A 72,089-nucleotide genomic window follows, 5' to 3' on the forward strand; every position below is an offset into this window, starting at 1 on the left:
TTGTTACCGGGTTTTAGCGGTAGGTAGAGGTGTAAGAAGGTGCGGGCGTGAATGGGTTTCAAACTACGGAATCAAAGTTAATGTAAAATTTAACGAGGTTATATTTTCTTTTCAATATTAAGTAATAACAAAGAACAGGTACTTAGTAGCCAAAACACAATTTGAAATGTACAATTACAGGGGTTACAGAGTTTGGGCTTCGAGCCCTGAGTTCACAATTCTTGGGCAACTAGCCCAACTTTCCGATATACAAATTTTAACAAAGGGGCAGAAGACCCCAATCAAACCCTGGAGCACTTGCTCCAAATTACACAGTTAAGCCTCCTCGAGGCACACAACACTCCGTTTCCAAAAGAGCCACACGCTCTTTAATTTAAGCCTCTCCCAGGCCACACCAAACTCCACCTTCAAGTTGTCCACAACGGACGCAAACCCAGGGGTAAAATACCCAATCTACTGAGGTCTATTAAATGAAAAGCAGGTTAATTAAATGACCTCTAAAACAATTTGAGAGGAGGCGAACTTGCACTCCTAATACACTTTGATTTTAAAACCTACTTTGGCACTAGGCCGTTATTACAAGGGCTAATCCCATACTACAGAGGTGACTTAATAGCAATTTACATTACATTACGGAAGAATAGGTTGAGAAACAATAAGTTCACCTCAAAACATTATGAGTGGGAGCTCGAGAGGGTTAGCACTCTCTATCCCAGTATGTAGCTTTTCAAGAGAATAGAAGAAAAGACTAGTTACATTTTAGGAAAAGGTTACATGGTGGAACGCTTCGCACCCGCCCCGAGAGTTAAACTGCTGAGCAAGAAAAGAAAGAATTTATTAATCGGCCATTACCTTATTGTTGACCGCTGCCGAAGAAAGAGGCGCCTCCCGCCTCCTGCTGGGTACTTAACACACTGAAGGATGGAACAGAAGTGGCCCAGAGACCCAAAATCAGCAGTTTAAATACTCTCGCGGAAGTTTCTAGGCGTTAGGGGAAAGAAAACACCCGCCCACAATGTTTTTATTGGATAGGACCCCGCAACAGATACAAGTTGGGGGAAAATACACCAGATTGGTCAGAAATTACTAAAAGAAATTCGGGATTGGATAAATCTAAAACAAGGGGAAAAAGAGGGGTATACAGCCAACTTAAACCATAACAGAAAGAAATTTAACAAGAAACAAACTTTTGAAATAAAAATTTCTCCAACAAAATAGTTCTTTGACTCCGCACTAGGGTGCACTATTGTTGATCTTCAGTAGTGTCCTCTAGAAGAGAAAGTTCACACTTCTTACTTCAAGCGAAACAAAAACACATCAAAAGTGACACAGTTCAAAAACTCAAAATTTTCCACGTGGTGACATCTTCTGAGAAAGTAGAGAATTAATAGAGTAGATAAAGTTCAACCTTCCTCCAGAAGAGGAGTTTCAACTGGCGCAACTTTTAAATAAACGGTGTAGAGGTGTACCGCCCGGTACAATTATTATTATTATTATTATTATTATTATTATTATTATTATTACTGTACCGGGAGGTACACCTCAACCCCGCGCAATTAAAAGAAGTGCCTTGAAGACCGTTATCAATCATACAAAACTTGAAACAGCTAGTGCAGGAAGTTGAGACATTGATCAACAGATGTCACTACAAAAGGGATAGATTAATGTGCCATTTTAAGGTTTCCTAAACTGACTGGATTTCTTTTGTTTTTTGGGTGTTTACCACTACTATTTTAAGACGTTTTTGTCTTTACTCCACATATGTCTCTATTAAAAAACTGATGTCATGCACTCTGGTGCAAAGTGGACCAACTAGTAATTGAAAGAAATTTTGTGTTTATGCGTTGCCTACGTGATCAGTGATAAGGCCTCCGCATGGCAGCTTACACAGCGCGAAATACGTTCTAGTTCCAGACTCGCCGCTAGACTTCTCCACTGTTTAACACTGACGTATATGGAAATTGTGAAGCAAAATGTTGTTAAGTGAGTTTTTAGGTCAGGTAGACCTTAAAATTAATTATATAAGGTGTTGATTTATGTATTCAGCTTGTAGGGAATATATAGTTTCTCTTTAAACGTAAGTTTAAGATAATTTTTGTGCATAGTTATAAATATACGAACTTCTGTATTTACCGCCAAGAGAGTATTTATTGTAAACGTCAGATTCCTTGGCTGAATGGTCAGCGTTGAGGCCTTCCGTTCAGAGGGTCCCGGGTTCGATTCCCGGGCGGGTCGGGGATTTTAATCGCGCGTTTCGTATTAAATTCTTTTGGCTCGGGGACTGGGTGTTTGTGTTTGTCCCAACACTTTCCTCTTCATACAACATACTACACTACCAACCACCACAAAAAACACGTAATAGTGATTACATCCCTCCATATAAGGTTAGCGACAGGAAGGGAATCTGGCCGTAAAACAGGGCCAGATCCACATGTGCGACACAGTTTGCACCCGCGACCCCACTACTGTGTAAAAAAGCGGTAGAAAAAAAGAAAGAAGAAAGAAGAATATTTATTGTAAACATTCTATTCACAGGATGTCTATTGCGCGTCCTGAACAATTGTTTATTGCTGTGTACCATTCTGCAAAAGTAAACTTCACGAAGGTAGCGGAATTTTTTTCCACTAGTTCCCGGCAAATACAGAATGACGAGAAAAATGCGTCAAAATTATATCATGTCGGTGTGACAAGAAAAATAGCATGTGACAACCTTCCTCGAAATCTGTAGTATGTAGTGAACCTTTTGAAAGCACGTGCTTTGGCATTTCTGCTAAAACCAGACGCTTTCTTCCTAGTTCCAACACTTCTTTCAGGGTATCCATCATATTTGCATAATAAAACGCGTCGTGTTCTCCGATGAGTCACGCTTCTGTTCTGTCAGTGATAGTCACCGCAAATCCGGCAGTAACTGTGGAGCGCCCTACCGCTAGACAACGCGGCATCATGGTTTGGGGCGCTATTGCGTATGATTCCACGTCACCTCTAGTGCGTATTCAAGGCACGTTAAATGCCCACCGCTACGTGCAGCATTTGCTGCGGCCGGTGGCACTCCCGTACCTTCAGGGGCTGCCCAATGCTCTGTTTCAGCAGGATAATGCCCGCCCACACACTGCTCGCATCTCCCAACAGGCTCTACGAGGTGTACAGATGCTTCCGTGGCCAGCGTACTCTCCGGATCTCTCATCAATCGAACACGTGTGGGATCTCATTGGACGCCGTTTGCAAACTCTGCCCGAGCCTCGTACGGACGACCAACTGTGGCAAATGGTTGACAGAGAATGGAGAACGATCCCTCAGGACACCATCCGCACTCTTATTGACTCTGTACCTCGACGTGTTTCTGCCTGCATCGCCGCTCGCGGTGGTCCTACATCCTACTGAGTCGATGCCGTGCGCATTGTGTAACCTGCATATCGGTTTGAAATAAACATCAATTATTCGTCCGTGCCGTCTCTGTTTTTTCCCCAACTTTCATCCCTTTCGAACCACTCCTCCTTGGTGTTGCATTGTCACTGTCAGTCAGTGTATTTTAGAAATTATTGGAACAATTGAGACTGCACGATAATTCTGAAGAAATACTTTGTCCGCACTTTTAAATACTGGAATAACTTTAGAAATTTTAAGTAGATCAGGAAAAACTCCAAACTCTAAATACTTATTAAAAATAAAAGCTAGAGGTTCAGAAATCAAATGTATTATTCTTTTGATGATGTAATTAGATAACCAATAACAATCCATATTCTTAGAGTTTGATAATTGTAAGCTAACTTTAATTACTTCATCATATGTGATTTCAACCCAATGGAAAGTGTTTCTGTGAAGAAAGTCACTCTCAGCTGTACCTGTTGCCTTAATTTGATCTCCGATTTCTTTTACAGAGTTTAAGAAATAAGTATTCAGTTCTTCCGGATCGAGAAATGTGTCTTGAGTTCGAGTAGGGATGTTTTCTTGTACTATAACATCCCATGCCGCCTTGCATTTGTTGGGTGCATTCTCAATATATTTTTCACAAGCTAAAGTTTTGGTATGAATAAGTTTTCTTTTATATAACTTTTTGCAATTAAGATAAGCTTTATACACGCCATTCTGCTCGGTTCCTCCTTGACAAGAGTTTTTAAAAATTCTATACAGCAAAAGCATTCTTTCTCTATATTGAGTCAATTCATCAGTATACCAGTTCACCTCCTAATTTTTACCAGTGGTGAACATAAATGCCACAATTCAACCAATTTATCTAAAAAGTTTCCAAATACAATTTCAATATCATTTTCTCCCATTTCAAATTCAAATACAAAGCCCCAGTTAGTTTGTTTCATATTTTCAATAAATATGTTAATATAATCATCATCCTGACTTTTCAGCCACATCAGAACAGATTCATCATTGTATATTATGTCAGGCTGGTTAAGATATAATGATACAAGCAAGGGGTCGTGATCTGCAAAACCCCCACCAACAAATCTAAGTTCATACAAATCTCTCGAAAAATGTACAATAATATTATCAAAGCATGCATTATTACGTGTAGGTAGCTTGTTTGTACAAGTTAAATTTAGAGTTCTTAGTAAATTCAGAAAATTTCTAGAAATCTGCCCATCTGAATATGCCATCTCTATGTTAAAATCCCCACAAACAGCAACTTTGGCCTTAAACTTCAAATTTTTTTCCATTACTAATTAAAAATTCTTAAGAAATACGTAAACATCGACATTTGGAGATCTATACAAACTAACAATTATCAAATTCTGATCAACCAGCTTCACACAACTAAATTCTCCCTCTAATTCCACACAATATTGACTTAAATCAATTTTTACAAATTTTAAACACTCTCTAACTAAAAGTTCAAGTAAGTCGAGCACTTAAACTGTAATCCGGGGATAGAGAGTGCGTTACCCTCTCGATTTCCCCTTTCAATTAATATTGAGGTGACTATGATTTTGTAACCGTTTCCGCTTGTAACTTGTAAATTAACTTGTCCATCTAGTCACCTCAGTAGTGTGGGATTAGCCTCTGCATCGTAGGACCACAAGACCAAGTAGGGTTTTAACCTCTTAATTTCAAGGAGCGCAAGTGTCCGCCTCAATACATTTTGTTGTTGGGGCCAGTAATTAAACCTGTTCGTTTCCATAAGGGCCCAGTATAATGGGTACGAGATACCCTGTGTAAACTAATCGATATGGTGTTGTAAATTGTAGGTTGTGCCTAGAGAGGCCCGAAAGTGTAAGTTTATTGAGCAAAGACGCTCTAGTAAAAGCATGGTTGCCTTGAGTAGGCTGTAAGTGTTTGGAAGCGCGGTCTCCTTGGCAGAAACTGTAGAGCATTTCCTTCAAATGTAAATATATTTGCGATATTGAATGCTGCCTTTGGAAGGCCATATATTGTAACCTCGGAAACAATAGTGCTCTTGATAATTGTAATCTAAAATTTCCTGTAAAACAATTGGGAGATTCGTCTCCTTGTCTATCTGCCTAACACAATAGTTGCGATATTGGGACCTTGGTAAATTATTGGCTTGAAGCTCAAATGATAACTAGTCTTTTCTAGGTTTTTCCTGTTTTTTCTATTTTGTACTTAGCTACCTGTACCTGAAATCTTGTTGTTTGTTAAAATTTAGTATTTGAAAAGAAATATAACCTCTATTTTAAAGTTTTAAATTAATCTTTGACTCACGTAGATAGACCCATTCCAGCCCGCACCTTCTTTCACCCCTGTGATCCACGAAATCACGGTAACAATTATTATTATTATTGTACCGGGAAGTACATCTCTTCTCCTTTCATTCAAAATCAGCGCATTAAGAATCTCCTCTATTGATCAAAGGGTGAAACTAATACTACACGAACTTGGAACTTTAATCAGAAGATGTCACCACTGAAATATTAAGTAATTTTGTTACTGTGTAGTTTCCTAAATTGATTGAATTTCTCCTTGTTTTGTTCCGCTATATATCAAGAAGTTCGGACATTTTTCCACAGATGACGCTACCAAAAATCTATGATCATGCACCCTGATGCAAGGTGAAATAACTTATAATTTAAAGAAGTTTTGTATTTCTAGGTTGGCCATAACTGAATCTATATTCATTTATTTTTCGATTCGCAACACTTCCTTTTCTTTCCGCCAGTTTTGAATCGGACCAATCATAAATTTTGGTAATTATTTTTCAACCAATCCCGCATTTCTTATTCACTTTGAACCTGCAAATAAAAATTAAGAGGGTGTGTCCTGATTAGTCTTGAATGATCTCGAACCTTCCCTAAGGGTATATAAACTGCGGCTTTTCATGTTTCCTTGTCAATTGATCACCGTCTGTGTTATGGCAGGAGGCGGGGCCGCCTCTTTCTTCGGTCAGCAGAACATCTATAAGGTAATGGCCACATAAAATCATTCTTTCTTGCTACCTCCGCAGATTTATTCGAGGGGAAGATCCGAATCTTTAATTGTGTAACAATCCTTTTCTAAAATGTAACTTCCCTTTCGGCTAATGTAAAAATTTCATAAAATCTTTAACTGTAAATCGGGGATAGAGAGTGAGTTACCCTCTCGAACTCCCCTTCATCTTGCTTTGAAGTGACTACGTTTTGCAACCTTTCTGTAATATGTTAGAGATATTTCCATGTGAGCCACCTCAGTAGTTTGGGAATAGCCCCTGTTTCATCGGCCGAGAGCCCTGTACGATTTTAATTTCTTGTCATTATCTCGGAGCGCAGTTTTCGCCTCCATTCTGTTTTTGTTCGGGCCGTTTATTTAACCTGTTATTTTTCGTAGAGGCCCTGTAGGTTGGGTGCTAGATACCCCTGTATTAAACTATTGCTATTTGTAATTCAGAGAGTGTAACACTTTGGGTAATATTGTCTTGAGCGGTCTGTAAGAAACTGAGAGCCTGTTAGCTCTTTTCAAGTTTTTGTAATAGTAACGAGTGCCTCTGGAAGGCTACATATTGTATTTTGGGAGCAAGTGCTCTTGAATCAGGGGATATCTGCCCTTGACTAAAGGATTCCTTATTTTTTAATTAAAGTTTTGTAAACTGGATCCGGTATCTCTGGAATTGTAAAACTAGGGGCTTGAAGCCCAGAATCTGTAAAAATCACTAATCTTGGATTTTCCTAGTCTTGTTTCAAGATTGTCATTGTACCTGATGTTTCATTGTTATGAAAAATTGTTAAGTTTGATTTCTAAAAAAATATAACCTTCAGTTCAAGTTTTAAATTAATTTTGATATGGATAGACCCATTCACCCCGGCACCTTCTTTGACCTCTTTCTGCTCCACGGGTATCCCCGTAACTATTATTATTATTATTATTATTATTATTATTGTTATTAGATCGAGTTTATAACAATTAGACTCCGATCGTCAATCTGACTGCTTTAATCTCTAGCAGAAACATAACAAAGATCGTCACACAATTGTTATCATTAGGGTTTGTTCGGTACGTGAACTTTACTATTCACAAATACATTACATGATGACAATATCGGAAAACACGTTAATGTACAGTCTACATTAATTTACATAATACATTTGGCATTTCTTTTCTTTGTATTGCTGGCTGCAACTCTCTCCGCCGGACCTCGTTAATCCATATTTAGCACTTCATTATGATGTCATATTCGTATCACTTGATAAATAAACATTTTATCACTTGTATCACACGCATATTTCACGCTTGATTTTTTGACGTCTTATTATCTAACTTACAAACTAACACAATGAAATTTATAATTACACAATTTTTTGATGAGCGTTTGTACTATGAAATGACCTGATTTCGCTACTGAAACATTTCTTATGAGTGGCGCAGGCGATACCGCTTGGTGAGTCGGCGCCCACTTCCTTCTAATTGTCTGTAAATAAGACACAGCGCGTTCCCACTAACCTTGCTCGGACTAGTAGGGTGTCTATTCTTGCTGTCTGGATTCCAAGAATTCATCTACCTGTTAACGGGATTCTAATTCCATTCTGACAGGTTCAGGTTATTCACTGTCTCTCAAAGCCCTGTTCTCAATGACGTTTGTTTGAAAGTCTTTAACTGCAGCTAACATTTAGACTTAGTAGCATATAACTGCGGTCGAAATTTTACTTGTTACCGCTTTGAAACTGACAGAAAATGATCTAATTGTGCGTAGTTGGAAATGTTTATAATTGTGAGGTACGTCACAATTCGGTATATGATGTAACTGTCCATTGAGAATGTCTTACAGATCGCGGTAAAGTGGCATTTCCTATACTAATGATGAACTGTTCAAATTTACACGAACCGGTGAAATAATACGTCAATTTGCCAAAGTATAGGACCGAACATTGTCTCTTGCCTACTGTCGTGTAGATAGTTTATATTGTTCATGACAAAGTTCCATAATTGGCTGTGTTATATTTAACACTCACCTCAAATAATCAGTACTCGGCGGATATTTAGAAACCGCGTATCGCGACCGTGCTTCAGAATATCACAACTGAGCATCTTAACACTGGTTGACGGAACAAAGACCGATTGAAAGAACACTGCGAACGAGTACGGATGACTGTCATGGATGACTGGAATAATGGGCACTTGATCACTCGATCTGAATATTGAATACTGGATACTAGAGACACTGAGACACTGAGTACGCTGTCGGGTTCGACGTCTTCTTTTGTAAGTTCTTACACCACGCCTCCGCGTGATCCTGGGTAGGGATGGCGGATGAATCTGCAGTACACTACGACATCTTCCTCTTTGATATCCATCACTTAAATTAATATTGAATTTATCTTGATCGACTCCAGAAATTAGTGCGGTTCAAAATATACTGATAATTCTGAAAACCGATCGCAGAGTTTTATTAAATTTTAGAGGCGTCAAGTATGTTAACTGACTTGGCATAGACACACTGTTCGTCGGATCGCGCGTTTTCACTTCTGGACGAGTCCACTCCACTCACACTTAAGGCGTAAATACTCACAATTCATTAATTATGGAAATTGTCTGAAAATTCCACAATAATATGTTAGAGATGCAAGCACAGACACTTTCTTTTAACTCTGTTCAAAATCCCGAAATAGACTGATTTGCAGATTTATCTCGGTTAAGCGGTTGTCTCCTGCAATTTTCTGATTGGTTGAATTTTTCTTCAGACCCTAAAGATGTCTTCCGACCAGGTTATTCCAAGTTTGTGAGGAGTAGCGGATGTAGGTCTGTCTCTCTCCCACACTGTCTTCTCTGTTTTACTTTAAGGAGTGGCACTGCTTTGTTTGCCAAAATTTCTATTCAACGAGAAAATTGCAGGCGAAATCTTTCGAGTGGTGCATTAGTTTTATTGGAATAGTTTATGACATTTTGTTGATGGTTGTACGTGACTAAAGAGAAGTAAGGAGGATATGGGCTGGCACCAAGAGTGTCTGGCTGTAACAAAGACTGGAGACGATGTTCTATAGATTTCCAATACGTATTTCATGTACGGAATTTATATAAATTTGATTAAATCATTCCTTGGGGAATCGCATTATAGGTTCAGTATGATGCCGCTATCGAAGACCCTATTGAATAATTTAACTATACACTCCCTCAACTGACTGTAATTCCATACTTTTTCCAGCATAAATTGTTTATGACATTCCTCCCCCCCCCCCCCGCCTATTTATTCTTGAGTTTGCCTATTACCTCTTGTACTTCTTATATCGAGATCTCTTTGCCTAGTTCGTATATGCTAATTTCTCCATGTATTCATCATCCCGTCTTCACACTTCCATCTTTCGCTGACTCCTAACACGCCACTGAAGTAAGTTACCCATTGGTCATAGTCGATTACAGCTTTATCAAACCTTTCCCCTCCTTTATTAATTCTCTTTATTCTTTCCCATACTCTCTCCGCTTGGTTTTACTTACATTCCCTGTTAATCGCCTCCGTTTGTTCTGTTATCCACAATTACTTCCTCTCGGCAATTTTTCTTTTGTATTCCTTCCAATGCTCTATCTATGTTGTTCTCATCTAACGCTACTTTCAACTCACACTTTATTAGGTGCATCTCCTGCTTCATAAAGTCCTCTATTTCTCTATGTGTACTCTCCGTCCATATGTACTTAGAATAGTTCTTGCCCCTCTCTTCCACAGACCTGACCTTTCTTCCTCTATATTCCTTTCTATCCACACCCCTATCGGTGCGTGGTGTGACTCTATCCAATCTACAACTACTATATTTCTAATTTTCCCTAGAATATCAATCACACTTCCACCTTTAGCTGCTATATATGTCAATTTCCCTCCTTTGTCCCCCTCCCAGAAGCCATTTAGAATATAGAATTTTTCTGCCTCACAAAACTCCAGTAATAACCCTCCATAACTGTTTCTTTCCTTGTCTTTGCTTCTTCTTTCTACCCGTAAGTCTACTTCATCTTTGCAAAACATTGGGTACAATTCCGCTATCCTGGCGTTCCAATCACCAAGTAGTAATATTCCATCTTCTTCGAATTTCCCCTGATCATACTGACTTCCAAGAGTAGCTCCTCCAAAAGTTTATCATTAGCGTACGGAGATCCCTTGGAGGGACAATAAACACACGTTATACATATATTTCTTTCTTTTCCCTCCTCCCTTCCTATATTAAATCTTAACCATAACACTTCATCTGCATCGTTATCAATTTCCTCTACCAACTCGTTGATTTCTTTAATTAACACCAATATTCCTCCAGGTGCAGGTCCCTTCTACTTTTTTTGCCTTGCATTTAATAGTGAACCCCTCCCCAAGTTATCTCCGTACCCGGTTAGGTACATTTGTACCTCGTTTGGTAATCCGTGTGCGTTCTTAATCTTGGAAGGATAATTCCGCTGACTTGAGGGCGGGGTGTTTGTGCTGTCTTCATCATAATTATTCATCTTCGGTAGGGATTCTCACAGACGTGCACGTTGCCTACATGGCGTCAGATCGAAAGAGCTACACAAGACCTCTCCAGAGGACACGCGCATTTATTTATTTAACAGATGTCCCGTGGCTGCGATTACGATATCAAGAGTGATGCATAAGGCGTGATCAAGAAGTTCCCTTTTGAGGGTGTTGCTGCAGCGGACGTGCAACATAGCGCGACTCCGATGCGCTTATATAAGCACGGATATCCAGGGAAAGGGATTAGTGTAGCAGTGAGTGCGTTAAATGAGGCCACGTGAACTATGGCGATGTTATTACCAAATACTTCCAAAGAGGACCAACGTGTTGTTGTTCTGTTCTGGCTGCCGAAGGACAAACACCGCTGGACATCCATCGGAGAATGAAGATAATCAATCAATCAATCAATCAATCAATCAATCAATACTGATCTGCATTTAGGGTAGTCGCCCAGGTGGCAGATTCCCTATCTGTTGTTTTCCTAGCCTTTGCCTAAATGATTTCAAAGAAACTGGATATTTATTGAACACTCCCTTGGTAAGTTATTCCAATCCCTAACTCCACTTCCTATAAATGAATATTTGCACCAATTTGTCCTCTTGAATTCCAACTTTATCTTCATATTGTATTCTTTCCTACTTTTACAAACGCCATTCAAACTTATTCGTCTACTAATGTCATTCCACGCCATCTCTACGCTGTCCGCCTCCGTAGCGTAACGGTTAGTGTTATTAGCTGCCGTCCTCGGGGGCCCGGGTTCGATTCCCGGTACTGCCAGAAATTTAAGAATGGCGGGAGGGCTGGTATGTGGTTGAAATGGTACATGCAGCTCACCTCCAATGGGGGTGTGCCTGAAAAGAGCTGCACCAGCGCCTCCTAGAGAACAAGGCCTGGCAATACGATTCGTGACGTCACGCGACTGGGCTCAGCCGTGACCACCACGGCTCAGTGCGAGTGGATAGTAGATGAAGCTAATTCCTTACGAAAATTGAAAAATACGCTGGTTAAAGTGCATTCTACGAATATGAGTAATATACCGTAATAATTAGAAAGAACAATTAAAAATGCAAAGAAGAATTTTTTAAGAGTCTTAATACTGAACAACTTTAATAATATGTTTATATGACACTTTCTTACGTATATTTAAGAGTCAAAAATGATCAGTTCCTTTTACAAAACTCGCCATAAGACCTCTCTCTGTCGGTGCGACGCAAAAAAAGAAAAAGCAAGCTTTTACAGAACTGAACTTGCTGATGAAAGGTAAAAAACAACATGTAAGTACAGAAAAAGCTATTAAATAAAAATAATAACGTATAAACTACCTTACTTACAGTATATTAGTAGCAGTCCAGGAACATGCAAGCTGTAATGCTCAGTGTTGTCGGTCATGAAAACAGGTAAACATTTTTTTTACAATAGAAGCCTCACATAAATTAAGGGCGTGAAGAGCCCACACAATTTGGCTGTTATGCAAAGAGAATGATTATAGTACATGCCAACAATAGTTTGTTCATCAAGTCATCAAAATTATATTCGCATTCCCTAGTGTAAATAAATGTACTTATATGATTTTGGACCCTGATTCAAATAACCAAAACAGGAAAAAAATTTAAATTCTTAAATTTGAAAAGTAGCATGCCAATTCTTATTACATTTGAACTGACCTTCAGCCAGACATTTTCTGAAATTTTTTCAATTTAACTTCACCAGGTTGCTTAAAATTGAAATGGACATGAGGTGAACATTATATAAGAAAATATAAAAGGAAATCTCTATGAACAGTAATTGTTAAAATCCTAAGAAACCATATTAAGAACTTGCATGCCTGCCATTACATTAATAAAAAAGTAGCAGAACACACACTGAACTACTCATTTCATGCTTTATGAACCAGCTGCACTATATAGATATGACACACATGAGATCAATTAAGTAATTAATCCCCAATTTTTCACAGATGCATGTTAGATTCATTACATAACAAAAGCTGGAAGGAGTACTCTCTCCAAGAGGAAATTCATAACCAGAGTGTGAATAGGCTATAATGCTGGAAGAGGAAATTCATAATGGAATTCACAATTACTCAAACAGGAATGTTTACTACTGAAGGAACTTACAGTGATTAGCCCTGAATTCAGAGTTTACACATTCCTTTTGAATAGAATTCATAGAGGTTCATCAACTCAGTGATTAATAATAGTAATGTACTAAAAAAAAATTAGAAAGCCTCAGCTTACCACAGACAAAAGGAAAGGATGGTTAATGATTTTGTAGGATATGTGCCACCAAGGTAATGAACCGTATTTGTTAAATGACAAAATACCTGTTTAACATAAAAGGTGCCCTCTCAAATGTAATATCACTCCCTGAAAACGTAACACCTGGCAATAAATATGTAAAAATAAAAGTGATCTTGTGTTATTACTGTATTCTCTTCTAAAGAAACTACTATGGAAAATAGAGCTACTAAATTTGTTCCTTTTCAGAGCAGTTCCAGTCTTATTTTACAGATACTGAACTTAATTTTTCTTCAAATTCCTGGAAGTTCTTGAAAGAAACAGTACTGACATGAGCTTCATAGGTCTCTAAACTTTGAGCAAGAGCCTTGGCCAAACTTTCATTGTCTACTCGACAACGCCTATCGTCTGGAGCTTCTCGGTGGGCAAATGTGGTATCAGACAAGTACTCTGGGCAGTTTGGAAACTGAGAAGGAACAGCTCCTGAAACGTTTAGACCAAGTTAGAATGCATTCGCCTAGATATAAATGCGCTCGTCTATTAATTCATGGCACCACTTACTTCACAGGACCATGTCATGTCTTAGATATATCTGGTTGATTTTAATATAAAATGAATAGCACACAAGGAGACAGAGAAAAATCATTGAACTTATAATAATTATACAGAACCTAACATAGTTGCAATAAACACAATAACATTGCTGTCTAGCCTGAACTCAGTGGCGGCCGGTCAGTACGTGCTACCGGGCTCCAGCACGTAGCTTGGAACTGTAAGGAATATTATTTATGTACAGTACAATTATCCTGGTGCCTTTTCGTTGTTTTGAGTACGATATGAATTTGTGTTTTGTGAAAATCAGGACGAGATCTGTCGAACACCTAGCGCCGTTCTCCCGGGGAACAAGGCTCGTGCTCATGTGAAGTGAGCCCTTGCCTGTAGCCTGGAGGAAGCAATACGCAGGCGCAGCCAAGCTTGCAACACTCCCCCTAGCCGGCGGAGTATACCGTAAACCGGGATCAACTTTCACTGATCCCGTTTATAGTTACTTCCTCTCCCGCAAGGGGGTAGAATTACTCGATGTCTCCTGCTACCCTTATGTTCACGGCCGACTTGATGCGTCGCTCTAGCTAGCTCCTTGGAGCAAAGCGAGGGATCCAGTCGGCCGTGCTTATGTTGAACGTGGTAAGCGAATCTGCCACTAGAGAGTAGCATCGTCTGGCCTCGAAAGTAAAGCGTAAGTGGAGGCAATCTATCTCACACATGCTTATTAAAATATCCATCTACCTTTTGTGTCAAAAATAAGGAATTCGTAGGCGAGTCAAAGAATCTTTGACTGACCCTAAATGTTATCCCGCATTACAATGTCATTTACTCTGGTGAAATGAAATAGCGTATGGCTTTTAGTGCCGGAAGTATCCGAGGACATGTTCGACTCGCCAGATGCAGATCTTTTGATTTGACACCCGTAGGCGACCTGCGAGTCGTGATGAGGATGAAATGATGATGAAAACAACACGTACACCCAATGATGGTTAAAATTCCAGACCCTGCCGGGAATCGAACCCGGGATCCCTGTGACCCAAGGCCAGCGCGCTAACCATTTAGCCATGGAGCCGGACATTTACTCTGGTAATAGGGGAGGTCTCAATGAATCAGTTGGCAGCTCTTTCAGTTGCTTTGTGCGGTTTTTAATCTCGCGGTTATATTACTGGTGCGTGTTTTCTCTGTCATTGTGTTAGTGATAAAGTTTATACGAAGATTTATCAAATTATTTATCCACTGCAGTGTATATAAAGTGAAATTAAATTAGTTTTCTTAGTGGGGATCTATATCCCACGATTCTATTTGCACTGATGTAAGTTGCGCCATTAGGTTAGTAAAAACAATATTTCTCCAATGAATTATTTATCTCATAGACAGTTGTCGAAGAATTCACCTGCTTCCAAATTAATGTTGTTTTTGTTTGTTCTGAGTTATAAATTGTGAGAAAAGTTGTATTATTATTATTATTATTATTATTATTATTATTATTATTATTATTATTATTATTATTATTATTATTATTATTATTATTATTATTATTACCAGGTTTGAAGTATGCGTTGTTCATCATGGCAATATGCAGATTTAAAACAGCGTATTTAGCTTGTTTTTTGTAGCACGTAGGACGATTTTTTCACGAGCCGCTACTGCCTGAACTAAAAATATTAACCCACACTAAGTGGTATTTTCCCTCATGCGATATAATAAACAGAACTGGCTCACTTGCAGTTACGGGGTCCAGCACAGAAGGAATACTTGAAAGCCAATACCTTACATACCTTCATAATTTAGTCCCTATAAGTTTTCCCATAATATCACTATACCCACAACAGTAGTCCTTTAAAGTAATGTAAATACTCAGCACATTCCAAACTAAATGTAATAACTGGTCAATTCAATACAGCAAATGCTTAAATCAGTAAGATATAAATCACCCTAAAAAATCTACTATTTCATTCATCAATAGCAAAGATATAAGAGACCTATCCACAAACCTTTCACAAGCCTTGGATGAGATAAAGGTGCAGTCAATAATTTCCCATTTCTCTCATCATACATGCTGGTCGTCTTTTCAACCTCAGTTTTGAAATGGAGCTCGCACACCTACAACACAGGGCTCCATTTCAAGGACCATTCCACAACTTAAGTGATTGAATGATTGGAATCATATATAATACACTAATAACTAAGACTTACCTCTGCAGTTTTGGAAGGAACGAAATCATCCCGGCGAATCGCTCGTAACCACTTAGCTCTCTCCGAGTCGTCAGTTGGAAACGAGAAAACACTCACTTTAGGGCCAGTGCGATAATTGCCCTTATAGTTTTGGAACACTGCATTTTTGAGGCATCGTTATTCATAATTTGAAAAACAGTGATCGCAATTCACAACACACCATTAAAAATAAACTCAGTTCTAACCTCACGTGGTGGCCATGCCGGCACTTTAAACACAATTTATCAATATTAACAATTTATAAGTACTATCACCTTTAACTGAACTTACACTAATAGGAATATTAAGCGAGTATTAACACACAAGACTCGATTAACATTAATATAATCGATGAAAAACACACATAATAGGGAAACGCGTTCTCATACACCAAGCAGCAACAAGCTAACTGAGTTACTGGCATGGGCCAACTTCAACATACGTCATCAGCTACTCTCATTCGTATTGCCAGGCCTTGTTCTCTAGGAGGCGCTGGCTGCACCATCTCGGGATGAGGACACGAGTTCACTTTCATCTCTCCGCTGACAGCTCGGAACACACCAGTTAGTCGAGCAGCTCTCCTTCTTTCTCTCAATTCTACCCAGCCCAAACAATGCAACATTTTTGTAACGCTACTCTTTTGTCGGAAATCACCCAGAGCAAATCCAGCTGCTTTTCTTTGGATTTTTTCCAGTTCATGAATCAGGTAATCCTGGTGAGGGTCCCATACACTGGAACCATACTCTAGTTGGGGTCTTACCAGAGACTTATATGCCCTCTCCTTTACATCCTTACTACAACCCCTAAACACCCTCATAACCATGTGCAGAGATCTGTACCCTTTATTTACAATCCCATTGAGTATGGGGCAGCATGTCTGTCGAAAACCACCCTTGTGGAATGGTGCACCAAGTTCCGCGCGGGTCGCGTTTCGACACAAGACGCCGGTCGATCTGGGAGGCCAGCGTCATCCATTACGGACAACAATTAGCGGGTGGTGGTTGAAACCTTTAGTCCTGATCTCTCCCCATGCGATTATCACGCCTTCGATCCCCTCAAAAAGGCCTTGAAGGGCCGGTGTTTCCTGTCGGACGAGGATGTGCACCAGGCGGATTTCATCACGCAGCAGGACAAGGTGTTTTACCACACTGTGATCTTCAACCTGGTGCGTCGGTGGGATGGGTACCTCAATGTTTAAGGTGAATTTGCCTGATTGGCATCCCGATTCAGGACTGTACGGCCGTCGAACGGAAACTTTCTAATCGCCCCTTATATTTAACCAAGGCACAAGTGCCTTCTACCCTAACAACGTTTCTGCAGTGATATTTGGATAAATATTAACGATCTGAACTATCAGATCCCCTAAAATGCATACTACTGACTTACATAACTGTAGAGAGGCTAGGTGGTACTTGCTCTTTGTTCAAATACATTTTCATTCTAACTTATTAGTACCTAAAAATCCTTTCCCTACTGATTAGTAGAGGCTTGAAGACGACTCGATAACAACCGTAGATATTTCGCTTATGAAGATGATGGCGATCTTGCTTAAAGGATGACACTCAATATAAATGTATCAACAGAACAATCGTAGTGGCAGAAGAGCAAAATAAATTACTGGTCCTAGCACATCTCCTGATATGATAGCGGTGGTATTTATGTAACCACGAAGGGATAAAACAACCACTCATCTGCAAATCGGCAGATTAAAGAGCTTTATGCTTGCAGCATAACATTCGAACTGCGCACAGCGACACGGAACTAGCGGCTCCGTGAGGACATGGCATGAGCGGTAGCACGGCCGACTTGATGCGTCGCTCTAGCTAGCTCCTTACCGGCCTTGACAATCGGGTCCACGCACTGTAATCGGAGTAGTTACACAGCTCGACAAGTGGCGCTGGCGGCCGACCTATTTGCAGTAGAAATGCATACTTCTTTATGGAAAATAAATTGACTTTGATTGCTGATTTATCGTAATTTAGAGTTATGAAGAATGTTACATACGTTAATACTGTTAAAATGATTAATCCTAAAGGTTACTTTCGTTGATATTTGCCAAAATGATGTCATGAAATGAAACTGCGGGGAGATGACTTAGTCCAGCTGACGTTCTGATATTGTCTCTGATTGCCGATGTATCTTAATTTAGGGAATAAAATATTATGTTATATTGACTAATATTGTTAAAATGATTAATCCTAAAGGCTACTTTCATTGATATGTGCCAAAATAACGTCGTGAAATGAAACTGCGGAGGATGGAGTAGTCCAACTGACGTTCCATTCCTTAATTGTGAGGAATAATAGTAATCGTTTTTATTATCATGGCATTTAGATACATAGCAGAACTTACCACAATACTTTTGTCTTCTGATGTTAATATTGAGATTAAGAGTCAGTGTTCAATAATTTAGAGTTTTAAAATTCTTCAAGCGCTCCTCTCAGGAAGGGGGCTGGACAAAACATAAAAGTCTTACTTTTTCCATATTCGTTGTATGCATAACATAAATATTTTGACTCAAACATGTTTAAATTTTAATTTAAATATATATAGTTTCAGATTACATTTAATTCATACCTTTCACTAGAATATTAAATACCGGGCAAGTTGGCCGTGCTAAATTCAGACAATAATTTTTACTTGAAATGCAGTAGGGTGGAATATGTTGGCCGTGCGGCGTGCAGCTGTGAGCTGTGAACTTGCATCCGGGAGATAGTGGGTTCGAACCCAGTAGTGAGTCAATGTTTAAATGTTAAAGTTCAGATTATCTTGGATTAAAACGTGTTGTGTTGCTGTCATATGGCAAATGCGACACCGCCTAAAGGATTATTCTATGAAAGAAAAGGAATGGGTAAAATACCTGATTAGCGTGATTAGCTGCCACTCCCGGAGCCCTGGGTTCGATTCCTGGCCCTGCCACGAAATTTCAAAAGTGGCACGACGGCTGGAACGGGGTCCACTCAGCCTTGGGAAGTCAACTGTGTAGAGAGGGGTATCGATTCTCACCTCAGATATCCTCGAAGTGGTTTTCCATAGCTTCCCACTTCTCCTCCAAGCAAATGCCGGGATGGTAACTAACTTAAGGCCACGGCTGCTTCCTTCCCTCTTCCTTGTCTATGCCTTCCAATCTTCCCATCCCCAACACAAGGCCCCTGTTCAGCTTAGAAGTTGCGGCCGCCTGGGCGAGGTACTGGTCATCCTTCCCACTTGTATCCCCGACCCGCAGTTTCACGCTCCAGGACACTACCCTTGAGGTGGTAGAGGTGGAATCCCTCACTGAGTTCGAGAGAAAGCCAACCCTGGAGGGGTAAAGAAAGAAAGAAAGAAAGAAAGAAAGAAAGAAAGAAAGAAAGAAAGAAAGAAAGAAGGTAAATACCCCAAAATAGAAACGGAAAACTAAGATGAGAGTGCTACCTGCTTTTGGCCACTCCGTAGTTTTTTCCTGGTCTACAGAGAATTCGTGAAATGATAGTGTCCCTTTGCTCTTTTTTCCTGTTCGGAATACAAAAAAGGCACACAGCAATATATATTCGAATATTTCCTAACACAGTTAAAGACAAGCAAATCACCACACCATTAAGAAACGAATTAGCGCATAAATTAAAATCCTTGTTCAGGACGAAGTTACAGCGAGAAATCACTTTGTTCTTGCTTCCATAACATTTCTGCTCGAAGTACGAAAAGGTGCACAAGAATGTCACAAATTCCAAGATTTGTAAACACAATTTTAAAAATATAATCATCACACTACACAATAAAAAATAAACTCACTAGCGCATAACTAACAGATCTCATTATCAAGCCAACAAGCACCTCATTGCAAACACATTGCCAACATTTACGACAGCAAAACCATATAAATAAAATTGGAAATGCGGCAATTTGCGATATACAGCATCCTGTCAGTGGGTAGTAGGCCAGCGCTCCAGCGGCATTACGATGAAACTTTCCAATTACAGCTTTATGCTGGGCTTCACAAGCGATTGTCAAGGCCGGTAATAAGGAGCGCAGCGAGGGATCCAGTCGGCCGTGGCGGTAGCAACATTATACAAAATTAGACTATTGTGACCTATATTTCAGACAACTGAAGGTTTCAGATGAAAATGGTCATCTATGTTTATTTATTTTATTTATTTATTTATTTATTTATTTATTTATTTATTTATTTATTTATTTATTTATTTACTTTTGTAGAGGAAACTTATTCTAGTTTCTTCTTTCTTTCTTTCTTACAACGGAGTTGCGATCATAACTGCAATAACTTTTGGTTTGCATATAGGAGTTTTACATGTGTATTACAAATATGCGCACAATATTTGCCCCTTACAATTACCCCCCTGTGGGCGGGGGCGGTAGAATAACACCCAAGGTATCCCCTGCCTGTCGTAAGAGGCGACTAAAAGGGGCCTCAGGGGCTCTGAACTTTGGAGGGTGGGTTGGCGACCACGGGGCCTTCAGCTGAATCCTGCATTGCTTCCACTTACTTGTGCCAGGCTCCTCAATTTCATCTATCCTATCCGACCTTCCTTGGTCAACTCTTGTTCTTTTCCGACCCCGACGGTATTACGTATGGAGGCCTAGGGGGTCTTCTATTTTCACGCCCTTCGTGGCCCTTGTCTTTCTTTGGCCGATTCCTTCATTCTTCGAAGCGTCGCATCCCTTCCATATTTTCTATCTGATTAGTGTTATGTAGAGGATGGTTGCCTAGTTGTAGCAGCAGTTCATGAATACCTGCATTAAGCAGTTTTCTGAGTCACGCTGTTTTTGATATCACAAATACATTCGGCCGGTGTTTTAAACCTCTCCGGTCTGAAGTCATCATATCCAGCTACAGTCCAGGAGTAGCGAACAAAGTTTACAAAGACTGGAAAACAGAACTCATTGTGTAGAATACACATCAGCAAGGAACTGAATCCCTCGACGAAAATCACTGTTGTTATTCTGAACGTTACGAGTGAATGTGCAAACGTGTGTTCCCCAATTGACTACAAAAAAGTAGAGGACACGTGGTGCAAATACCATAAAAATGAAGGAAACTGCGACCACGCCAGTCTTCAGAGACTTATCCTATGAAAAACTCCTCCGGAAATGCCTTCACGGTAAAACCCAAAACTCTAACGAATGCTTAAAGACTCGTATACCCAAGAGAGTTTTTGTGAGTATAAAAGCACTCCACTTTGGTGTTTATGATGCCGTGGCAACATACAATGGAGGCAATATCTCGAAGAGCGAAGTTTACAAAGACAATGTATATCTCCAGGATACAACACAGAAACAAATGTCAATTACAGATAAGGAAAGAAAAAGAAAAGCAGATGCAGCAGAAAGGGAGCTGGTGAAGCTTGGAAGAGAGAAGAAAAGAATTGTAAATAGAAGATTACAAGATGAGATGGAAGAGAACACATGCTGGAATAATAATAATAATAATAATAATAATAATAATAATAATAATAATAATAATAATAATACATTACTTATATATGAATTGGATATGATACAATGTAAAATAATCTGCAAATATGTCTTACTTTATATAGTAGAAGAGAAATCCTGTATATGCATACATGCACTTGGAACAAAAATTATAACAAATAAATAATATTAGTGTAATAATAATAATAATAATAATAATAATAATAATAATAATAATAATAATAATAATAATAATAATAATAATAATAATAATAATGACAAGAAAATGTTTCAAAACATAGATGCGATTTCGTTTATGGCCTTTATTTAAATGATCTATTACACCTGGTGATGAGCCAACACAAGCAATGTTCACCATCTTGACTGGTGTTCCACCCTAACACCACGGAGGACAAAGCTCTGCTGGCTGTAAACCAGCTTGAAGTTCAAATGTAAGACATAAGATGACACCACAGCATAGAGGCGTGGTGATACACCTTGTTTCCACTGAAATCTCACTTTTCAAACATTTGCTGGTTACATCCTCATTCCGTAGAGGTCTTCAATTCCGTTTGTTAACCTCTGTATGGAGGTGGAATGCATGACGAACTTCGAGGCTCGTTTTCTGAAAACTAGTTTTTTGTGTATCTAAGGAACATTTATTCGGATGCCATTGGACGTACATTAATCAGACTTATAGGTGGTATGTAACTAATCATTCTATGTATTTTAACACGAGATTTTTAAAATCAAAGGTACGTTTCTGAATTATGGAGCAAAATGTCTCGTTTTAAAACCAAAAATTTTGAAGTTCACTTAAAAATGTACATTTTCAAAAAAAGAGAAGATATTAAAATAATATTTCGTCTAAATACGTGCGAGGGTTGAATAAATATTTATACAAAAATGACTTCCCTTGGTTCATAACTTTATGAGAAAAGTTTCCCTAAAAACGCCCATTTTAATATGGCAGGCATAACGCCTTCCAGTTGCCCTTAATGTGTCCAAACAGAGGTCAGTCGTAGCGAGTTTTTCGATAGTTTTATACAGTTCCTAGCTGTATCTCAACCGGAAAGTATGTTGATCCTTTTAGCCACATTTTCGGACCCAAGATTTTTCATTACTGATACTGCTATTTTCACTTAAGCATATCCATGTTCGCATATATCCAGATCCATTTGCATACCCTATCATAGATAAATTTGAGCTGGGAGATGTGCAGTTGAGCCTGGACAGAAGTTATGTGTTGAAAATGACTGAAAGTTAATGAGAGTATGTGGAGTTTGCGTGCCATACATTTAGCGTACGGCGAGGACTGAGTTAGGGTGACCTATTTAAAGCCGATAGCGTATATTCAGGAATAAACCGAGGAGTCTTCGTAATTATTGAAGCAAAAGCAAGCATTTATGATCCACGTAAATCAAAACTGAGCCGAGTTGGTGAAGCGGTTCTCGGTTGAATCGCAAAACCACGGATTTAGTTCCCTTAAGGCCGTCGATAGCTTTAGAGGCGCGATTACCGCATCTAGAGAGCTACTAAAACTTGAAGTTTACATTCTATGCTTCAAAATTAACCTCTCTTGTCGACATCTATTCAAATCCATGAAGGTCCTTGGAGGAGCGGAAGATAAGAGTTGTCTTTATACGTAAATTCGGCAGTAAGCCGGACAGAGTATTTAGCTCTATCCCACGACTACTTTGCGCCCAACCCCTAACCCAGGAAAGGTGCAAAGTGGCAAATTTATGAACAGAATTTATTTTAAAATCTGTCTGTACTACAGTGTTTTAATGATTTATTCCACCAACGTTTCAAACTTACAAATGAGAGTTTCTTATCATACATTATTGGCAGTTTCATGACAAAGTTGGAATATTTTGGTGCTGAAGGAAATTCAAACTTAGACATTTATGAAAGGTGCCGTGTCCCATCAAAGGAAAAAATAGGTTGATATTCATTCGATTGTTAAATATACTACCATTGTTGTTGACAATTGCTGCACATATCCCAATATTGGCATGCTTCCTGGCAACCAGAAGCAACTTCAATAATGTCAAAATTTTAACAATTTTAATATTTAAAATGAAATATTCAAAATTTCCCGCCTTTTTAACAGTATATTATTATTTCTATTATAAATTCCAAGTTTACAAGAATTTTCGTACTTTTCCTCTTTTAAAGTGTGTATCAAAACTCCAGCTACAAAATGAACCTCAATCATTAACATAGACTGTGATTTGGATTTTTGTCGCGTTTTTATTCCGAACACCAGAAAATATTAATAGCTTTTTAAATAAAAATGTTATATAAAATCGAATTTAAATCCTATTGATCTGGATGAGGTACAGACTGTAGTACAACATTATGGGAGGAAACTCTGAAAAAATCATAATTATCCGTGAATCAGTAAGAGAGTTATGAAGGAAACGGTGATGTATTGTTAAAAAAAGCGGGAAATTTTGAACATTTTATTTTAAAATGTTGTAATTAGAATTTTGACATTATTGAAGTTGTTTCTGATTGCTCTGAAGCATGCCAATACTGGGATATGTGCAGCATTTGTCAACAACGTTTGTAGCATATATAACAATAGAATGAGTATTGGCCTATTTTCCCCGTGTTGGGCTAGGTCTCCCCCCTTAACAACCTTTGCTTCTTACGACCATTTTGCTTAAGTCACTGAGTACAAATGCCTTCGTCACCGACTTCCTTCTCTCTATCAAGGCAAACTCAGAGTCACAGGGAATATTTATGCGCATACTTTATAATCTGAAGAGCAATTATTCACAAAATAGGACAGAATACAAGTCTATGCATACACTTATCACGCCAAGAAAGAGAAACGAAAACAATTGAATGGCACATTGCACCATTCTTAATAAATCTACAGACAACTTAACAATATTGCCATCTAGCTGCAGCATTTATAACCACTTGGAATTCTCAGCGGGCATAGCCCTTTTCACATGTAATCCTTCTCGGTATCCTGCACTTACTGCCTGCTGTCATTTCTTGATGGATGCAGTACTTTGGAATTCATCTTTTTTTTTTTTTTTTTCTAGTGGCTTTACGTCGCACCGACACAGAAACATATTATGACGACGGTGGGATAGAAAAGGCCTAGGAGTTGGAAGGAAGCGGCCGTGGCCTTAATTAAGGTACATCCCCAGCATTTGCCGGGTGTGAAAATGGGAAACCACGGAAAACTATCTTCAGAGCTGCCGACAGTGGGATTCGAACCCATTGTCTCCCAGATGCAAGCTCACAGCCGTGCGCCCCTAAACGCACGGCCAACTCGCCCGGTAATTCATCTCTTGGCACAGGCCAGAGTAGAGTGTAGCTTCCACCGAAGTCCCAGTCAACATCCATGGCTGTGACAGTATGGAAGCTGCTGGGATACGGATGGTGCAGAGTAATGGCATTTTTAGCACAACTAGTGTCTGAGTGTTATGAAAGGTGTTGCTCATATGGTGAGTCGTGCTGCAGTAGCGCTTTCTGGCCCAGTGGGGAAAGCAATGCCAAACTACCTCACTCCTCATCTTGCCTAGTACGCCTCATTTTGGTGCTACCATTGGTTTTTTGCAGTTTCTTTATAACCGCATAACCCTAGGTGGTGCTATTTGAGGATCCAACCAGCCTCTGGGCTGATGACCTAAAAGACAGACAGCCTCCACTTTTCAAACCATTTATCACATTGTTCATGAATTTGGTACGTTGCACCTTAATAAAATGAAGTATCCAATTAACCTGTCACTCATTCTTGGTCAAGTAGTAAGCTTACACACTAAGGGTACAACCTTACCCTTTTCCCCTGTTAATATTGAAGGTATTGATTTATAGTTAATTTCTAACTGTTGGGTTCGATTCAGTGTCGCTAACCATACAGTTTAGGGATCCTACTTGTCGATACGACGTCTTACAGTTACTGTTAATCTTGCAGGTATATAGCCATGATTGTTTTCGTGACTTAAGAGATTAGACGTATTGCCACTGCCGTATTGTTAAAATCACTAATGTTACATTTCCGGGTATAAGTAAAACATATTTTCTTTTTGTGAAGGATTGTGAATCTGTTTGGGTAACACCAGGTAAGTAGAATTGCGGCATGTTCGAATAATAACTTTAATACGGTTTTATTTCGTCCAATTCGTATGTATCGAAGTCAATTAGGATGTAATTATCCGGAAATTGTCGGGTTCAATCTGGGGGACGCATCCTCTCCTTTTAAGAACATCAGCAATAGCCCTCTGTTATTCAGCAGCAGAATACGCCTGCCCTGTCTGGTATAGATCTAGTCATGCTAATCAAGTGGATGTCGCCTTAAATGAAACCTGCAGACTCATTACAGGATGTTTGAGATCTTCACCACTTGATAAAGTTATTGTCTAGCAGGTATCCCACCTCCAGATATCCGCCGTGAGTGTGCCTCCAGACTGGAGAAATCTAAAGCACTGAACCTGACGACTCATACTTTATATGGGTACCATCCAGCAACCCAATGGCTCAAATCAAGGAAAAGCTTTCTCCATACAACTGAAAGCCTCACTGAATCACCATCGAACTTCAGAGTGAATTCATGGCGTTCCAGATCCAGCCACCTTGCAGGATGGATGACGCCTTCCGAAAGATTTCCTCCAGGCCACGAGGAAAGCTGGTCAACATGGAAGACGCTCAACAGGTTGCGTTCAGGAGTTGGAAGAACAAAGACCAACATGAGAAAGTGGGGTTTTATCTGTGACTCCACTCTAGTGAATGTGGTGAAGAACAGACAATGAGCCATCTCCTAGTTTGTAACTTGTGTCCAACTACTTGCTCTCTCCAGAATGTGATGGACGCTACGAAGGAAGCATGTAAATTAGCCCCTTACTGGTCACACCACATTTAATTAATTTTGTATTTATGGAGAGCTTAAATCACATCGTCACCTGCCATCATCAGGAATGATTAATGATTATAGACCAGATTTGTTATTGTCCTGTTATTATTATTATTATTGTAAGTATAATGTATGTTTCTGACACGATTAAATAAATAAATAAATTAGGATGTCTAAGAAGCAAGAAAAATCTGCAAAAAATCTTCCGATAAAGAAAGCAACATAACCTCCTCTGTAAATATCAGTTCAGTTGAAATGGAAGGAAATTTCGTTATCACCCTAACCTAACCTAACCTAACCTAACTTAACCTAACCTTGTCTGTCACGACTTTGGTACGGTTTGCAGACTTAGGCACTGTGTATTCTTATCGATACAGAATACGTACATGCAATATATTTGCTTGTGTGCATTATTACAGAGTGGTTTCTCTTCAGTCCAGCAGGTGATAGCAAATTTTAAGAAGAGAGCTGAATTATTTACAAATACCGAAGAATGTGGTTGCAGTAATGCGCATATCAAAATAAAGGCAAAAATATATAACATTAAAATGAATGAGGGTAACAGAGTCCGCCTCTGTGGTGTAGTGGTTAGTGTGATTAGCTGCCACCACCGGAGGCGCGGGTTCGATTCCCGGCTCTGCCACGAAATTTGAAAAGTGGCACGAGGGCTGGAACGGGATCCACTGAGCCTCGGGAGATCAACTGAGTAGAGGTGGGTTCGATTCCCATCTCAGCCAACCTGGAAGTGATTTTCCGTGGTTTCCCACTTCTTCTCCAGGCAAATGCCGGGATTTATTTAATCGTATGGTGATTATAACTACAAATTTATAAGTCCAGGTCCAAGTGTTTCAGTCACTCTACAGCACTTTCTGAAAAATGAAACAGGTCGCTGGGGCTTCCGGAGTAGGCAAGAAGAGGGCAGCGCAGGATGACATGGTCCATGGTCTGCTCCGCTTCGTTGCATTCACACATTGGAGAATCCATCTAACCCCACTTATGGCGTAAGAAATTGCAGCGTCCATGCCGAGTTCTCAGTCTGTTGAGGCGACACCATAGTTTTCTTGGGAGGTCGAATCCCTTCTTTTCAGGATTGGATTTAGATGTTGAAATTGACCACTCATCCCGCCAGCTCTCGTTTAGATTAAAATTATCCCTCAAGAGTCGGCCGGCGAGTATACTTACTGGTCTCCCAGATCGAAGTCGTCGTGGCGATGGATAACAAAATTCCTGGTGAACTGGTAATGAGGAAGATGACCAGATCTTCTTTGCTTCTCTCAGCAGAGCTTCCTTTCTCCTCAGGTGGGGTGGTGGGATATGACTAAGTACGGGTAACCAGTGGCGAGGTGTTGACTTTACAGTACCAGTTATGCAGAGCATGGTATCATTCAACAATACACATGTGCACTTTTCCAGCCATACTGGGGCACAGTATTCCGCTGCAGAGTAGACAAGGCTGATACCCGTTAATAGTAAGTAACTGAAAAAATACGTTGTTATCTGCGCCGTTGTCACTTTATCAGCTGCTGAAGTTAGCCAATCAGGTCGCTTTGCGGGCGATTTCAGATGGGCTTTGCTAGGCGGTGTTGCTAACTTCGCACGTGGCTTATGACTGGCTTCAGAGCTCCAATGGAAGACATGAACTTTTCCAAGGGAGAGACTTCAAGAAGGACCTACCTGCAGATAGGCTCAGCCCACAGCGAGCACGCCACGGTGGCATTGGCTTAAACTCACCGTGTGTTAGTGTTTGATGCTCATTTCTCGCCATGACGTTCAAGCCCGACTAAGCAAATTCTTTGCGCCTTGTGAACCAAATTGACCGAATAATACCTTCTGTTATGTCACAATCGTGGTTACAAAATGAACATTCTGTCTCTTTGAATAGCTTTTGTGATACCTGGTTTCATTGCTAACTGACAGCAGAGGGGTCGCTCGCAAGTAGCTTTATTCAAATCATCCATTTCTGATCCAAGATAATTTTCAAAAAGTATGCTGCTAAAATTACAGAATTTATGATTTAACACTAAATGTGTACTCGATAACTTTAGCGGTTCAAGATTTTTCCACTTTTCTGGAAAATTACCATTTTAAGGCCTTTTAAAATCTTTTCAGAAAGAGCTTTCGAATTTTATAAAAATTTTAACATTTGGACTGGGGGCAATCGGGAATTAGCGTCATCAGTTTATCATGGACAGAAAACCGACACCGCGGTAACCAGGCCACAATTGTTCGCCATCTTCTTATTGCTTACGTTATTACCAGAACTCTGCCTTCTATATATAGCAGATACAAATGGCGCTGTGTTTTATACGAGTTTCCACCGTCCTTGACTGGCGTTTCGTCTAGGTCAGAGCAAAGCCCCTTATACGCGGTAACGTCACCAAAGGCAGCAGAATATTCTTCTCGTAATAGGCCTACGCATCTTGCAAATATTTATGGCCAGAAATAATTGTATATAAACGTTGCCTACGCTATAATAGAAGGCCTGGACAATCCGACACATTTCTGGACGAACAAAGTAGTTCAGGCAATGGCCGCTTGGATCGCGTTTATGTTCTGTTGTTCTCATGTTCTGTCTATATCCTTATATTGAAGATTCATACAATAACGCGAAATAATAAATTTTAATTATCGTTATGCCCGGTGTATATCAGATATAAATATATTAAACAACTTAGAAAACACTACACTTAATAGATTTCTTTCATTTTGCACAAGAGTAAAGAATAGGGAAATAGGCATAAATAGAAGTACTCACCCGATTTTTGCCTATTTATATAATTTCAACACTCTTCTGCTCAGAGGCTTGCTCTTGAATTTGTTTAATAAAACACAGTCATTAGTCACTCTTTGCATTAATATCAAGAACAGGCCTGAAAATTTTTGTAAGTATAACATATGTGATGTGTGCTTGATCACAGTCGCGGCACTGAAACGTCTCTTTAAACTGTGGAGCGGTAATGGATTTCAGCTTTCGGACAAGGTTACATTTTCCTAGATGTCCTAACGCCCGCGTTGTAAATATTAATACATTTTAAAGAAGACGAATTTGCGTCGGCACTTAGTCGGGGAGCAGAATTCCTCTCACAGTACGTACACCGTAATCTGATTCGACAAAGTGCAAGCTACATATTCTGGAGTTATCATTAGGAACCCAAAGAGATCCTTTTCTGATGCCCTGTCGAGAAATAGCAACCCTCCATTTCTCCCGTAAACTGGGATCTTTAGAAAAAAAAGATGAAAATTTATATTTGTGTATATTTCTTCGCTGTGTCAAATGTGCAGTTAGGCACGCAGCAATAAACCATCTTAACCTATAGAATGGACAGAGAAACTTGACGGTATTTGGCCCCAGGAGCTCTGAAATTTTGAGCGTGGGTTGGCGACCATGGGGCCCTTAGCTGAGTCCTGGCATTTCTTCCACTTACTGGTACCGGGCTCCTCACTTTCATCTATCCTATCCGACCTTCCTTGATCAACTCTAGTTCTTTGCCGACCCCGACACTATTAGGTTTGCTAGGACTAGGGAGTCTTTCATTTTCACGCGCTTCGTGGCCCTTGTCTTCCTTTGGCCGATACTTTCATTTTTCGAAGTGCCGGGTCCCTTCCAGTTTTTCTCTCTGATTAGTGTTATACAGTATAGAGGGTGGTTGTCTAGTTGTACTTCCTCTTAAAAGAATAATCACCACCACCACCACCTTGGCGGTAATTTGGAAGCACATAACTAAACAAATGTTAAATGCATTTCAGCAACCATCCATTTATTGCAAATCGTGAGTCCAAATAAATTAAAAAATGACAAAACTCTTCATATTTCATGTTAGATAAGGCCTTACCTTATAAAATGAAGTTTAATATGTTATTTCTTCTCAAAAAAATGTTACAGTTTTCACGCCAAACAACAGAACATAAACGCGAACCTAGCGGTGGAAAAGAGAAAAACTATTACCCCGCTTTTAATGCAAGAAATTGGCTTTCTGTCCAGGCCTTACTAGTATCTAGTAGGCTTTGGTATAAATCAGCGGCCATTTTTTGGACGTAGACCTTGAAGCTGCATATTCCTTTCTATTTATCGGAGCTCTGTGTGTGGAGTGAAAGGATGCATTATATATACTCCCCTGCATATCGTAAGAGGCTACTAAGAGGGGAACAACCAAAGAATCTGTACTCGCTCTCTCGTCTCCTAAGCCCAAAAACACATCCATGATTCTATGCATTTCCGTGTAGCAGAACAATGTACATGTATTTTAAAACACACCTGTAAAATTCGAGAAGTAATCGTCAAGGAATGAAGCCTTAGACTTTTACATACTTTTACATATCATGCATAAGTTCGTGCGGTTCTTATATTTTACATTTTATTTTACTGTCACTGTCACCCAGTCTAACTCACAAACACAATCACACTGTCGGCAGCCCTGAAAATGGTTTTCCGTGGTTTCCCATTTTCACACCAGGCAAAATGCTGGGGCTGTACCTTAATTAAGGCCACGGCCGCTTCCTTCCCACTCCTAATCCTTCCCTGTCCCATCGTCGCCATAAGACCTATCTGTGTCGGAGCGACGTAAAAAAAAAAAAAAAAAAAAAAAAAAAAAAAAAAAAAACACCACAATCACTCAGTGATGTATTCACCTCCTCTCTCTATGACCTTCTGCCAACGTTCAGGTAGCAGTTGAATGCCTCGCCTGTAGAACTGTTTAGGCTTTGACTGGAAGATATCTGTTAGCCATTGGTCAAGAGAAGTTTCGTCAGGAAACACTTGCCCCTGAATGTGGTTAGAAAGAGAGCGGAAAAGGTGGAAATATGAGGGGCAAGGTATGGAGAATACGGAGGATTAGGAAGAGGTTCCCAGCCAAGTTCAGCAATCACATCTTTGGTCAATTGCGCTGTATGCGGACGAGCGTTATCATGGAGCAATAAGACTGGTTGTTGTCGTCGTATTTTGTTGTCAATAGCAACGGCAAGCAGTTTAGCTGTTCACTATACACAGCAGAGGTAATCGTTACGTTTTTCGGAAGAAGTTCATAGTGAAGAATGCCATCTTTGTTCCACCAAACACACAACATGATTTTCTGTGGATGGGTACTATCCTTGGCACGGGGAGTTGGTTTCTGATGAGCTGAGCCACTCACCAGTGACAATAATCAAAAGGAATGCTTCGTGCCTGTCTCAAGCCAACCGGTGCCAGGCAAGCAATGATGAACAGATGTTTACTCGTTGATTTTTGTTACTGTCAATTAGCACATGTGGTATCCATACACCCAATTTATGTACCTTGCCCATCGAATGCAAGTGGCGTACAATAGTTGACTTATCACATTCAAAAAACTTGCGCCATTTCCCGCGTTGTTTGACGAGGATTCTCATGAAGCAACTCATTCAAGCGATTTTCGTCAAAGTCTGAAGGTCTTCCAGAACGTAGATCATCAGACAAGTCAAACCATCCTGCTCGAAAGCGGGAAAACTATCTTTGTGCTGTTCTTTCAGCAATTGCTTCATTTCCGTACACTTCACAAATTTTATCGGGGCCGATGACCTTCGATGTTAGGCCCCTTTAAACAACAAGCATCATCAAATTGTTCTCGAAGGTCCTGCTGTGTCGGAAATGCTCACTTTTCTTAAATAGACATTCCATATCTGTTTGTCCGAAATATACACAATACGTTCAGAATCAAGAAAACCTGTGTTTCACAACACACAAACTCCAAACTCAGTTTAAACAACGGAATAACGATAAGCAATCCCTTCACGCCGCATTGTTGCCAACCCAAATGGTACCGCACGAACTAAAGCATCGACTCTATATATTGATGTTTAATTTCCTATAATAACAGTTAGATATATTAGTTCTATATAATTGTCAGCCTGTATTTATAGGAAGACAAAGCTTCATAGCCGTAACTGTGCCAAGCGAAGCAAGGAAAATAAATAGATTTGAATATGCATGGAAATATAGGGAGCAATAATTTCAAATGGGAAATGTGCATACATTCAAACATTGCTAACTCCTCTCAAGTCCAGCTGTACCGATTAACGATCCAGCGGTTACGTGAATGATGTTGATCCACGAAATATCACTGCAATATTTATCACAAATGGAAGATAGCTATCGCTTTTACTCAAATAAAGTCTCAAATCCCAGGTTGATTAGGAAATAATACGAAATAATTTATTTTAGAGAATACATACTTTACTGCCTTACAAAAACTAATTCTGCTACGTCGCAGCGCTTCCGTAAGTGTTTTGTTTGTCCAACACTGTCGTCTGTGATGTCTTTGCTCACTGAAGTTCTTTGGTGTCGTTTTATTGATTTTTCTCATTCGATGTAATTTGATGGGCTGTCACTTCATGTTCATTAACTGATTCATTAAACGATTTATTGGTCCAGGGATCGTGCTATTTTCCTTTTAATATATATGTATTGGTCCAGGGCTCATGCTATTTTTCAACAAAATACCCCCACTCCCATTCGCTAGAAAGAGAGCTCGTTGGTGCCAGCCCTGGACTTCAAGAAAGAAACAAAAGACGGCGCAAGCAGCGGAATGCAACACCATGGACTCCTACTTACAGCCAGTAAATACGTATACATATTTCTTGCTAGTAACGACGGTATTTCTTAGTCAACCTGGGATTTGAGACTTTATTTGAGTAAATCAATGATTACCTTTCGTTTGTGACAAATATTGCAGTGATATTTCGTGGATCAACATCGTTCACGTAACCCGATCCAGCATTAAAGTCACAGGATCCAAGCTGTATTGTTACTGGACGTCTGAAGCCTGGCATTACAACACACGTGCTGCAGGGATAGGGACATACACACGCGTCAATCAACCAGATACGGTGTCATTGCCAGCCAAACGGGTAATGCATTATTTATTTTTGATATAATGTTATTGGAATATAGACGAGTTTCATTAAACGGTATATTGACATATCTGTGGCTAATAATCCGTCCGGATGACCCTCTTTTTTTTTTTTTCGCTCGCACATTCGCTTGCTACATTTCAATATCCCAGTGTGGGGTCTCCGCAGACTTGTCTGAGCGAGACAGGTGCAATTACTCATAAACATGCAATATAAAGTTTTTAATTTTCTGTTTCAAAACATGAAATATCTGTGATCCGCGGATAATGCGAATAAGTTGTATGTTACATGCGATTGCTATACTGGAACTGTTAGATTTGCCTTCATACCGAAACCGGTAAACTGGCTTGCGAATTTATTCTTCATTTATCCCTTACCATTCTGTATGTAGGACCACACAGCGTATATGCACTCTTATCGAAAAATAAATATTCGTTGTTGAAATATATGTAAACAATTACTTAGGAGTAACATATCCTATAAATCCAAATTTTGTTAGGAATATAGTAATAATTAATGGGTGAATTTTCTAAGGAGTTTAAAATTAAAACACGAGTAAGGCAGGGCGAGAGAATATCACAGACTCTCTTTAATTACGTGTTGGAGAAGGTTATCCGTGAATAGGAAAAATAACTTTACAAGAAAGGTTTACTGAACCAAGTATATATTGGAGGTTCAAAGAACTGTGTCAAGATCAACTGTCCAGCGTTTGCTGCTGATTTAGCGATTCTTTCTAGAAACACATACAGATACAGCTATAGAGCAGATAAATCTTTTGAAACGACAAGCTGAAAAGGCTGGACTTAGGATCTCCTTTATAAAAACTAAGCACATAACTAATATCCCTACAGCTCACCAGCAACATTTTTTATTTTACAACTTGCTTCAGGTCGCACTGACACAGATAGGTCTTATGGCGACGATGGGATGGGAAAGAGCTAGGACTGGGAAGGAAGCGGCCGGGGCCTTAATTAGGATACAGTTCCAGCATTTTCCTGGTGTGAAAATCGCAAACCATGGAAAACCATCTTCAGGGCTGCCGACAGTTGGGTTCTAACTCACTATCTCCTGGATGCAAGCTCACAGCTGCGCGCCCCTAACCGCACGGCCAACTCGGCTGGTCCTAACAACTTAAGACAATGTATGGTAAGAGTGAAAGAGTTAACAGCTTCAAATATCTTGGTGAGATTTTGCAGATGGAATCCATCAAGAAGCGACGACTGAAGTTCTATGGCCACCCATTTAGAATGGTTGACAAGTGGTTGACTAAGAATATTTTTACCATACTCGATAGTAGACCTAACACATGTGGTAGTGGTTCAGGGAGGTCAGGAAGGATCTGAAAAAAATTGTCTACATCGTGAAGACATTGTTAAGAGGACCAAGTGCGGACACCAGATCAATAACTTCAAGGGCTTTCGTGAATAACAGCAGAAAAGCAGGTGGACAGCAGAAAGGAGTCCGGCTGCCACAGAGAGAATGCAACGATAATGGGCTGCAAAGAAAGCTTCTAAAAATGTGTAAATGTTGCTTACTGTGTTCTCTAATGGCCGTAAACGTCTAGAAAAAAAGAACTGCTTAGATTTCTTTCCGCTTTCCCTTCCTAGCGAAGGTGACCTTCCTCTCAAGTTCCCTCTTGAAAATTCCCTCCTACATAAACGTACGAGTATATTTCAATTTCCTCCAAATGTGTTATATATTATCTCCAAAAATAAGGTACGATACATCTCTCCAGTACTTGAAACTCATCGTCGCATGTCTGCTGCGTGTGGTGAACACTGCATGTCCATGACGAGTGTGCACGAGTGGCATAGGAGATTCCGAGAAGGGTGCTCATTACTGCCTCCATACTTCCAATGTGGCGAGGGATACGCTTCAGCCATTTGGATGGGAAACACTTCAACATCCTCCGTACGGTCCGTATCTTTTAACTTGTGATTTTCACGTATTTGGCGACCTGAAGAAAGGCATACGCGGTCGTCGGTTTCATTCGGACGAAGAACGTAAGTACACCTCTATTCCCTCCAAAAAATATATAATATTCCATCCTCTCCTCAAGGAAGATACATTTCTGTACTCTCCATGAAAATAGTACTACCGAGCTCGATAGCTGCAGTCTCTTAAGTGCGGCCAGTATCCAGTATTCGGGAGATAGTAGGTTCGAACCCCACTGTCGGCAGCCCTGAAGATGGTTTTCCGTGGTTTCCCATTTTCACACCAGGCAAATGCTGGGGCTGTACCTTAATTAAGGCCACGGCCGCTTCCTTCCCAGTCCTAGCCCTTTCCTGTCCCATCGTCGCCATAAGACATATCTGTGTAGGTGCGACGTAAAGCCAATAGCAAAAAAACAAGTACTACTCCAAAGAGAGAGCAGATACATCTCCATTCCCTTAAAAATGATGATACATACCGAACAAGTGGGTGCGCTGCTTGCGTCACATACCTGCCAGCTGGCATTCGGGAGATAGAGGGTTCGAACCCCACTGTCGGCAGTTTTGAAGTTGGTTTTCCGTGATTTCTCAATGTCACACAAGGCAAATACAGGGTCTGTATATTAACAAAGGTCACGGACGCTTCCTTCCCACTCCTAGGCCTTTCCTCTCCCATCGTCGCCATAATAACTACCTGTGTCGGCGCGACGTAAAGCAAATTGAAAAAAAGGTACATCTTAATTCCCTCTAGAAAGCTCCCGCTGTGGTTGGGGGTGGTAGGATAACACCCAAGGAAACCCTTATCTGTCGTAAGAGCGACTAAAAGGGGCCCCAGGGGCTCTCAACTTTGAAGCGTGGGTTGGCAACCACGGGTCTTTAGCTGAGTCCTAGCATTGTTTCAGCTTACTTGTGCCAGGCTCCTAAAATTCATCATATCCCACTTCCCTTGGTCAACTCTTGTACCTTTCAGACCCCGACGGAATTAGAGCATTCGAGGCCTAGGGGGTCTTTAATTTTCACGCCCTTCGTGGCCCTTGTCTTTCTTTGGACGATCCTCCATTTTTTGAAGTGTCAGTTCCCTTACCTTTTTTTATTAATGTTCTATAGAGGATGGTTGCATAGTTGTATTTCCTTTTAAAACAATAATCACCACCATCATTTCCAGAAAGAACATACATCTCTATGGATTTCGAAAGGATAGTTCTCTATCCTCTTCAAAAGGAAGATGCATTTCTTTTCTCTCCATAAAGATGGTACTACTTCATCCTCTTCAAAGAGAGTGTAGCTACATCCCCATTTCCTTAAAAAAGAAAGTACCTGTCCATTCCCTACAGAAAGAAGATGCTTTTCTATTCGCTCCAAAAGGGAAGTATAGGGTATCTCTTCCTTCCAAAAAGAAGATACATCTCTCTTACCTCCAAGAGACACTTCTCTATTCTCTCCATTGAGAAGATACATTTTTCTCTCCAAAAGGAAGGTAAACCTCTATCCCCTCTAAAAAGTAAGTACGTCCAAAACGAAGGTACATATCCACTATTATTTCGAAAAACTTTAGAGGACTGATGATTGATATCTCAGAATCCACAGTAAATAATAACAATGGCATGTGGCCTTCGAAGAGGCCTAATGCAGGTGTTTCGAGTTGACGCCGTATAGGTGACCCGCGAGTCTGTGAGGATGGGGCCCTACCTAGAATGAATTCTAATGTTTAAGAGGGCTCACACACCCTGCCCCTGAGCCATAGGAATTAACCAATTAATGTTAAAATCCCCGACTCGGCCAGGAATCGAACCCAGGACCCTCTAGACCAAAGACCAGCACGCTAACCATTTAGTCATGGAGCCGGACTATATTAAGTATGACAGACCAAGATCAGTGACATCCCTAAACCCAGTAAGTAGAACACAGTAAGTATTCCGTGTAGTGTCTTAGTGGTGGTGATCATTGTTTTATGATGAAGTATAACGAAACAAATTTACCTTCTTAACACTAATCCGAGCCCGGCTCTGTGGTGTAGCGGTTAGCGGTTAGCGTAATTAGCTGCCACCCCCGAAGGCCCGCGTTCGATTCCCGGCTCTGTCACGAAATTTGAAAAGTGGTACGAGGGCTGGAACGGGGTCCACTCAGCATCGGGAGGTCAACTGAGTAGAGGTGAGTTCGATTCCCTCCCCAGCCGTCATGGAAGTGGTTTTCCGTGGTTTCCCACTTCTCCTCCAGGCAAATGCCGGGATGGTACCCAACTTAAGGCCACGGCCTTCCCTCTTCTCTGCCTATCCCTTCCAATCTCACTCCCCGCACAAGGCCTCCGTACAGAATAGCAGGTGAGGCCGCCTGGGCGAGGTACTGGTCCTCCTACCCAGTTGTATCCCCCGATCCAATGTCTCATGCTCCAGGACACTGCCCTTGAGGTGGTAGAGGTGGGATCCCTCGCTGAGTCCGAGGGAAAAACCAACCCTGGAGGGTAAACAGATTAAGAAAGAAGAAGAACAATAATCTGAGGAAGAAATCAAAGATTTCTTACTCTCTCAAGAATGAAGGAAGGACCGCGACCTGCGCGGAAATGAAGGACTTCCTGCACTTCGCAAATCTTATACTTTTGGCAATTGGAAGAGAACAATAGTTGATCTAGTGTGGTCGGCGAGGAAGTATGAAAGGAAGGTGACTGGTACACCCAAAAGGAAGCAATACCAGTTGCAGATTGATGTCCTGTGGTCAACAACCAACGCTTTCAAGTTGCCTGGGGGATGTCCCTTGCAATAGTCTCTTAAGATAGGCAGTGGTTATTGTGGATATCTATAGTCACACGGAACCTGGAGCGTTCCTAGAGCGAGAGTGTGAGAAGTGGTCGGCCTGAAGATGGTGGCGAAAGGTCTGATGGGTAAATTGAGAGGACTTAGCGAGCCATGACCGGAAGTTGAATGCCGCAACGAGTCTACGTGTCATGAGCTTATTTCCGGCCTTGGATTACCGAATACCATGAATGGAGTCGGCTGGCTAATTGGACCGCAATTAAAGATCTCGTGCCATAAAGGAATGTTATCAACCAATTAATATTGTATTTAAATAGTTACTGCCTGATTTCCTAAATTAATTATTCTGTATTGTGCTATTGATCAGGCAATAACGGTTGGCAGGACGCAGATCCTGGAAGTTGTTAAGTTCCTTTTGTCTCCTCTTATCACTAATTAATCTCCTCGTTCCGACTGGCTTATGGTGTTTGGGTAAGCTGACATCGTCCTTGGAAGTTAGTATGGAATAGAGATGGCGTTTCAGGCCATCAAAAACACCCTACATAGGAAGTACGGACAACAATGTTTCTACAAAATGAACTTACATTTTTCCTCTTCATTACCAAACCAAACCCCAAGGCGTAACAGTCCCCAATGGCCATGGCCTACCAGTTGGCCGCTACTCAGCCCGAAGGCCTGCAGATTACGAGGTGATGTGTGGTCAACATGACGAATCCTCTCGGCCGTTTCTCTTGGCTTTGTAGACCGAGGCCGCCATCTTACCGTCAGATACTTCCTCAATTGTAATCACGTAGGCTGAGTCGACCTAAAATCAGCCCTCAGGTCTAGGTAAAATCCCTGGCCTGGCCGGGAATTCAACCCGGGGCCTACGCGTAAGAGGCAGGCACGCTACTCCTCCATCGCGGGGCAGGCGCCTGTTCATTAACAAAAGTATCATTTTGCTTGACCAAGAATCTTTTCCTTGTCATACAAAGGGTTTACAGATCTTCTTCTTCCTCTTAATATGTTTACCCCCGACTCGTTGGCTGAATGGTCAGAGTACTGGCCTTCGGTTCAGGCGGTCCCGCGTTCAATTCCTGGTCGGGTCGCGGATTTTAACCTTCAATAGTTAATTCTAATGACTCGGGGGCTGGGTACTTGTGCTGTCCCCAATATCCCTACAACTCACACACCACACATAACACAATAACACGCAGTTATCTACACATGCCAGATGCCGCCCGCCCTCATCGGAGGGTCTGCCTTACAAGGGCTGCACTCGGCTAGAAATAGCCACACGAAATTAAATTAAATCAGTTTACCCTCTAGGGTCGGTTTTTCCCTCCGACTCAGCGAGGGATCACACCTCTACCGCCTCAAGGGCAGTGTCCTGGAGCTTCAGACTCTGGGTCGGGGGATACGACTGGGGAGGATGACCAGTACCTCTCCCAGGCGGCCTCACCTGCTATGCTGTACAAAGGCTTTGCGGGGGAATGGGAAGATTGGACGGGATAGACAAGGAAGATAGACAAGGAAGAGGGAAGGAACCGGCCGGGGCCTTAAGTTAGGTACCATTCCGGCATTTGTTTGGAGAAGAAATGGGAAACCATGAAAAACCACTTCCCGGGTGGCTAAGGTGGTAATCGAACCCACCTCTACTCAGTTGACCTACCGAGGCTGAATAGACCCCGTTCCAGCCATCGTACCATTTTTCAAATTTCGTGGCAGAGCCGGAAATCGAACCCGGGCCTCCGGGGGTGGCAGCTTATCACACTAACCACTACACCACAGAGGCAGACGGATTTAGAGATCAATGGTTAAAATTCTGTCTGTCTGTAAGAAAGACTTCTGTAATTTGTACCGGCGCCTAACATCGTGAAGTATGCCTCCTCGGAAGCTATTTGATGAGTAGAGTCAGAATTTATAGGCACTATAACAGTTAAAATAGACATGCATATAGTAATAATAATAATAATAATAATAATAATAATAATAATAATAATAATAATAATAATAATAATAATCGTACGGCCTCAGCTACCGGGTGCAGACATTTAAATTGAAGCCATCTGGCTGTCTGCTCGTCAATTTCGACGTTTCGTTTTACTCTAGGCCTACTACTTGACAGGGTTAACCAAATCTCTTTTGGGCGTCTATGGCTGAGATTTTTAATGAATTTTTATTTGTTAAACACCAAATGTGTCACCAGAGATCCTTTACATGCCGACATCGTACGACATGGAGTGCCGAAGGGACTTTTGTTTCCGCCCTTCAAAAATCCGACTCCCTCTGCCGGTTTTGAACCCGCTATCTTTGCATCCGGAAACCGACATTCTATCACTGATCCACAGAAGGAGCTATAAACCAGTCAATAGAGGCACGTAAATAGGCACCATTATGTAAAATAGTCAACCAAATAGGCATGAAAAATACTTACAATTTAATAGAACACTCAATGACTTCGGAAGGAATTTACATCTAAGAAATTTTCAGTATTTTCAGCTAAAAATAGTGTTTTATTGTCTTGAAGAATGTTTCTGTATTGTGGGAAAGATCTCTAAATATTACATGAAGTAATGGTACAAAACTTCAATGAAGCCAGTTTATCTGGTTTTAGGTGTACTGCTTCACCTATCTCACATCGCAGCACATTAGCTACTTATACAATCTCTTTCCAACTGGATGTCGATATATGAACCCAGGGGCGTGACTTCGCGCATCGCGTTCACTTGTTTCTCTCCCTGGCCGCCTTCTGCGTGACGTCATGTGATATGAAGACAAAACTCGCCCGTCCTGCTGACGAAACACGTGTTTCTACTGCCGATCTTTTCAGTTAGTTCTGCTTTGTGCTTCGGTCTGGTGTGAACCTGTGCAGTGTAGGATAATGATGAGTGGAAACATTAAAAGTCGTATTTATTGTGCTGTGGCGCAGTGTCGTAATTATGGATTTCAATGTACCAGTGTTATGTATCACAGGTTTCCAAAAAATGACGAGTTGAAGCTATTGTGGATTTCTCGCTGTAAGCGAACTGATGAGGTAAATCCGGACAATTCTTGCGTATGTTCTGTTCATTTCCTTCCAACAGATTACGAGCGAGATATGAAAAATGAGCTTTTAGGTTTGCACGCTAAGAAAATACTACACCCAGATGTTGTACCATCTCAATTTATTCCCAACTGGAATGGAGGACCTAGTACAAGTGAAACTTCGCCACAGGTATGTATTCCTTACTTCCATATCTGCCCTCTAATCTAATGGTATAAGCTGCTTTGAACATTTCGGCCTAATAGTGTCCAAAACACTGTTCTAAAGCAAGTATGTGTTGGCATTCCACAGGTCTCCACTGAACGAGATATACGGCACGGAGGTCGAAATATCAGGAAACGGGTGATGTGTACTCTGACTACATTATCCCCTAAGTAAGAAGAGGAAACTCGACCAGTCAACTATTACAGACACAATTGAAGTTAATAAGGACAAGGAAATAGAAAAGCTTCAAAGACAAATCGAAGCATTAAAAAGGAAGCATGCTGCAACGTTGGTGACGCTGAAAGCTACAAAAAAACTCGCTTAAAAATGCAGTGGTCCAAGGTAAGTCGTATCAGTTAAACGACGACCGTCACCACCCAAAGTGACACAATACGTTATCAGAAAAGAAGTAAAGAAAATACTGCCAAAATGTTTTACACCAGGACAGATACGGTATCTTGTAAGCGCGAAGAAAGAGTAAAATGGTCCTCAGAAGACATTGCGAGTGCTCTTGCATTAGGGGCACTTTCTAAGAAGGATTATGTGAACCTTAGCAAGAGAAACACGCCTTTACCTGCTAGATCAACATTGCAGAAGGTGATACGAAAACTGAAATCCAGACCTGGTATTTTGAAGGAAGTGCTCCATTTATTAAAGTCTCGCGCAGAAAATTTTCAAGGACTGGTAGAATGAGCTGTTTTGAGTTTTGATGTATGAATATTGACTCTCGTATTTTCTATTATTCAACGGATGATGTAATAATGGGTCCGTACAGGAACGACCTTGTTGTCATGGTTCGAGGTTTGTTTTCTCAATGGAAACAACCAGTGTATTATGACTTTGACAAGACCATGACAGCCGAACTTCTGCAGGATATTCTAACAAACAATGAAGCTTGCCACATTAATGTGGTTGACGTAACATGTGATATGGGAGGGGAAAACGCTAAAGTGTGGAAAGAGCTGCATGCAAATATGACCAACCCTTTTTGTATATAATTCCGTGGACAAATTACGAAAAGTGTGGGTTTTCTGTGATGTGCCTCATCTTTTTAAGCTTTTGGGGAACCATTTCTTAGATGAAAGTCTTGTGCTGTCCAAGGGAACTGAATTGCGTAGTGGTAAATACAAGAATTGTTAGCACAACAAAGTGGGGAATTAACACCAACATATCATATCAATGTTGTTCACCTGAGTGTAACTGGACGATCTCATCAAAATGTACGATTACCCGCACAGCTGTTCAGCGTACTGCTAAGGCAGTTAAATATTTCCTGCACAAAGACCATGAAAGTGAGTTTTTCGAGTTGGTTAATGACGTATTCGATGTATTAAATTCTAGAATCCTCAAGGACCATAAAACTCTACCCAGAATTGGCTACGGACTTAATCTTCACAGTCAAGAAAGTGTCCTGAAAAGATTTCTGGACATTATCTCCCAAAAAAGGGTTGGCAAAAGAAACAGTCTATTACCTTTTCAGAAGGGATTTATAATTTCAATTAAGTCCTTACTCGGACTTTTTGAGAACCTGAAAGGGCAAGGTATTCCTTTCATACTAACATCGCGCCTAAACCAGGATTGTTTGGAGAACTTTTTCTCTCGTGTTCGTGGGTTGGGATCATTTTATAACAACCCAACTCCATTCAATTTTGAAGTGAGAAGGCTGTTATTATTATCGGGAAATGAAAATTCTATTCCTTTATCTTGAAGCACGTCGGTCGGAGAAGACTTCAATGGCCCATCAACAAGTATTGTGGAACCCGAGTCCGAAGAAAAATTAATGGTCTTTGTCACAAATGAGCTGTGCATTGACATTGTTGACGAATCTTCAGACTGAAATGTTTGTCGAGGACGTAGAAGCCATGTTAGTAAGGGAGGAGAGTTCATGTCAGTGGATCCCTAAAATACCTCGCAGGTTATGTGGCTTTCAAGTGTCGCTCGATTGAAGAAACTCTTAGTGCCTCGAAAGAAAACTGTTCACTGCCGCGAGAAGAGACCTGTAACTGGATCTCGGTTATTTGAAATGGGGCCTCACACATCCCAGTCATGAGTAGTAAAAACCATAGCCCAGTTCGAAATTACATTCGGTATGTTTCACGGTCAGACTGTATTTATTTCTATAATTAAGGCAAAATGTCCAGTATTCCATGCCAAATAATCTTCTCTACGTAAGGACCAGGACATTTATTAGGATACGGCATTTAAATGCAAAGAGTAAGGAGCTAGCACTGAGAAAATATGCTAATAAGAAGGCTAAGCTTTGGGCTGGTTCTACAACTAAGTCTACTGACACGTAAGTTTTAATACTTTAATATAATTCCATAAAGATGTCGATATGCAGCATATTTTCCTATGCCATTTGATCTAAATATTTACTTAATCAGGAAAGAAATGAATCCTTTTGAGTTGCATGGCAATATTTTATTTCTCATCGTGTTATATGTCATGTATTTGATAGTGCTCAGCATGTAACGAAATTTAACGCATTTTCACTCATATTTTTAAAATCTATTGGAAGTACCGTTACTTATCGAATCGGACTAAACCAGATTATTATTTGATGAAAGATTGGGAAGATGTTTCACAGGCGCGAGAATTGACAGGCTTGCTGTACTGCGACTGTGTAATTTACTCGCTATCGTTCATATCGCGTGACGTCATAGCGCTCCAGCCAATGGGAGCTTCACCGCCGGAATAGCCTGCCTAGGAGTGTAGTTACCTTGGTATAACCCTATAAAAGTAGTAAATGTGTTGCAGGATTGTGAGCGACTGCAGGGTGGCTTGGACAATGCTGTAAGATGGATGACGGACAATGGTATGAATGTGATTGGGATGAGGCGTCAGGCTGTGAGATTCACCAACAGGAAAAATCCCCGTACTTTTAATTGTAGTAATGGTGGCGTTATAGTGCGATGGGGAACAGTGTAAGTACCTAGGTGTAAACATAAGGAATGGTTTTCATTGGGGTAATCATATTAACGAGGTTGTTAAGAAATGTTTCAGATCTCTTTTCACATGATTATGGGAGTATTTAGGGGTTGTACTGGGGGTGTAAAGGAGAGGGCGTATAAGTCTCTGGTAAGACCGCAGTTAGAGCATGGCCCCAGGGTATGGGACCCTCACCAGGAGTACTTGATACGATAACTGAAAACATTCAAAGGAAAGCAGCACGATTTTTCTGGGTGATTTACGACAAAGGAGTAGTGTTAAGAAAATGTTGCAAAGTTTGGGCTGGGAAGCCTTGGGAAAAAGGAGACGAGCAGCTCGACTAAGTGGTATGTTCCGAACGGTCAGTGGTGAGTTGGCGTGGAATGACATAAGTCGAATAATGCGCTTGAGTGTATCTTTTAAAAGTAGGAAAGATCATAATATGAAAATGAAGTTGGAATTCAAGAGGACAGATTGGGTCAAAATATTCACTTATAGGACGAGAAGTAAGGGATTGGAATAAATTATTAAGGGACATGTTCGATACATTTTCAATTCTATTCAGATATTTAACAAAATACTAGGTAAACATTTGATAGGGGATCTGCTACCTAGGTGACAGCCCTAAATGCAGATGATTGATGTCTGATTGATAAAAAACGTTTCCTGATAGTGGCAGTTATAGCCCAGATGTTTGAGATCATCTGGCACGTTGTATTTAAGAACTAATATAAGGGTTCGCTTATGAGGTAGTGGAACCAGTTTTTCCACACCCTACAGTACAGTGGAAAGGACAACGAGAATTATAAATCGAGCATTAGAGAAAACTTACTTAAACTCTCCGAAAAATGGCTGAATGTGTAAATGAGCTATCGTATCTTCATGAAATTACACTTCTATTTAAATAAATGATACAGTATTAAAGATTGTGGCTGGTGAATACAGAATGTTCAGTACAATTTTATTAGTCTGGATGATACAGTATCCACAAAAATTCTTAAATTATTTAAATCCGTCAGGACTTCCACCGCAATGTGTCACATTTAAAGTTGGTACTGCAGTTATAGCCTACAGCTGCGTAATCGGAATCCACCTAAGCCGTTCAATGGCACAACATTACATATAAACGTATCATTGAAGCCAATAAATTAACTGGGACAGGAGGTAGACAGCTGGTCCACGTACCTCGGATCCCCACGATACTGTCAGAATTCAAACGACGAAACGCAGACTGGGTTTCCACCAGGAAGAATAACGGCCACTTAATTGCAGAGATTCAAAGGTGCTAATAATTGTGCCGAAACTGCATCTCACCTGCAGTGCAGAGTCACAAGAGTTAGAGTCTGAGGCCTGACTCAAAGAATGGTGCTCTCTCAATCCATTTCATTTTATAACACTCATGGATAACATAAGAAATTCGTGTAACGAGAAGATCTGGAATTTCAAAATTGGGTACAAATGTTCGAGGGTAGTGCACAATACCCACTGCACCTTGGAAAACGATCTATTGCTGTTGCTAGATTCAGCGGAGAACCTCCAGAGGAATGTGATAATCTGGGAGGAGGAGCTAGAAAAGAGAGACTTGAAGATCAGTACCAGGAAGACAAAGACAAAGGTGATGTAGCGCCAACCAATCCAACAATGGATTATTAGATTTGACCCAGATGAAGAAAACCACACATTTTAAATATCTGGGGATTACAGTGCAATTCGATGGCAGACTAGACTCTGAGATAACAACTAACTCCCAGGCTCTTCAATGGGTTAAAAGGAAATTTTCTTAATAATCGTAATATATCTAAATCGATGAAGCTCCGTGTTTAACCGGGCGAGTTGGCCGTGCGCGTAGAGGCGCACGGCTGTGAGCTTGCATCCGGGAGATAGTAGGTTCGAATCCCACTATCGGCAGCCCTGAAAATGGTTTTCCGTCTTTTACCATTTTCACACCAGGCAAATGCTGGGGATGTACCTTAATTAAGGCCACGGCCGCTTCCTTCCAACTCCTAGGCCTTTCCTATCCCATCGTCGCCATAAGACCTATCTGTGTCGGTGCGACGTAAAGCCCCTAGCAAAACAAAAAGCTCCGTGTTTACAAATATATATTTCTCTCCGTCTTGCTCTATGGCTGTGAAACTTGCGTGTTGCCAAGAAAATACTGAAGTAAGCTCCAGGCAACTGTAGAACAGTGTTACGTCTTGATCCTTTTTCAAAGCTTCCTTTGTATGCTATTCCTCTCCCTCTACATGATCGACATCTTCCTGTTCCCTCTAAGCAACTCTGTGAAATTTTCCATAACGTTACGCTCGTTTCATGGTAGGTTGCTGAATTTATTCTTCATAAACTTGAGAGGGCACTGTTTCTCCGTTTCCAGCGTCTTCAGCACGCTATGAAAGACCATCTGATTATGAAGGGTTCCTACCTTTTTAGCTCCAAACATCTCCCAGGACTGTTGTTTTTCACAACCATACTCTGGTTCTTGTAGGCATCGTCGTCTCTTGGGTGTCTGGTGAGAAAGTACTTCTTCCATAATTCTTTCTTGTTCTTAACATATCCTTTCAAATAGTCCTTCCACCAAGAATTCCCCCTCTGTTCCCTCTTACCGTTAGTCTTGCCACAAACGAAGGTTGCTGCTTCAAGGATAATTCCTTTGAAAAAACACCATTTCTCTTCCAGCTTTTTTTTGCCTTCTGGGGGAAACACTACTGATTCAACCCACTCTTTAACAGCTTCCTGATAGGCTTGTAGATTTGTTTCGTCCGTTAGTTCGTGTACCAATACACATCCCTTCGGATTCATCCCGCTAACAAAACACCAAAGTAAGCGCCAGGCAACCTACATGGGAATTCTGCTCGAAGTTGTAAGGAAATCTAGAAGGGAGAGAATAAGAAATCAGATCATAAGATACAGTCTAGAGAAGAGAACAAGCCCAGTTCCAGCCTATATCTCCAGGCGCCAGCCAAAACACGATGCGATGGTGTTACCGGGTGGCCGGAGCAAGCTTGATAGCGTTCACCCTAGGAAGTTATAACGTAATGTATTTACGCGTCGCATTATAGGTATGATGTATACGATTCCACCTGTCACTGTGACTGTCACCAGTCAGCCGAGCGACACCGAAAACTGTGTAAACAACAGTAATCTCATTGAAATCACCATGCCGATAGGTACTGAACTTGCACTTAAACGACATCCGGAGTGTCAGTGAGCCCGGAAACTATCGAAACACATTCAACCATAATCTCGGTCATTTTGGACATACCTATTGTCAACCCTTCTCAACCTCCATTCCGTCTGGGCCTGAACTATGACTTAAACAGCATCCAAAATGTCACGTGTGGGGGAGTCCCGCCGCACAGTCATTTTTGTTTGTTTTTTGTTTGTTTGTTTGTTTGTTTGTTTGTTTGTTTGTTTGAAAGCTATGCTGGAACATACATTCACGCATAATCTTGGTTATTTTGGATATTTTCTTTTTCATCCCTTCTCACCCCCGTGACGATGCGGGTGAACTTGGACTTAAACGACACCTGGAGTGTCATTATTCATTTCAGCGACGCCCAAAACTATGGATTCTACTTTAATATTGGTCGTTTTATATTACTTTTTTTACTTCGTCCCATTTCCACTCCCGCTCAGAGGGGTGCACACACATAAATCCATAAACTGGGCCATTTTGGACTTCCTCCAGCCCTTCTCACTCCCATGGCGATAGGGACTGAACTTTGACTTTAATGACATGGTTTTGAACTGTTTTAGATTATATTTATATATGCCACCCCCTCCCAACCACAACCCCTAGGGGGTGGCTTACCCCACAGTGCTTTTTCCGAGACAGTCATATGTGTAGCAGAATCTCTCCTTTGCTTAGCCTACATTTACACAAGTGATTACTTCGAACACCAGGCCTGTATTCCACTGCAGAATCCTTCAGCTGACGTTGCCATGGATACTGCTGGTTATTCCTTCATCTATTTCCTAGAGAGGGCACGTGTGATGGCAATATCTCCAATACGGTTGGTTTTAGGCCCTTAAAACATGGTTTTTGGGGCCTGTAGGGCCTTGCCGACTTTTATTCGTCACAATAATAATTATTGTTTGAAAGGATAAGCTACTTCCCAGGCAATGCGGGCTGCCACAAGGAAATACTTCAAGCGAAAACAAAATTATTTCAAGATAAAACGTAAAATTATACACTTAACAATATTTCTAAATTTACAAATTTATAAAAGAGTTCATAAACAATCAATCAGCGTGACAATTAAGAAAACTAAAGAACCCACTTGAAACAAGTAATGCAAATCCTAAAAATAAAAGGTGTGAAAGAGAATATTACCATAATTGTACGTGTACGTTTGTACAGTATCTTCCAGAATAGCTCTCAATCAAACTTCATACAAATACGAATTACTTTTTTTTTTTTTTTTTGGTATTTGCTTTACGTCGCACCGACACAGATATGTCTTATGGCGACGATGGGATAGGAAAGGCCTAGGAATGGGAAGGAAGCGTCCGTGGCCTTAATTAAGGTACAGCCCTGGCATTTGCCTGGTGTGAAAATGGGAAACCACGGAAACCATCTTCAGGGCTGCCGACAGTGGGGCTCGAACCCACTATCTCCCGATTACTGGATACTGGCCGGATATATACGAATTACTATCTCGAAAAGACACTAGAGGAGGGAATCTCCTTCTAACAAACCTAAAGGAGGCAATGATGTACAAGAATAATCGAAAAGGACCAATATAAGCGTCGAATCCATACTTTCTGCGGTCACTGCGTTGTACTGGCGCACTCTGGATGCCGTTTAAGTACCAGTTCAGCTGCGTAGGCATGGCGAAAAGTGTTGATGAAGAAAATGTCCAAACTTACCGAGATTAGTTTGATTAACGAAAAGAAAAATCTATAACACTTGAAACTGAACAGATAGTAATAACTTCTTATCTATAAAATAGTTCTTAATCAGTCAACGTCACAATAACGAAATCTACTGTACAAAAATTCTCTTCACACATATTTAACAGGTATAAAATACCTAAAGGAAACAATAAAATACTCTGGCAGCGCTGGGTAATATAGTTAGTAAAAAATAAATCGAATGCTTTCAAATAAAGTAGTGTTGGAAGGAGTGAACTATAGGAACGATTTTATGTTGTTATTGATGACAAACAGAAAAAGGTTGCTGCTTCAAGGATAATTCCTTTGAAGGGACACCATTTATCTTCCAGCCCTGTTCTTTCCCTTCTGACAGCTTCCTGATAGCCTTGCAGATTTGTTTAGTCCGTTAGTTTATGCAATCCAAAATAGGGCAGTATCTCTTACTATGCTCAAATACCAGCACATTAGCAGGGCATAATTACACCCGTTCTCCTTCGAGTCAGATGAGTGCTTCATGCAGTCGAGTTATTCCTAGATCTACAAAGCAAAAAATATCAAAGACATGTGTTAAAATGTGTGCCTTAGATCTACGCCATTTCAATGTTGCTAGGTACAGGGTTTCAAATGGTAGCACAAGAAAATGTAGAAAAGGACTTTTTATAAAGTAAACGCGTCTTAGGTATTACACCGGACAACTGTTTCCTGGCGGTCATGAAATGGCTGACAATATTCGTCCCTCTCTAATACCGAACATTCCTGACGCAATCAGTATTATTCTGGTGCTGCAATTACAGACAGGCGGATGGATGATAAAAAAAAAATACATTTTATATCCCTCACCGTCCACTACATTAATGAGTGGGCAATAAAAAGCAGAGTTATTTTAACCTGCCTCTTCCCCAGAACTCCGAAGTCTGGTGAAAACATCATGAAAGAATTTACCAGCCACTGTACTGCGTTCCGAATTCAGCTGCCAGATTTACGAAGTGTTACGTTTATAACAGATCCAGATGGAATATTAGGAAAGTCTTGACAGTTCGTGAAGGCTTTACAAGAATACCTTGTGTAGGGCATTGTTTAAATACAGTTCTTCCACACACATTCCAAGGCGTTTTCCTTAATTCTCAGGTGCAGGGCATACAATGCCTAATTAAGTAAGTGGCCTATTTCAAACGTACAGGGTTAGCTAGTAGTGTCGAGCGTATTCTGTATTAGGATGAAAGAACAGCATGGAATAATAAGCTGATCATACTAAAATATGTAAAAAAAATCAGTACGATAAAATGATTGAGGACCTATCGGCTACAAATGCAGGTAGAAGAGAGTAAAAAAGTGAGAAATAAACTGCAAGCAATCAACCAAAAACTCATAAGTGACTTGATTTACTTCCTAGAAACTTTCAAAAAAGACACGCGTGATTTAGAAGGAGACAGCAGTCCAGCAGTACAAAACGTGCTTCTTTGGTTCCACAATCTAGTACCGGGAATCGAACCTGGACGCGGATTAGGTGCTAGACAACTAATAAAATCCAACAAAATATTGTTACAGCTAAGAATTATTTGATACTAAATTAAAGAATTTGAACAACAATCGCGTGCCAGTAAGAGTGGACCAATGCGGTTTCCGGGCAGTTCCAGGTACATTTCTCGTGTGATATTCAGTTCGAAAAAGGTAGGCACAGTTAAGCCTTGGTATGTCACTCCCGCCCACACCATTACTCCCAGAGAGAGAGTTAATTATGCTGAACTATAACATTTGGGTTTTCACTTCACCAGTGAACGCAGTTATATCTGTTAACTGGCCCTGACACATAAAATTTGGCCTCGTCGGACCATACGTCGTGTTGTTCCCTGTCAGAATAATCCTCCGGCATCTGTAGTCAAGTGTCAGAGAATTGAATATGCCGAACGAAATCAACTTCATTTATACGCGTAAAATTAAAAGAATCGTTTTGACAGATAGGGCTGGGAGGAGGAGTAACTGTAGTGTATTCCACGGTGTTGCCAAATTCCTGCATTCCTTTCTCCTTCTCCTCTCTTCCGGCTCACCAGTTCGTTCGATCATACCGCTGTGTTCTGTTGTACGTAACTCGGAAGTGAGAGGTTTGGCAACTCCAAGCAACATAAGCCGGCCAGCAGGCTTATCTCCATGGCAACTGCAGTGGGCCCGCCCACGTCTCCATGGCAACCTTATCCCTTACTCCGTTCTCCCCATCCAGGCAGGCAGTAAACGAACTATTTTATAATGAAAAATCCGCTGGGCAATGTTAGGGGGTGGGGAGAATTTTTGAGATAAAATCATCGGTGGGGGAGGGACAATCCTTCCTCCCACCTTGCGACTTCGCATCCTGGTACGAACTGACCTGGAACGCCCTGACTTCTTCGGAAAACAAATACTTTATGCAATTTCGGTCCTGGAGGTCCATACAGTTTGATGTCTAACCTCGGAAGCATATTTTGACATAGAATACAATCGAACAAACTGCACTCCTTTATTCAAACACAATCTCGCCTCCGCCATGTTATTTAACAATGTACAGCAACATAAGAGAGATGCAGAAGCAAACGAAAACCAAAGACTCACGAAATACAAGCGAGGGTAATTTACCTAAATGCCTAAATGAACACAGACCTCCGAGCTGACAAGATCGCGCCATAGAAACTACGATATCTGAATGGCGGAGCGAGTTGGTCTTGCGGTTAGGGGCGCACAGCTGTGAGATTGCATTCGGGAGATAGTGGGTTCGAACCACACTATCGGCAGCCCTGAAGATAGTTTTCTGTGGTTTCCAATTTTCACACCAGGAAAATGCTGGGACTGTATCTTAATTAAGGCTACGGCGACTTCCTTCCCACTCCTTGCCCTTTCCCGCCCATCGTCGCCGTAAGACCTATCTGTGTCGGTGCGAAGTAAATTGAAAAAAATGCGAATGGAAACGTTATCTTGCTGAAAAATTACGTTTACCGGGAGAGTTGGCCGTGCGGATAGGGATCGCAGTTGTGAACTTGCATCCGGGAGAGAATGGGTTCGAACCACACTGTCGGAAGCCCTGAGAATGGTATCCGTGATTTCCCATTTTCACACCAGGAAAATGTTGGGGCTGTACCTTAATTAAAGTCACGGCCGCTTCCTTCCCATTCCTATCCCATCGTCGCTATAAAACCTATCTGTGTCGGTGCGACGTAAAGCAGTTTGTAAAAAAAAAAGGTTTTTGTCGCAAAATTCTTCATGCTTTCAAACCAAGTTGGACACAAGCATCTATGTATAAGTAATGTAATTTCTGTTGGTGTGCAGCCATGCTATGCTTAATCTACGTTTAGTGCAGAACGCTGCCCATACCATACCTGTAACTCCTCCACCTCCATTTAAACAGAGCCTGTGCCACTAACACTGAAAGCTCTCTGGTATGCCAAAATCAATTTTTTTTTACAATGCTAAATATTCCTGGATTCCATTCTGAGGTCTCTCTTCAGCAAAAGGCATGTTATCCTTTTCATGGCCGCCGGTTAGGGCTGTTCTATTAAGTCGTTTCTTGAATACGAAGCTCTTGTCACATGTGAGAATTTTTCTTTCGTGTCTTTAAATTAACCACAATGTCAGAAGAGTGCATGTTCTTGAGTTTTGCTTCACTAAAAATAATGCTCAGACACACATTATTCCGTGCGCCTAGTTTTACAAAATGGTCAATAACACAACTCTAGCGCCCTAGTTTCATAGCAGTTTAGTTATTGGATAGGCCCAGCTACTTGTAAGCACTAACACTTGCTTTCTCTTTATACGATAGAAGTTCTTGACGGGGGGTTGTAGCAGTAAGAGATGAACGACTTCCGCACACACGTCTGACCCATGTAAATGTTCCCATCAAACCCCGTGCAAATATCAATAGTAGAACTCGTACCAACTTCTACCCGTGAGAAAGTGTATTGAAGATTTTTAAGGAATGTGATACGATAAAAATTGCACGTGGTTTGGGTCCGATAATAATAATAATAATAATAATAATAATAATAATAATAATAATAATAATAATAATAATAATAATAATAATAATAATACACTTGGATTTTTCCACTAACTTCTTTTATGGTTTTCGGAGATGCCGGAATGTTGTCCCGCAGTAGTTATTTTGCTTGCCAGTAAATCTAAGTAATGTAGGTAGGATATACCACCGGACTGAGCCAGGATCGATCCTGTCAACTTGGGCTCAGAAAGCCAACGCTTTAACTGTCTGAGCCACTCAGCCTGGCTATTTGTCAGAAATACTGTGTAACAATTAATAAGTAAACGTGGTTTTCCATAAAACCCAAGTGCCTTTATACTAATTGCCTCCACTGTACAGAAAGAGTGTCAGTGGTGGTGGTGGTGGTTATTATTTTAAGAGGAAGTACTGCCAAGCAACTATCCTCTATTAACACCGTAATCAGAGGGGAAAAAAGAAAGAGGTCCAAAACTTAGAAAATGAAGGTATCGTCAAAATAAAGAGAAGGACCACGAAGGGTGTGAAAATGAATGATTCCGTAGACCTCGACAACCTAATATTTTCGGAGTCGGAAAAGAACAAGAGTTGACCAAGTGAGGTCTGATAAGAAAGATGAAAATGAACAGCTTGACACAAGTAAGTGAAATAAATGGTAGACTCAGCTACAGGAACCGTGGTCGCCAACCCACACCTCGAAGTTCAGAATCCATGGTTCCCTTTTAGTCGCTTCTGACAATAGCCAGGTGATACTGTGGATATTATTCTACAACCCCCACACACAGGTGTCCATTATAAGAAACAACAATCGGTGACACTTCTTCTTCTTCTTCTTCGACATATGTGGACTTGCGGGTGCCTTGTTTTATGACCACATGCCCTTCATGACACCAACCCTACAAGGATGGATATAATCACGATTGCGTGTTTCTTTGGTGGTTGTTACCATGGTGTGTTGTCCGAAAACACATAAACACCCAGTCCCCAAACCAAAAGAATTAATCAGAAGTGATTAAAATCCCCGACCCGGCCGTAATCGAACCCGGGACCCTCTGAGCGGAAGGGCAGTACGCTGACCATTCAGCCAAAATGTCAGACAATCGGTGACACCGATTTTATTGGCTTTACGTCCCACTAGCTACGTTTTACCGTTTACGGAGACGCCCAGATACCGGAATTTTGTCCCGCAGGTGTTCCTTAAGTCACCAGTAAATCTATTGACATGAGGCTGACGTATCTGAGCGCCTTCAAATACCACGGGACTGGGCCGGATTCGAACCCGTTGACTTGAGTTCATCAGGTCAGTTCTTTACCGCCTGAACTCCCAGCCCGGCAAAACTGATGTTCAACAGCAAGTGAATGCCTCTAATGGCGTGATGATAACGATAATGATGATGATGATGTGATGTCCTGTTACCTCCGGAAAGGGCTAGTGCAGGTCTTTCTAGCTGACGCCATGGGCGACCGGCGTATGTGAGTGTAATCGAACCCGGGCCTACTCTTCTCGAGCGATACCAAGGAATACTGCCCAGCAATACAACCGCTGATATTGTGCCTATATCCAGCCAAATATATCGAGACGATCGTGGTATACAGAAGTTCGGTGGGCCAGGGGACGGATAACTACTATCATACGGATTAGATTTTATCATGGGTCATTTCCGGTTCATCTGAACAAGATATGTGTCGCCGCTACATTCAATTACCCGTGTAGTGATACATATACTGGGGATGTAAACCATGTCTTTTTTTAATCCGCGAAGACTGTCCATTAAAGCCCAGAATTTATCAAAGCTCTCGTGCAGCTTGGAGCTCCACAGCCAACTACTACTACTACTAAATGTGTTCATTCCTCCCCTAAAGAGTAGTGATGGGACATTCGATTCATTTTACTGAATCGATTCATTTGATTCCGTTCAGGTTACTGAATCGATACAGTGATCCGATTCACGGCACATTAGAGTCACCGCTCCTATTACATCTCTGTAGTATGTACTGGTAAGACAGCAGCAACAGCATTCAGTGCTCGCTGCTGCCATCTGGTCTTCATACTATGGATTCCTTTCTTAGAAAAAAATGCTAGTCACTCTAATACATCGAAGGTTTTCGGCGACGCAGGATGGGAAAGGTCTGGGATTAGGAAGGTAGCAGCCATGGCCTGAATTAAGGTACAGTCCCAGCATTTTCTGATGTAGAAATAGTGAATCTACGGAAAACCATCTTAACGGCTGCCGGCGGTGGGATTCGAACCCACCATCCTCCGAATGCAAGCTCATAGCTGCGCGATACTAACCGCACGTCCAACTCGCTCAGTCATTTTTGAAAATGTGTATTTTTCTATCAGCAGAGGATTTTTTTTAAATCGTCATATTTTGTATAGGCTACCCGAGATGTACAGTAGCCCAGTTGTTTTTTGATTCAACATACTGTCGGTTAAGTTATTGCGTCGGTCGTCTCACTTACTGTCCACATATTATTGAAGTCTTGTGCAACGATGTGACATACGAACTGATAGAATACTGAGTCGTTCTTTCCCAATATAAAACAGGTACTTTTGAGTGGTCATGAGCATAACTCATAGTCATACGGCAGGCTGGAGTCGAGTTTAATTAATTGCCAAATGTCAACTAAGTTATAATACTAAGATTCATTAAAATAATAAATAGTATAACCTAATATTAGGTAGCAGGTAGGGACCCTCTTCGGAGGTAGCCCTGCCCAGGGATTGGCGCCCCTGCCTATATGAATCCCAGAGCACACTGACCCGGTGTGTAGCATCTGGTAAGGGTCCCAGCTCAGGGTTACGAGTGAAGCCCTCAACGGAATCTACAGCAGAGAAGATGGACTTCTGAATGGTGGAGATTGCGGAAGAGGCAGCCCAGTGCTTAGGGAATAATATAAGTACACTTGGCATCAGCAGCGTCTGTTTCCCATGTCAGGGGCGGCTGCAAGGGCGTCTGTTCCCCATGTAAGGGGCGGCCTAAATAATTGCTGGCAGTAGCTCTAAAATGCCTTTGGGAGTGGCGACCCCATTGTAATCAACGCTCCTGAATAAGATTCGGAATGGCCAACCCTGAAGGCGTTTAGTCTTCATCCCTAGTAAATTTCTTTACTAGTTCGCATACGATGACAAACAACGACGCAGATGTCACTACCCCAGGGAGTATCCAATCTCCCGTCACCAATGGTGGAGCATTCAGGCCTTCGGATTCTGGGGAGCCTGACCTCATCGTGCGGGGAAAGTCGGAGTTCCCCAATATCACCAACCTATTGAGACCCAAAACTGTCACACACTTTGGAACCATCAATATTCAAACCCTCTGTAAGACCGGAAAACTCAAGCAATTGACGGACATCCTGCATAAACGCAAAATTGCAATAACAGCAGTCCAAGAAACCCGATTTACTGATGATGTGGCTTTTGAGTCAGAAGGTTATAGAGTAATCAAGGGGAAACCAGCATCTAAGAACACACATGGCTCCAGCGTTTATGGTACAGCTTTTTTAGTACGACGTGATATAATGGATTCTGTCATCGGATTTACATCAGCTAGCGAACGCATCTCTGTGTTATCTCTAAGATGTGGCAACAAGGGATACTCTATTGTAAATGCACATGCTCCAGTTAATGATGACAATAAGAAGAACCCTGAAAAGGTCGAAAGTTTCTGGCAGATGCTAGAAGACGAGATCGGTAAGATCCCCGGTCACCATGTCAAAATACTCGTAGGTGACTTCAACGCTCAACTGGGAAAAGAACGACAGTACCAAGATATACTGGGGCCTTACACAGCACATAGACGAACAAACACCAACGGCAAGCGCTTAATTGAACTGTGTAGATTACATCAGTTGAAGATCATGTCCACAGTTTTCCCCAGAAAGCCAAAATATCAGACCACCTGGCAATCACCGAAAGCAGCTATTGATCCCCAATTCCTGTCGGAGAATAAAGAACGTTTTGCAACCGACATCTTGCAAAAAGATATGAAAGACTGGAACCAACTGAAGTCCACCATATGCGAAACGACCAATAACCTCGAACAACCTCGAAGGAAGAGACGACATAGATGGTGGAATACTGAATGCGATCTTGCAGTTGATGAGCGTGCCGCAGCGTGGACGAAGTGGTACTCGACTAAACGAAAGGAAGATTGGGAGAATTTCAGAATGATGCGGAAACTGTCGAGTAAGACCATCAGACGTGTGAAAAGATCTTACGATCGGTAAAGACTGGAGAAGTTAGATGAAGAATTCAAAATGTACAACACCAGAAACATTTATCGGGCCTTCAAAGAGGAACTTTCAGGTTATAAACCACAATGTATTCACTTTAAGAATACAGACGGGGAGTTGGGTCACCTGCAACAGCCAGAACGCGGAACTTTTGGCAAACTACTTTGAGCAGCTGCTCAATTGCGAAGAGCCCACGGAAAGATTACCTGTTGAAGATCCTCCAGAGATACACCTCCCATCTAACCCACCAACAATGCAGCAAGTTGCTAATGCCATCGGACATCTTAAGAACTGCAAAGCACCCGGGGAAGATGGCATCATTGCGGAAGCTCTAAAAGCAGGTGGAAATAAGATCACAGAGGCCATACACCAGATCTTGATCGATTGCTGGAGGACTGGCAGGATCCCTGATGACTGGAAATCAGCTATCATACACCCTTTACATCAAAAAGGTGACCACAGTGATGTCAACAACTACCGAGGGATATCTCTGCTGTCAGTAGCATACAAAGTGCTGTCAAGGATTTTACTGGACAATGTAGAAAGCCAATGTGATCGAACGATTGGTGAATATCAAGGAGGATTTCGGCGGGGACGGTCTTGTACCGAGCAGATCTTCAACCTAAAAACCATTCTCCAACTAAAACAAGTAAGGAGTATGAACATCGCTGTGGTTTTCGTCGACTTTAAAAAAGCTTATGATTCCATCGACCGCCAGACACTCTTCTCCGTACTGCAAGAACGAGGTGTTGATTACAACACACGCACCCTCATCCAACAGACTCTTACGGATACAACATCTAAGGTGAAGTTCAGGGGAGAACTATCTCGGACTTTCAAGATAAAAACTGGAGTACGGCAGGGTGATGGCCTCTCACCCATTCTGTTTAATCTAGTGCTTGATAAAGTCATCAAGAACTGGGAATGTACACTGAGGAATCTAGAAATCAAACCAGTTGCCATTGGAGCCGGGACTCGAAAGATTGAGATCAGGTGCCTAGCATTCGCAGATGACATTGCAATCCTAACCAACAACTCTAAGGATGCTGTCATTGCTATTGAAGCCCTGCACGAGATAGCGGTGAAGGCTGGATTACACATATCGTATGACAAAACTAAGTACTTTGAGACTCGGCATCCCGGTAACCCCCCTTTGACGACCATACATGGAACGATTGGGAAAGTCAATCGCTTCCGCTATCTTGGTGAGTGGGTCCACCCCAATGGTAGAGACGGTACATCCATCCTAGAAAGGTGTAATAAACTCAATGCAGCGTACCAACTATCCCACAACCATTATAAAAAGAGGTGCATTTCGAAAAATGCTAAGATCTGTCATTACAAAACTGTTGTCAGACCACAGTTTTTGTACGCCTCAGAGACCCTCCTGATGAACAAAAAAGGCACCATGGATGATCTAGAGAAAGCCGAAAGACGTATCCTCAGGAAAATTCATGGACCGAGATTGCTCCCAGATGGAACCTACAGACTTAAATCGAACACTGAGCTGTATCGACAGTTAGAATCAGCCAATACCAGCATGCGACGTAGGAGGCTTAAGTTCTATGGACACCTACAACGAATGGACAGCAACAGGCTTACCAAGATCTTTTCTTTGGTTAAAAGCTACAAGACTGGAAGCTTGTGGCTTAATGAAGTACAGAAGGACTTGGATTCGGCTGGGATTTCAGATATTGATATAGAAGATCGTTCCAAATTTTGTGCTATGGTACAGTCTTGGACCCCACCACCTAGAGTTCCTAGAAGTCGGAAGCCCCTTTCACAGGAGAGAAAGGAGAAATTATCAGCAGAGCTCAAGAGATATTGGGAACAAAGAAGAGCATCGAGGAAGAACTAGTCACCAGCGCTCCTTAGTGGGCTTAAATCAATAATAAATATAACCTAATAGTCTACCTACTTACTACCTACTTTAGAATTATGTTTTGACTACCTTTATAACACAGCAAATAAATCCATCTATTATTTAAACCTCCCTGTAAGAAGAGGACAGTGAACGCAATGAACAGTGTGTGTGTTGTGTCTCACTGATCTGTGACTGCGTACGATTCTTTGGGTGTGCCATGGCTCGCTGTATGTCTCGCTGCAGCGGAAGCTCGGCTCCCTGCCAACGTTCAGTGTCCCGCTAGTGAGCCGTGAGTGCGCCACTCAGCACTGTCCGCTGGGAGTAAGCTGAACTGTGTGCCGTGAGCTCGCCGTTCCTGTGAATGGATTCACTCGGACACTTGAATGAATCGATACACCGCTTCGAATCATGCATTCAGTAGCCGACACTACTAAAGAGGACGGCGGGCCTCATATAAATAGACGTTAACGCCGTCTCTCAGGCCAAGGGGATGTGATACGGAGAAGAAGATGCTCGGAGAAGGCGAGAGGGTTACCGGTCGTGGCCTATACTAGGAACTGTCCCGACATTCGCCCTAGTGCAGGAGAATAGAAAACCACGGTAAATCATTCTCAGGACAGCCGACGGTGGAGACCAGTCCCTCTCCGTCTCCCAAATACAGACGCGTAGAACCACCCTTCCTCTGCTCGGTTGATCGGTCGGAGTGCAGATCAGTCGGACCATGGACCAGTAGTGGCCACTTGTAGACCGAAGCCCGCCCTGCATCCGTCGACGCCACATTCAACAAATGTCAGAATATTATTATTCACAGGAAATTTTCTTATCTGAAGAGCAGTTAATATAAGAAACAATCCAAATGTTCCAAATTGTGCAGTGAAGTGTGCCTAAGTAATTCAATGAAATCCATATTATTATGTTTGATGATATTAGCTTTATCCTTGTGTTAGTGTATTTCGAATTTCAGCTGATATGGACAAAACGAACAGCTATTTCAAGTAACTATGTAATTGGCCGTGTATTTTGTGTACTTACGATGTTCAAATCTTTTGAATTTTCATGTATAGTGTTGATGAGTAATGTCTTTGGATAAAGATCATGTTAATAATAAAAAAACATTAAGAAGTTTGCTCAAGGCTTAACGTCACCATCCGACGGACGAATAGTTGTACATGCCCTCACTGCATATGAAGACTGTGGAAAGATTTTGATCTGAACCTAGGCTTTTGATATGCAATCTAGTATTGTATACTACCATTTTTCTTGCCATGCTGTTCAACATTCTGATGATGATGATGACCAACCGAGTTGGGCGTGCGGTTAGGGGCCCGCAGCTGCGAGCTTGTATTCGGGAGATAGTGGGTTGGAACACCACTGAAGAGGATTTTTCCCTGGTTTCCCACTTTCACACCAGGCAAATGCTGGGGCGTCCGCCTCTGTGGTGTAGTGGTTAGTGTGATTAGCTGCCGCCCCTAGAGGCTCGGGTTGAATTCCCGGCTCTGCCACAAAATTTGAAAAGAGGTACGAGGGCTGGAAACGGGTCCACTCAGCCTCGGGAGGTCAATTGAATAGAGGGGATTCGATTCCCTCCTCAGCCATCCTCGACGTGGCTTTCCGTGGTTTCCCACTTATGCTCCAAGCAAATGCCGGGATGGTACCTAACTTAAGGTTGCGGCCGCTTTTTTCCCTCTTTCTTGCCCATCCCTAACAATGTTTCCAATCACCACAAGGCCCCTGTTCAACACAGCAGGTGAGGCCACCTGGGCGAGGTTCTGGACCTCCTTCCCAGTTGTATGCGCTCGACCAAATGTCTCACGCTTCAGAACACTGCCCTTGAGGCGGTAGAGGTCAGATCTCTCGCTGAGTCTGGGGGGAAAATCTAATCCTGAGAGGTAAACGGATAAAATAAAATAATAATAAACTAGAGGACCCGTGTTGCTCCGGAGCATTCGTTACAAATAGGTGAGATAACTCGTCTTGATATGCCTGTCGTAGTCATATTTTGCCTGCCATTTTCAATGGTTTTACGAACATTTAATAAGAAGCGCGTTATGGTATGCCGCAGTTCGTAGTCAGAATTCATCCATTCTGACGTCATCATGCCGCCTGTTTGGTAAATGTCTATCCATGTATTCGCTTTTTATCCTGCAGTTCATGATGTAAAGATTGATATTGTGTCGAGAAAAGCAATTATATTCTTAATAGCTGTTCTATATAGAACGTTTGTCTTGTGTGCTCATAGGTTAGTCTTAAAGGGGCGCTTTATTCTAGTCAAAAAGCAAAGCAAAGTCACCTCCGTACAGGCCATGAAGGCCCTTGGAGGAGTGGAAGGTAAAGGCTTCCACCATTGTTAACCTCGGCACGTGATGGGGTAGATTGGTTAGCTCTACGCCCGGCCGCCTTTGCCCCCAGGAATTAACCTGGTGCTCATTTTTGGTGTAGACTGAGTGAACTTCAGGGCCATATGCACCTCCGAAAGTGGTAATCTCGTTTCTTAAATTTTACGACTTCCTGACGGGGATTCGAACGCACGTCCTTTCGGGCGAACCGAGCACGCCGTCACCGCCTCGGCCAGGCAGCCCCTGTTTTCTTCCATCAGAGAACGCTTTTAAGATACGTGGCCTTTACTCTTTCTAATGTAGCTAGGTTATCCTTCGATAGGTGTTCCCAGATAATGTCTAAGGCGTACGTCATGATGGGGTCTGTTTGTACGTAGACTTTTTCATCTTAGGAACTGTACGTTATTAGGAACGATCTGCATTCTGTTGAATATAGCCTATTTGGAAGCTGGGAAAAATTAGAGAATCAAAGAGTATCTAGCAGTAGTTGTTTTTTCTTTTTTTTCTTTTTTTTTTTTTTTTTGCTAGTTGCTTTACGTCGCACCGACCGACACAGATAGGTCTTATGGCGACGATGGGACAGGGAAGGGCTAGGGGTGGGAAGGAAGCGGCCGTGTCCTTAATTAAGGTACAGCCCCAGCATTTGCCTTGTGTGAAAATGAGAAACCACGGAAAACCATCTTCAGGGCTGCCGACAGTGGGGACTAGCAGTAGTAGGGTATAGTATTCTTCCATGGTCAGAGGAAGTGTCTTAATTAAGACAACAGCCACTTCCATCCCACTCCTACACCTTTCCTATCCCTAACTGGATCGGTGCGACGTAAAGCAATAATAAAAAAAGAAACGCTCTGTTGGTAAAATAGTTTTCCACGAACGGAATTCGAACCAGATAACTAAGGTGTCACACAATGAAGACTTAACGCCTTAACGATCAAGGCCACCCGGCGAGCATGATGATGATGATGATGATCTTTGATATTCAATTGATGACAGCAATAATTGCTTTCAGCATGAAGAGATCCAGCGAGAAAATCACATCTTATTTCAAGCCGGTGACTGATACTAATACAATCCCGTAGTTCACGCCCCAATGATCCAGTGACATATCTGCGTGAGAGAGCTCGGCCAGGGGAACGTGGGTTTGACCACCCGTTGTTCGTTTTGTGCTGCACATTTTCCGCACTACCAGGTGTCTATCTATCTACCGGGCTGCATATTTAGCCGACCGCAATTTAAACCCGACCGTGTGTTTCGCCAGGCCGGGAAATAATGCAAAATGATGTGTCGCCCCCCGTCACCCTTCTCCCCCCCTACGGGTTACCACACACCCTAATGGCATCCAGAATATTAAATGACCCAACAAATGGACAGCAAAAGTGTACAAGCCTACCGTATTTATGTTTTATATCAGCAAGCAAACAACAACATTATACTACCCTGATGCATTTCTGTGTCGTCTATCATTGGATTCTCACTAAGAGCAAGTGGCCGCGGAGTTTGGGTCTCTGTGGTGTAGTGGTTAGTGTGATTAGCTGCCTCCCCCGGAGGCCGGGGTTCGATTTCCGGCTCTGCCACGAAATTTGAAAAGTGATACGAGGGCTGTAACGGGGTCCATTCAGCCTCTGGAGGTCAACTGAGTGGAGGGGAGTTCAATTCCCTCCTCAGCCATCCTCGAAGTGGTTTTCCGTGGTTTCCCATCTCTCCTCCAGGCAAATGCCCGGATGGTACCTAACTTAAGGCTACGGCCGCTTCCTTTCCTCTTCCTTGTCTCTCCCTTCCAATCTTCTCATACCCCTGAAAGGCCGCTGTTGAGCATAAGAGGTGAGTCCGCCTGGGTGAGGTGTTGGCTCTCCTTCCCAGTTGTATCCCCCGACCCAAAGTATCACGCTCCAGGACACTCGCTGAGTCCGAGGGAAAACCAAACCCTGAAGGATAAAAGGATTAAGAAAGAAAGAAAGAAAGAGAGCAAAAGCTATCAGCTGTGAGCTTGCATTCGGGAGATAGTGGTTTCGACCACACTGTCGGCAGCCCTGAAAATGGTTTTCAGTTTTCCCCATTTTTACAAGAAGCAAATGCTGGGGCTGTACCTCATTTAAGGCCACGGCCGCTTCCTTCATATTCCTAGTTCTTTCCTAACCCATCTTCACCATAAGACCTATATGTGTCAGTGCGACGTAAAGCAAGTTGAACACACACAAAAAAACATCTTTTGTCGATACATCATTCTCGAAACTTTTCCACCTTTTACTCTAATTAGTCGATGACCCCACGGTGTAGGGGTAGCATCCCTGCCTCTTACCCGGAGCCCCCGGTTTCGATTCCCGGCCAGGACATGGATTTTTACCTAGATCTGAGGGCTAATTCGAGGTCCATTCAGCCTACATGATTAGAATTGAGGAGCTATCTGACGGTGAGATAGAAACCACGGTCTAGACGTCCAAGGATAACGGTTGAGACTATTCGTTGTGCCGTCCTCACGACACCTCGTAATCTGCAGGCCTCTGGACTGAGCAGCGGCCGCTTGTTAGGCCAAGGCCCTTCGGGGCTGTTGAGCCATGACGTTTGATTTGGTCTGGTTTGGTTTGGTTTGGTTTGGTTTGGTTTGGTTTGGTTTGGTTTGGTTTGGTTTGGTTTGGTTTGGTTTGATTTGGTTTGGTTTGGTTTGGTTTGGTTTGGTTTACTCTAACTAGTTAGTGTTAAGAGAAGATGGATATCAACATTGTGCTTCATCTCAAAACAATGATCACCGCCACCAACACGAATCAATCAATTGAAATAAATGATGGTTATTTTCGAATTCATTGACTTTGAATTACTAATAGAATGATGATTTCATTGGGGAGAGTGAATGATAAATATATGTGATGGGGAAGGGAAGGAACTGATAGCCCGAGTGGAGAGAAAACAAAATGCAATGGCGTGCAATAACATTACACTGACAGACTCTCCATTGTTGTTAGTTAAGGTGTGCTTTGTTTTTTCTGCTGGCACTACTGCTACAATTACAAAAACTAACCCGTCAAAGAGGGGTTCACAACAGCTACTCAAAGTTAATTTTCGGTCGTGTTCCACTGTAGTCACAGTAATACGGAGTAGAGCATCGTAAGGAAATGGAAGAGGGAAAGAACATCTGAGGAAATTTAAAACAGTTCGTCAACTAATGAATGGCGGTCACTTGTAATGACTTGTGGCAAACTTCTCGTTAGCTGCTGGTTAACCACGCGTCTTGCTTCACGGAACTCACCCACTCTTGAGGTACGAGATAAAAATCATCTACCACAATCCCCGTTTAGGGATTGTTTTGACTGCACTCATTTTGAAGCAGTGCCGACTTGCTATTTCCATTGTTATCCAGAGTTTACTGAAGCCCGTGCATAAAAAGATATTTGAAGTGTCGTAAACATGTTTGTAGTGGAATGTAGTAACTGCGGTTTAACCACTCCGCCTGCATCCCTATGCACGAACAAGTACTCACCTTTTCTCCATGAATTTTGAAGTTCCTCAGGGTTCACCATTGGCTCCTATCCTCTTTCTACACTTCGTCGGGGACATCCCTCAGCCTATTCTTCTCAAGTACCCTGAATTCCGAAATGTCCATCATGCCCTTAGTCTTCGTCTACTTTTCCACACCACTGACCTCTATGGCATCTTTCCTTTCCCCAAAAGTGACTCCAACATCCCCCTCCTACTTCAGTGCTCCATCCAGCAGGGCATCGCACTCCAAAACGCCATCCTGTCCAACCAATGAAATGTCCCTTGCTTATTCCCACTCCTCTTCATTACTGCTGTTCTCTAACAGGACTCACAAACCGGCCTCATCCATAACAAGACAACGGCATGTTTCAGCCTTTCACATCACCACTGCTTCACTGCCATCATTAACCTAATTTCCAATACATAACCTTCATGTTCATATGTCCTTGTATAAATATTTTGTCTCTTTTGTCGTTCAATCAAAGTTTATTTATTTATTTCGTATGGCATGAGGATACATTGTTACAATTTGGTTATTAACTATATTTATACATTTGAGCTCATCAATATCTGCATTGCTGCTAAAGCTGAATGTCCAGTTTTGTTAGCCAATTCACAGCTTCATCACTGGCCTCGTGGATATCCTTTATTGTCCCACTGAATCTTCGGAGTGGGCACTCTGTGACGATATGTTGAACGGTCTGAGGCACATCAGAGCAGTCGCAATAAGGATCGCTGGTAATCTTCCACTTGTGTTTCCAGAAGTTGCATCTGCCATGTTGAGTTCTGATCCGATTAAGTGATGACCAGATTTTTCTGGGTAAGTTGAAACCAGGAGGTTGCATAACTGGATCCGAAATTAGACCTAATCTGTCAGGGTTTGAAGCTGCCCACCCATAGCGCCAGGCAGTGTTAGTATGAAATTCATCTTGGACTAGCCTCTTTCCTAGTAACCAAGAAGGTTTCTTTGATTTCAGCCTGAGATCTTCACGTAGGCAGTCTTGATGTATTGGTAGAAGAGGATTGTCACAGCATTTAACCCATTCTTTCTTCAGTGCCATTTGTCTTCGGAGATGAGGAGGTGGAATATTTGAAAGAACTGGTAACCACTCCAAAGGTGTGGATTGGATGGTTCCTGATATAGCCCTCATTGTATCGTTTAACTGAGTGTCTATCATCTTTGTATGGGCACTGTTGAGCCATACTGGGCAGCAGTATTCGGCTACTGGGTGTACTAACGCAAGTGCTGTAGTTCGGAGGGTGGATGCAGATGGGCCCCAGCTTGTTCCTGTGAGTTTGTGCAGGATGTTATTGCGGGTTTTGATCTTGGCAGATGTTTTGCGTACATGTTCGCTGTAAGTCAAAGATCGATCCAAGGTAACGCCTAGATATTTTGGATGAGGATTGAACTTCAGTATATGACCTCTGAATTGAACCTGAGGGGCATAATTAGCTTGTCTGTTGCTCAAATGAAAGCAGCTGACCTCTGTTTTTGTTATGTTTGGTTTCAGTCGCCAGGTTTTAAAATAATTATCAATTCTGCAGAGATCTTTAGTGAGTGTGGTTTCTGCTCCAGCAAAATCACTAGACTGGGCTGCCAAACAGATGTCGTCAGCGTATATAAACTTCCTAGCATTAGTTGAAGGTAGATCTGCTGTATATACGTTGAAGAGTAATGGGGCCAATACCGATCCCTGTGGCAATCCGTCACTCAGTTTGTAAGTTTTACTTATGTTGCCATTCAATCAAAGTGAATACATATTTATAATTTTCGACGAATATATTATGGAATATAATTGTGTGTGTATGTGTAATATTATTTGAATAATTATCATGGTAGAAATTGAAAAATTATAAAATATCTCTATTGTTAAATTCTGTAATCTTTAATTTTCTACCAATTGTAAATTATGCAGCGTGTAAGGGAAAGTTATACCGAAAAGATAAGGAGTGCATAGGAGGTGTATTTGTTACACTATAGTACGGATCGCAACGTCCTGTTATCCTGAAGGGTAGAAGTCTATTGTTTCCGTTTTGCTTTACGTCGCACGCGTGGCGGGTATTTGTAATCATCAAGTTACATAACCAGTTCATGTTCTCGTTGTAATTCAGTCCAGGTGTGTTGTGTTTGTCACAACAGGTTGGCTGCCCTTGCGACTGCAGTGACTTACAGCGTATAGAAGCATGCCACTGGACTGCTGCGCATGTTCTTACCTATTGTATTACCGTACATAAAAAATATTGTTTTTTAAAACGTATCGTCACACTACCTATAGTGTGTATGACAACAAACAGTTTCACGTGTGTTTTGCAAGGTCCTGTCCTGTATGATCACTGTAAAACATTCTCTGTCACCCGTACAATAAGCCTGAATTATTTCTCTTTAGTTTTAAACATTCCATTGACCGAGATAATATAATTTATTGTGTACTGAAGTGGACCTGTTATCATTTTAAAATTTTAAAAAATGAAATAAAGAAGGGAAACGGTCGGTTAACCGGAAGGATGCGCCACAAACCCTTATAAAACAACCACCACTCTACTTCTGTCATCTTCTTGCATCATCGCCTTTCCTAAAATTCCTTTAACAAACAGACTATCCCCTCCCACACCGAAAATCAAAATTCTTACCTTACGCTGCTACCACTTTCATCATACCTCCGAATTCGCCTCATCTCTCTCTCTCTCTCTCTCTCTCTTGACGAGAGAGTTGGGCATTACTCTCTATCTCGGCGGTTCGTTTCACTCATCAGGTTGGGAGTGAAATCATGTAGGTAGATAGATAGATCGATTGCTATTTGTAGGAAAACACGAATTTTTCGCGCCTTAAATAATAATAATAATAATAATAATAATAATAATAATAATAATAATAATAATAATAATAATAATAATAAGAATAAGAATAAGAATAATACAATAGAACACCGTTTATCCGAAATAAAGGGGGCGGATCCAGTTCGGTAGAGGCATTTTTTCGGATGACGCATGGTAAATATTTTCGGAGGTTAAATGTCGAAATAAAATTGCATAGGCTCTGTTAAGCAAAGCTGCATACTGTACATTAACATTAAAATGTATATATAATGTCACTCATTGTATAAAATCAGTGATTTTCTTCTGAATTTTCTTGGTGCAGCGCTGTCGCGCCACCGTTTAATCAACAATACATCAGCTGGTGTAGATTCATCGCTTTGTCCAACAAAGCGCAAAGCAATTTGAAATAATGAAACAGTTCTTTTGTTACTACTGAACTGAAAACTGTATACAGTAATTTTATTACAGTACTGTAATTAAAACGCGTGGTACTGTATTTTAATAAAAATTCGAAATCAATCCTACCTCCAATGCATTAAATCCACATCTGCTGAAACTCGATTCTCAGAACTGCTATTGTCAAGGTCGGAGATGTCTGCATAGTCTTCATGACGAATAATACAGTAATAATAATAATAATAATAATAATAATAATAATAATAATAATAATAATAATAATAATAATACAGTAATAATAATTCCTGCTTGTTCAAGGAAATATGTATCACGGAACGAACTAGAGGGTAAGAAACTGTTTTGTTTTATGCTATATGTGCATTCTGGGATAAGTCATAAAATAAACATAGGGTTCGCCTAGTAGCTCTCAGCACTTATATCAAGAGAATTACTAATGTCGACGACCAAGAACGAGAGGGTAAGATGATAATTTTAAAATACAATTTTGCCAGAGCATTTCGGTTAAGCCGGGTTTCGGTTAAGCGAAGCTCGGTTAAACGCGGTTCTACTGCAATAATAATAATAATAATAATAATAATAATAATAATAATAATAATAATAATAATAATAATAATAATAATAATAATAATAATAATAATGTCCGGCTCCGTGAAAGAAAGTGCGGGCATGAATGGGTCGATATAAGACAGTCAGAAGATTTAAATCTTTAAAATTAGAACTATATTTCCTTCTCTTCTAATAATTCCTGCTTGTTCAAGGAAATATGTATCACGGAACGAAATTGAGAAGGTGAAATTAAAAGGAAAAAATGAAATGGCGTATGGCTTTTAGTGCCGGGAGTGTCCGAGGTCAAGTTCGGCTCGCCAGATGCAGGTATTTTTTGATTTGACCCCCGTAGGCGACCTCCGCGTCCTGATGAGGATGAAACGATGATGAAGACGACACATACACCCAGCCCCCGTGCCAGCGAAATTAACCAATTCTGGTAAAATTCCCGACTCTGCCGGGAATCGAACCCAGGACCCCTGTGACCAAAGGCCAGCACGCCAACCATTTAGCCATGGAGCCGGACAATTAAAAGGAGAATATGTATGATTAAATTGCACTGTCTGGTCTAACAGGAATATGGAAATCAAGGAATCGAAAAAGCGACTGTTTCAAATTTGGGTATTTCCTATCGCCACATATGACTCTAAGTCCTGGACTGCAAAAGCGGGATGTCGTATGCGAATCGAGGCTTCCGAGACGATGCGCTATCGAAGATTGCTACGAATATCAGGGGTACTAAGAAGAATTACTCTATTCTGAAGAAGTTAAAACTGTCCTCTAACGCAGCGTTACTTGCAAACATCCGAAGGCAATAATATTAATATATTTCTACCACATTGTACCGCACCTAGGGGTAAATACCCTCTAGGACGATGCCTCCATTCCTGTATGAACATCCGACTAACTCAGGGTTGGGCAGAAAGTGGGTTGGTTGTCGGTTGGGTCAGGATAAAAGTCGAAGTTCTACTCTAAATATAAGTAAATGACAGGAAAATGGAGGTATAACACGAATGAGAAACAATCATATGGGGTAAGATGAATTTATTTATAAATATCCCCAAATCATTCTACTTGAAAATTAATAAAATTAAAAATTAAAATAGCATTATAAAATTTTAAAATCAAAGAAATATCTGAACATTTACAACGTTAGTTATTTAAAGAAACAAAATTGAAATAAAGTATCAAGCACAACATTGAATACTTGTATACTTTCAAAACTGATCTTCACCTTATTTGTCCATAGTTCATGGGATATATGATAATAAGTGTGCGCATACACTGCTATGTCGTTATTTCGCATGGAGTCACACTCTAAATCATCACAACGATACGGTTATGAATTTAATTTAAATCGGGAGTCACCAAAAAAAAAAAATAACGTTAAAGAAAATTACAATAAAAAGAAAAGTTACGATGGAAAAGAAAAACTACGCTATGGGACGTAATATTAACCATGTAAAATACTAGTGGCATTTCCTACGCTATATTTACAACAAATCAAATAAGCGACACAAAACACATCTATTTACATCGGATAAAGGGAAAAAGTCTTACGTGCTACACAGATTCTACGTGAATCGCGGTTCACCACAAAGATCTAGTCAGAACTAGATTGACCATCAATAAAATTCAGCACTCGGGCTGTTCCCCAATTAAAACAACGAGACAAGGCATTCAAACAACGAGAAACAATATACAACATCATCCTGAAAGAGAAAAACATATAAATAGCCACTAATATCATGTAGAAAGCAATGGGCAACATTGCCTTCTTCTGCTGCATTTGAGCGCTCAACAGCGCGATCATCCGTCATGTATTTCCGGGTAGGCTGCGAGCTGAAAAGAAATGTTGAACTCAACACTGTACTAAAGTATGGATTCTATCTCCCTAGATTGTCACAAGGAAATACCATCTCATTCGCGCCGTCTAATACAAATAGGGCCAATATATCAGCTTGCAATGAGATAACGTCTTTCGTCGGCTATACGGAAAGTCACGTATAATAATTCCTTCCTGGCATGCTTTTACCATTTAACACACATCAGACTCATTAGTCTGGAATTAGTTCCGTCAATTCTGATAACTATATACTCTCAGAAGACAATTGACAGGTACATATCCACTGCACATTATTCTCTCACATACCAGGCATTCAATCGGCCTGCATAAACACTTTATTATTCCGCATGCAATCTTATTTCTCATATCTCTTATGAATAACATTGGCCTTCTACGTTATGAGATCCGGTTCGTTTCCTGTGCAAATCATTGGGCAAAAACAGATTCCAACCTAAATTCGAAGATCCTATTTTTTCAACGTAGTTATACAGCTCCTTCGGACAGCTTCTGAAATACCATGCGTCATGCAGTTAGCTATACCAGTCTCCCTGAATAACCAAAATAAAATGACGTAGTAAATATATAACTTTAATCTTGGATGAATTTGTCAATCTAATCCTCCTAGCATTTACATATAAGGAAAACTCGGAATATTCTACACTAAGTACATGCATAACTGAACAACAAACTAATCCTAACAAATCCCCCATTATCCCAACTATCTATTCATAAATCAGAATGAAAAAGAAAAGTACATGCATTATTCTCTCATCCGTATATACAACAATATCAAAATGAATCAAACACATGCCGTCAAGCTTACTTTACATGAAATAAAAACCCTATCTAAACTGCCCTAGTACTTTAGCATAATTCATATAACATTCCATAATTAACACAAGCATCTTATCTTAAATCCATCGCGACTCCCGGGATACATTGTAGCAGCTCACATCCCTGCTGTATATAGGGATCAACTCCATGTCGATCATAGCTTCAACACGTGGAAATGCACTTCCTTCTTCCATAAGCAAAGCCATCTTCTTGCTGAAAAGTTATTTACACTGGAACACAGAAAGCTTGGGATGAAATCTCTTCACCGCTCAATGCTACACGTGCCGACCAACCCTTTGTGACGAAATGATCCAAACACACTAACACATTAATAATGCCAACTTCAACTTTAAGGGTATATACACAGTTTTGAGAGCGGTACGCGGTACGATACGACAGTTCCTCGCGAAACACGACCGATATGAAAATGAGAGACAATGACACGTCTCTCCTGCACTTGCTCCACTGCGGCTAATTATCACCGTCTATGTTGATTTTATATTATGAAATAATGTAATTTGCAATTTACTCTGGAACAGTTATATCTTCCAGCTGCACGACTGAAACACTTGTTTAAAATCATATACGATTACTGGTATAACACTTCAATATCCGCGATCACAATACACTTCTACGCTCTCCAATCTATCCAGTCAGAATAACGCTCTCCAGAGCTCGGGTACTGAGGAAGCTTCGGTAACGCCGTTTCAACTCTGGGGTTCCCGGTTGTCTAAACAAAAAACCAATCAGAAAGCTTGCTATGTATGATGACACAATATTAATTATAATACATTTATGAAAAACAGTTCAAACAATAGCAAATCTTTTCCTCTAATTATAATATCGTATTTCTGATTATATTTTGCTTCTAGACCTGTGGAAATCCGATGAATGACAGAAATTAACACAAGCAACTGTACACGTTGGTCAACCTGGGATTGAGACTTGGCGCGATGTAGACTCCATACTTGCCAAATCCTCACGTTCTTATTGGCTGAATGTAATGCTTGGTCATCATCC

The sequence above is a fragment of the Anabrus simplex genome, chromosome 1 (assembly GCF_040414725.1).
Source record: "Anabrus simplex isolate iqAnaSimp1 chromosome 1, ASM4041472v1, whole genome shotgun sequence".
In the NCBI taxonomy this organism is placed as follows: domain Eukaryota; kingdom Metazoa; phylum Arthropoda; class Insecta; order Orthoptera; family Tettigoniidae; genus Anabrus; species Anabrus simplex.